The 60,948-nt window shown below is 48.0% G+C and overlaps 3 protein-coding genes and 1 long non-coding RNA gene across 7 annotated transcripts in view; 2 read left to right on the top strand and 2 right to left on the bottom strand.

Annotated features, from left to right (window-relative positions):
* The first annotated feature begins 4,238 nt into the window (after positions 1 to 4,238).
* On the top strand, positions 4,239 to 24,297 carry FAM83C (family with sequence similarity 83 member C). The gene is made up of 4 exons (XM_030533351.1): positions 4,239 to 6,498; positions 13,413 to 13,580; positions 20,472 to 20,596; positions 23,234 to 24,297. Exons 1-4 carry the CDS (start codon positions 5,947 to 5,949, stop codon positions 24,201 to 24,203), a joined length of 1,815 nt encoding a protein of 604 aa, XP_030389211.1. The 5' UTR covers positions 4,239 to 5,946; the 3' UTR covers positions 24,204 to 24,297.
* LOC115635084 lies at positions 20,235 to 27,506 on the bottom strand. 3 transcript variants are annotated; one of them, XR_003996523.1, is made up of 4 exons: positions 27,133 to 27,506; positions 22,965 to 23,057; positions 22,499 to 22,628; positions 20,235 to 20,399 (listed from the first exon to the last, which is right to left on the bottom strand). It is a non-coding gene; the product is annotated as an uncharacterized LOC115635084 (long non-coding RNA). The 3 variants fall into 3 exon arrangements; XR_003996524.1 differs by lacking the exon at positions 27,133 to 27,506 and adding an exon at positions 23,181 to 23,270; XR_003996522.1 differs by lacking the exon at positions 27,133 to 27,506 and having other exon boundaries at positions 22,965 to 23,245.
* Positions 27,507 to 27,766: 260 nt separating this feature from the next.
* On the top strand, positions 27,767 to 44,271 carry EIF6 (eukaryotic translation initiation factor 6). Its single transcript, XM_030533356.1, has 6 exons — positions 27,767 to 27,953; positions 31,024 to 31,109; positions 35,880 to 36,055; positions 39,723 to 39,899; positions 41,563 to 41,744; positions 43,911 to 44,271. The coding sequence occupies exons 1-6, from the start codon at positions 27,847 to 27,849 to the stop codon at positions 43,918 to 43,920; spliced, it is 738 nt and encodes a 245-aa protein (XP_030389216.1). The 5' UTR covers positions 27,767 to 27,846; the 3' UTR covers positions 43,921 to 44,271.
* A 5,957-nt stretch (positions 44,272 to 50,228) lies between these two features.
* The window catches only part of MMP24 (matrix metallopeptidase 24), a 182,980-nt gene continuing 172,260 nt past the window's right edge, over positions 50,229 to 60,948 (bottom strand). For both annotated transcript variants that reach the window (XM_030533634.1, XM_030533636.1), the window contains 2 exons: positions 55,487 to 55,753; positions 50,229 to 53,043 (listed from right to left, as the gene is read on the bottom strand). In XM_030533634.1, coding sequence (XP_030389494.1) covers positions 52,706 to 53,043; positions 55,487 to 55,753 — 605 coding nt within the window. In that variant the 3' untranslated portion in view covers positions 50,229 to 52,705. The remainder of the gene's footprint in view (positions 53,044 to 55,486; positions 55,754 to 60,948) is intronic.

The raw sequence follows: 60,948 nt of genomic DNA, 5'->3' as shown, positions 1-60,948 counted from the left end.
TTTGCGTGAGGAACGCAGTCTACCTGGTGGCCGCCCACCTGCCGGGACCAAGAATGTCTTGACGGATCACCTCAGCAGGACCCTCTTACCTCGCCACGAATGGTCGCTCCATCTGGAGGTAGTCAACCTGATCTTCCGCAAGTGGGGGAATCCCCAGGTGGACCTGTTTGCATCCAGGCAGAACAGGAAATGTCATGTGTTCTGCTCTCTCCAGGGCAGGGACAAGGGCTGCCGGTCAGACGCCTTCCTTATTTCGTGATCGGGAGCGCTGATGTACGCTTTCCCAATGGTGCCCTTGATCCTCAGGGTCCTCCTGAAGGTGAAGCAAGACAAGGCCATGGTCATCCTTGTGGCTCCAGCGTGGCCTTGTCAACACTGGTTCGACATGGTGCTGAGTCTGTTGTCAGCCACCCTCCTGCAGCTGCCTCTCTGGCTGGATCTGCTGTCCCAGAACCACGGCCATCTGCTGCACCCAAACCTTGACAGCCTGCCTGCTGTGTGGAGAGGAACTACAGTGTTCTGATGGTGTCCAGCAAGTCCTACTGGGCAGCAGGAAGCCTTCCACCTGAGCTAGCTATGTGGCAAAGTAGAAGCGATTTACGTGTTGGGCCTCGGTTCATCACATCTGTGCAGAAGAGGCCCCGCTACAAGATGGCCTGGACTATTTGCTGCACCTTGAGCTCCAGGGCCTGTTGCTGTCTTCAGTCAAGGTGCATCTGGCAGCCATTTCGGCGTTCCATCCTCTGCTTCAAGGCAGGTCGGTCTTCACCCACCCTATGACGGCACGGTTTCTGAAAGGCCTGGAGCACCTTAACCCACATGTCCGGGGTCTGGTATCCCCGTGGGACCTGAATCTTGTGCTGTCAAGACTCATGGGTCCCCCCTTCGAACCCTTAGCTTCCTGCTCCCTCCTGCTTCTCTCCTGGAAGGTCTCCCTCCTAGTCGCCATAACTTCGGCCTATCAAGTGTCCGAAATCAGAGTGCTAGCATCTGAATCACTTTACAAGGCCTTCTATAAGGACAAGGTTCAGCTGCATCCACACCCGGCCTTTCAGCTCAAGGTCATCTCCCAGTTCCATACTGGTTAAGATATATACTTGCTGGTCCTTTGTCCTAAGCCACACGTGACAGATGAGGAACGCAGGTTGCACGCTTTGGACGTCAGATGGGCCCTGGCCTTCTACATAGCTATTCCAGTTGTTTGCTGTGTTCGCAGACAGGATGAAAGGTAGCCCTGTCTCTACCCAAAGAATATCATCGTGGATCACAGCCTGTATCCACTACTATTATGAGTTAGCAAAGGTGCCCCCGCTGCCAATAGTGAAGGCTCACTTGACTGGAGCGCAGGTGTCCTCGGCAGTCTTCTTCAAATAAAAGTCCAGAAATATTTATTGAACACTTCTGCCTTTTCTGCTTTATTATTGATAATTATATCATTTCCATCTAGTAGTGGACCAATATCATTGTCAGGATTTTTTTGTTCCTAATATATTAAAAAAATTCCTCCTTACTGTCCCTAACTCTGCTGGCCACAGATTTCTTCTTGTGTCCCTTTTGATTCTCATATCAATTTTTTACAATTATTAACTTCTCATTTATATTAATTACTATCAACTGCCCCTTTCTTCGCTGCATCCTACGATAGAAGGGTTGCCCGAAGTAGAAGAGTGTGAGATGTGCATACTGTCATTTGCAACAGGTACGAGTACCAAATATGTCTGGGACAAGTGGGGGCTACCAAGATGATTTTGCCCTTGTTGGTTCATATTTTGTGTATAAACCTCAATAACGGGGATCAGAGGAAATGCATTTAGCAGAGTTGCATCCCATTTGAGAAGGGAAGGCATCTCTCAGGGACTGGGGCCTCAGCCCTGCTCTCAAACAGAATTGCCGGCATTTGCCATTCTGGGATGTCGTGAAGAGGTCATTGGATGGGTGACCCCAGTGTTTGAATATGTTCTGTAGGACTGTGTTGTTTAGTTCCCACTCGTGATCCTGAGAAAATTCTCTGCTCAGCGTGTTGTAATGTTTTGATAACCTGGGAGATACGAGGCTGATATGCTGACATTGTGCCGGATAAACCAGTTTCATAGTTTCGTGGGTTTGGTGCATCAGGAGTGTGACCTTGCCCATCCCTGCTGGTTTATATAAAACATACAGTCAGTGTTGTCCGTCCTTACCCAAATGGCGCAAGGCCAGTTGGCTACAGTAAAGTAGTGAGGAAACAGATATGTTAGCCCTAGTCTAAACAAATCCCTGGTACCATGGTAACCAAATGACAGTTGCTCCAGGTTAATCAAGACACCTGGGGCCAATTAAGATCCTTCTAGAAGGCAATGGAGATAGCTACATTGATTGGGACATCAAGGGCTGGCTGGAACTAGTTAAAAGCCTCCCAGTTAGTCAGTGAGGTGCGGGTGTCAGGAGCTGTAGGAGGGAGCCGCGCTGTTGGAGGAACAAAGCAGTACAAATCCATATCAAGTGTAAGGAAGGAGGCCCTGGTGTAATGGTGAAGGAGATATTGAGTGGGGGCTGCTGTGCGGAAGTGGCCCAGGGAATAGTCCTATTTCCAAAATGGCATCTACCATTGCTGCTTATTTTAGGGTCCCTGGGCTGGAGCCTGGAGTACAGAGTGGGCCTGGGCTACCCCCTCTCCTCCCTGATTAATCACTGAGACTGGGAGACAACAGAGACTGTGCGAGGGACGGTTGCTTCTCCTCACCTCCATTGGCTTATGATGAAAATGGCTCAGTAAGCTGTGACCCTTGCCTCTAAAGAGAGAAGGGCTACATGGAGAGTCACAGTGAGCCTCTGAGGCTAGCAAAATCCGCCAGAAAACGCAGGACCCATGGAGTCAAGGACAACTTTGTCACACCATGTAGTCTCATTCCTGATCAAGGCCTGGAAGAGCAATCACACGTGAACCGTGCACAGTTCCAGGATTTCTGTGTAACAGTGTCTTGGAGGGAGACCACCTGCCCTGAATTGTGTGGTGCTGTACATGGGCTCTGCAGCCTATCAAGGAGGCATCAGTTGTGAGAATCATTGAAGGTGGAGTCTGGGTGAAAGGGACTCCCCAGGGTGAAAGTAACTTACAGGACTTACAGGTACTGCTGGAGTCCTGAGGGGGCGTGGTCTCATCCAGAAGAGGCGTGGCCTCAACCGGAAAAGGCCATGCCTCTCAAGATTTAAAGGCCCTGGAACACCAGCTGTGGCTGGGAGCCCCCGGGGCTCAGGGGCAAATTAAAGGGCCCGGGACTCTGGCCGCCATGAAGCTCTGGGCCTTTTAAATCCCCACTACAGCTCTGGCTGCTGGAGCCGCGGGTGGGATTTAAAGGGCTCTGGGCCGCCCACAGTGGCGGGGAGCCCAGAGCCCTTTAAATCCCAGCCCCAACCCGGCTGCTAGAGCCACGGGTGGGATTTAAAGGGCTCTGGGCTGCTGGCAGCGGCAGGGAGCTCTGAACCCTTTAAATCCCGGCCCCAGCCTGGCCAACAGAGCCACGGGCAGGATTCAAAGGGCTCTGGGCTGCCAGCTGCAGTGGGGAGCCCAGAGCCCTTTAAATCCCCACCACAGAAGTCGGTGCGGTCCAGCACAGCGTACTGGCTCTTGCCAGTACACCATACCGGACCGGCTTACTTTCACCTCTGGGACTCCCTCTCCCCCCGACACACACACGTTGTTGGGTTGTGTCCACCAGTGTAGAGAGTCTGACTTTGAGCGGCATTGCAAAGTGTCTGTTTAGGCTATGTTTGTGTGGTATGTAGGCCATAGCTGGAGGTAGGTGTCACCCAGTGCGCCTGGGGCAGCCCTCCCTGAAAATGCCACGGTCAGGGCAGGCTGCTGAAAGGAGAGCAGATACTCCCAGGACTGATGGGTAACACTGAAGTTAAACTTCCCAACCAATCACAAAGGTAGCGATGATGATGAGAGAATCACCACCTGGAATGGGCGCACTGGCTGGCAGAACTAATCTCCAGGACGGCCAGCAGGAAGTGCCACACGTGTTGAGGGAACCTCATGAGAGCCAGATACAGTACTGGGAGACTTGTGTTACCACAGCCTTTTCCATTATCTGAGCCTGCACTGGAAGGCTAGATGTGGGCTGAACATGGCTGGCATCAAGCCATCGCCTTCTGAGCAATGGCCGTGCAACAGCTTCATTAACAGAAACCACACACACACACACACACACACACACACACACACACACACACACACACACACACACACACACACACACACACACACACACACAAAAAGCAAATCAATTGGAAGTAAAGTACTTTGCTATGATAATGACTGGGAGGAGAATCATAGTACTCAGCACTTCAGAACCTGTGCGCCTCCCACCCGTCAGTGAGTACAATCCAGCCTCATGACTCATCTTAAAAGTATATTTGTATTAAAACTTGCCTAAAATGACGTGGCCTGATTCTCGGAGTTCTGACCCCATCAGTCCCTAGTGACCACTATGGCCCTTGAGTTTGGAAATGTTGGCCTTTGCCTCCCTGGGTCTCAGATTCCCTTTCTGGGAAATGGGATAATAATACTACTGTCACGCTTGGAAAGCACTTTGACATCTATGGATGAAAAACCTTACATGTGATCAGTGCTACTGGCTGCTATTATGATGATGATGACCCAGTGTGCATGTGCAAATTGGGGGTTTGGCTACACATTAGCCATGCACAGAACAAATCTCTGCTGTTTGTGTTCAGTTCTGGTAGCACACACGCAAAGCCGTTGTGCAATCAAACATGCATCTACTTGCTGAAAATCAGCTCCTCTGTGCAGAGCTTTTTTTCCTGAACAATGTGCAGTGCATGTACCAGTAACACATACCATTCAGTACCAGGGAAGGGGTTCAAAGTACAAAGTGACAGCTCCTGATGGGTGTCCCCCCTGTATTAAAGCCTCCACGGGCAGATTGGGCTCAATACAGCACTGAAAATACCCATAACATGCATAGTGTTGCTGGTCTAGCACGGCATGAGAAACAGACATTCTCAGACATCTTGGCTTCTGTGCCCCCCAGATGTGTATTTGGGGAAATACCAAAAAAACCGCATGTCTGTTGGGAATTATTGCTTCTGCAGGGTTCATGGCGTGAAAGGCATGTGCTGTTCTGAGACTGGTGCTTCAGGCAGACGACGTGTTCATGAGCAAGTGGCCATCTCCTCTGTTTGCTGACTGGCTGACTATCGTTAATTGCTTGTGATGGTTGCATTTTTTTATAATTACCACTGAGAAACATGTTTGGTTTGGAACAAGATGCAACATCTGCATTCCACTCACCACAGGACCTGGCCCGGCAGGTTGCTCCCTGGCTGACAGACAAGCTGAGATGAGAGCAGAAGCCTGCCTGGGTGTCAGTACGAGGAAGTATTTCTGCAATCTGTTACTGGCAGGGAGAAGGAAGAGCCTATTAATTCTTGAATTCATCTGGAAGGGACAAGCCAGAGGCTGAGAATCACAACTGCATGAACACTTGTGCGCAGCCAACAAAACTGAGAGCAGGGATAGCTGAACGCTGCCTCCTCCCCCGGAGCGGAGGGATGTTCAGCAGGAAGTGATGACCAACGCAGACTCAGGTAGGGTTGCCCACACTGTATTTCAAAAGCAAGGGACTGTTCTCTTAGCAGCCCTTCCGCAGGACTCACCTACATTGGCCTGGGGTATCTCTTGCTGCTTTTTGCAGGACTCGGCAACTCCCAATCTTGTTGTGCAGAGATGAAGAAATAAGGGACGTCCCTTCTCTTAAGGAACTGTTGGCAGCCCTAGAGAAGAAGTGCCAAAGTGCACTGAGGTCTCAAGTCCGAGAGCCCCCGGGGAGCCCATTGTGAAAGAGCTGAGGAAAATCAGAGAGAGACAAAGTGTTGGAAGAGAGGGCCAGCACCAGCTGCCAAAGAACACAACAGGCAGGATTAGCATCAACAGCTGTAGTCATGTTCAGCCACCATGTTCAGGCTAGGTCCCTGTTCCAGAGGGGCTCTGGGGACAGCCCTGGTGTGTCTGGACCGCTGCAGAGTCGGTTGGAGGAGCTGAAGAAGCTGTGGTGGAGGAAGCCCATCCCCCTGGTGCTGCAGCACAGTGAGACAGCCAGACTGGCTGTGGATGCCTTTCTGGAGCAGGGGGAGCCTGGGTATCTGCAAGCCATTGCTGAGGAACAGGAGCTGCCATTTCTCTCCCCCCTAGACATGGACTACATGAGCCAGCATAGAAGCCAGAGTATCCTGGAGCCTAATGCAAGGAAGGGGCACCAGACTGAGCCCAAAGAGGGAGACTCTGAGGACAGGGCCTCCCTTCTCTCTGAACTAAGCTCTGGTACCTACTTCCCACTCCTGTCTGACATGCAGCCTCCAGAGCTGGAGCTGGGCTGGCCAGTGATACCACTTGCCACAGGGTATGGCCAAACTCAAGCCAGTGTGTATTTCCAGAGAAACAAGGCCAACAGCATCAAGGATTTACTCCGGTGCCTGATCAGCAGGGCAAAAACGGTATGTACAGAACTCACCCCATTTAGATAGAGCTGGGGTGAATGCAGGCACACAGGATGGGGCACAGTTGTAAGGGACTCTGAGTCCTGGCTGCTGTCATCACTATTCCATACTCTACAAGCCTGGCAGTGTCTGGGCAGCTGGAGTGCTGTGACTGCTACATATGCTACCCAACTCTATAGCCACCTGTGCACCTCACCTAGCCCAGGTCAGATTCCTTCCTGCTTTCTCCAGCCATATTCTTAGACTCTGAGTCTTTTAGGGTAGAAACTGTCTATGTATCATGTGTGTGCATAGTGCCTAAGACCGTGGGGTCCAATCCATGGGTGCAGAGTTAGGGTTTGTCCATCCCAGGAGCAGAGGGGTGGGCTAGGGTTTATCCATCCTGCGGGCAGGAGGGCAGGCACAAAAATAAGGGCCTATACCTGGGTCAAGAATCAGCTAGCTAACCATGGCTGAAACCTCTAATCAGCCAGATCACCTGATTGGTTGAGAGGCATTTCCAGGACTACTATTAAGCCCAGCAGTAAGCACTTGGCCAGTGGCTGCTCAATGCTTATACCCACAGCTGTGATTGTTCCTGTGCCTGCTTTGTTCCCAGCCTTGCTCCAGCCCACTCCAGCTCTGCTCCCCGGCTCAGTTTCTGATTCCTAGTTCCTGACCCTGGCCTGACCTTCAGCTCTGACTCCTGTAGTTTGACTCTGGCTCTAACCACTAGGCATGACTGGCCCATGTCCCAGTCTGTGATACTGAGCAGCCCGACCAAAAAGGAGATAAAGAAGGGAGGTAGGAATGGGTCAGTTACAGGAATGGATCCCACTAAAGCCAGCATCTCTCTCTCTCAGAGATAGTGGGTGCCATACAAAACCTACAGCGGCAGGTAGACACCTTGCAGGTGCAGAATGCTACACTGCAGGCACGTTGCATTGCCTGCAACTCCCCCCTCAGGAACCTAAAATTCCCCTGACAGACAAGTTTGGCAGTGACCTCAGCCAGGTCCAAAGTTTTATGGACCAGCACTGACTCCTATTCCTGCTGCACCTGCCATCCCTCCCCACCTTCTCCCCGACCACTCTTGGGTGGGACTTATCACTTGCCTGCTGCCTGCAGAGGAGCTGGCTTGGGCCTCTCCACTCCTGGGAAAAATCTAGCCCTTTCCTGAACCAATCTGAGGACTTTGTTCAAGCCCCGGCAGTAATTTTTGCTGAGCTGAGCCACAGGCAGGCAACCACACTCCAAACCCTGTGGCAGGGACACCAGCCAATTGCTATTTATGCCCTGGAGTTCTGGTGTCTGATAGTTGACGCTGTCTGGAATGAGGCTGTGCACAGGTACCACTTCCGGCTCAGCCTCAGAGATGAGATCAAACATAAACTGGCGTGACTAGAGCCACCAGTTGATCTGGACGCCTTGATGGGGCTCAGTGTTAAGATTGACAACCCCTGAGGTAACGCTGCCTAGAACGAAGGCTGACATCCTGACCCCTGCCGGTCTCGCCAGGTCCAATCTGCCAACTCTTTCCATTCTCGTCCCAACCGGAATCCATGCAGTTCGGCCAAGCCTGGACCTGTCTCTCCACTGCGGAGAAAAAATGGCATTGAGCATCAGGCCTATGTCTATACTGCAGTGAACTGGGACACCTTGTGCCGAGCTACGTGCAAAAGTCTGGTCTATGGTTTTGGTCAGGAAACAAGAAGCCCAGCCCAGCAGAGGGGGCTGGGCTGGGTTGGTGTCATCTCCCTTGCTCTGGTGCTTCATGCTGACGTTGGTCTGCTGGGACTTTGACAACAATCACAGTCTAACAGCCTCCAACTCCTACTCTTTCTCTGGCACCCCACAGTGTTGGACATGAACCTAGAGTTCTGTAGGGGACTCTGGCACTTCAAGCAATTTCATGAAGTTGGAGTTTGCTTGAGTGCATAATATCCTGATTCATCCCAAGATGACTCCTGATTTGTGGAGGCCATTGACAAATTGCTCCTCTTTTTGGGTCCAGTCCCCTACCAAACAGCCCCCAGAGAAGTCTTTGTTCTTCAAGATTACCATGAAATCCTCCAGTTCAGGCTGAGCTACTCACTACATCCTCCAGTCATTCTTGGTATCCCCTGGCTCATCACCCACAAACCAGGTATCCACTGGCAGACCATTCATTTTAATGGTTCATTTTAATTTTCAATACTACTGGCAATCTTTTGTCCTAGAGTTGGATCTCCTGTCAAAGGTTCGCTGCAGCTCTACATGCCCCCCCAGGGACCCAGAGACTGAAGAGTTGGGCAGTCTTTGCTATTCTCCCAATCGCCCTGAGAATAGCTGCCAAATATCAGGCTTAGGCAGATGTTAGATTAAAAAAAAAAGGCTGATTTTTTTGCCACTGCATTACATCTATGGCTGCTCTATTGATCTCTAGTCCAGAATGGAGATACCTTGGAGAATCCATTTCTTCTCAGAGCCAGAGTTACAGACTCTCTGGAGCTATCTCAAGGAAACCCTGCAAAAGGAGTTCATCCATACCTCCAGGTTTAAACTACTGTAAATGGTGGATTCTCTGTAACTTGAAGTCTAACCATGATTTGAGGACTTCAGTAACTCAGCCAGAGGTTGGAGTCTATTACAGAAGTGTGTTGATGAGGTTGTGGGGCCTGCAATCTGCAGGAGGTCAGACTACATTATTATCATGGTCCCTTCTGACCTTAAAGTCTATGAGAATTTAACCTCTGAGGATAGGACAAGAAGCAATGGACTTAAATTGTAGCAGGGAGATTTCGGTTGGATGTTAGTAAAAACTACCTGTCAGGGTGGTTAAGCACTGGAATAAATTGCCGAGGGAGGTTGTGGAATCTCAATCATTGTAGATGTTTAAGAGCAGATTAGACAAACACCTGTCAGGGATGGGCTAGGTCAGGGGTGGGCAAACTTTTTGGCCCAAGGGCCACATCGGGGTTGTGAAACTGTATGGGGGGCCAGGTAGGGAAGGCTGTGCCTCCCCAAGCAGCCTGCCCCCATCCCATGCTTTGTCAGGCAGTTATACACCAACATGCCCGTGGGGGAAGTTGACCTTGTCAGTTAGTAGTTGTTTTTGCTCTGGAACCAGAGAGTTTATATACTTTTATCCTATATAATGTACCTGCTGATGTCTTTATTATCTAGATCAGCAGTTCTCAAACTTTAGCAACCCAAGAACCCCCATTTTGATTTAAAATTTTTCAGCGGTCCCCAAGGCCCCCCACTCAGCCCCTGCCTCGCACTCTGCCCCGAGGCCATGCCCCTGCTCACTCCATCCCCCCTCCCTCCCTCACTCGCTCTCCCCCATCCTCACTCACTTTAACTAGGCTGGGGGAGGGGGTTGGGGTGCAGGAGCAGGTGCGGGCTCTGGGAGGGAGTTTGGGTTCAGGAGGGGGTGCAGACTCTGGGCTGGGAGTTTGGGTGCGGGAAGGGTGAGGACTGTGGGCTGGGAGTTTGGGTGTGGGTGAGGTTGAGGGGTGCAGGCTCTGGGCTAGGAGTTTGGGTGTGGGAGGGGGCTCAGGGCTGGGGGTGGGGTATGAGGGAAGGAGTTTGGGTGCGGGCTCTGGGCTGGGGACTGGGGTGCAGGAAGGGGTGAGGTGGGATGGCAGTTACCTTGGGCGGCTCCTGAAAGCGACTGGCACATCCCTCTGGCAGTGGCTCCTAGGCGGGAGGGGCCAGAGGATCTCCGCACGCTATCTCTGCCCACAGGCACTGCCCCCACAGCTCCCACTGGCTGCAGTTCCTGGCCAATGGAAGCTGCGGCGTTGGTGCTCAGGCCATGGGCAGCGCACAGAGACCCCCTGCTCCCACCCCCGCCAGGCTGCAGGAGTGTGCTGGCCGCTTCTGGGAGTGGCACGGAGCCAGGGTCCCCGCTCCTCCTCCTCCCTCCCAGCGCCTCCTTCACACCAGGGAACAGCTGTGAGAGAGGAAGGGAGTGGGGAGGAGTTGATCAGTGAGGCCACGGACCCCAATTTGAGAAACACTGATCTAGATGAACATCCAGTCCTTTTCTGAATCCTGCTAAGCTCTTGGCCTCAGTGAAATTAAACAGCAATAAGTCACCAAGACCAGCTAATAATAATCCAAGAATTCTGAAGGAACTCAAATGTGAAATTGCAGAACTACTATCTGTAGTCTGTAACCTGTCATTTAAATCAGCTTCTGTACCAGATGACTGAAGGAGATCTAATGTGATGCCAATTTTTAAAAAGGGCTCCAGAGGTGATCCTGGCAATTACAGACCTGTAAACCGGACTTCAGTACTGGGCAAACTGGTTGAAACTATAATAAAGAACAATATTATCAGACATATAGATGAACATGCTTTGTTGAGGAAGAGTCAACATGGTTTTAGTAAAGGGAAATCATGCCTCATCAATCTACTAGAATTCTTTGAGGGAGTCAACAAGCATGTGGACCAAGGGGATACAGTAGATATAGTGTACTTAGATTTTCAGAAAGCCTTTGACAAGGTCCTTCACCAAAGGCTCTTACGCAAAGTAAGCTGCCACGGGATAAGAGGGAAGATGCTCTCATGGATTGGTAACTGGTTAAAAGATAGGAAACAAAGGGTAGGAATTAAGGGTCAGTTTTCAGAATGGAGAGAGGTAAATAGTGGTGTCCCCCAGGGGTCTGTTCTGGGACCAATCTTATTCAACATATTCATAAATGATTTGAAAAAAGGGAGTAAACAGTGAGGTGGCAAAATTTGCAGAGGATACAAAATTACTAAAGATCGTTAAGACCCAGGCGGACTGCAAAGAGCTACAAAAGGAACTCACAAAACTGGGTGACTGGGCAACAAAATGGCAGATGAAATTTAATGTTGATAAATGCAAAGGAATGTACATTGGAAAGCATAATCCCAACTATCTGTATACATATAAAATGATGCTGTCTAAATTAGCTGTTACCACTCAAGAAAGAGATCATGGAGTCATTGTGGATGGTTCTCTGAAAACATCCACTCAATATGCAGCGGCAGTCAAAAAAGCAAACAGAATGCTGGGAATAATAAAGAGAGGAATAGATAATAGGACAGAAAATATCATATTGCCTCTATATAAATCCATGGTATGCCCACATCTTTAATACTGTGTGCAGATGTGGTCACCTCATCTCAAAAAAGATGCATTGGAATTGGAAAAGGTTCAGAAAAGGGAAACAAAAATGATTAGGAGTATGGAATGGCTTCCGTATGAGGAGAGATTAATAAGACTAGGACTTTTCAGCTTGGAAAGGAGATGGCTAAGGGGAGATTTGATTGAGGTCTATAAAATCATGACTGGTGTAGAGAAAGTAGATAAGGACGTGTTTACTACTTTTCATAACACAAGAACTAGGGGGTCACTAAATGAAATTAATAGGCAGCAGGTTTAAAACAAATAAAAGGAAGTATTTCTTCACACAACGCAAAGTCAAACTGTGGAACTCCTACAGGGTTCAAAATGGAACTAGATAAATCCATGGAGGATAGGTCCATCAATGGCCATCAGCCAGGATGGGCAGGAATGGTGTCCCTAGCCTCTGTTTGCCAGAAGCTGCGAATGGGCAACGGGATGGATCACTTGATGATTACCTGTGCTGTTCATTCTCTCTGGGGCACCTGGCACTGGCCACTGTCGGAGGACAGGATACTGGGCTAGATGGACCTTTGGTCTGACCCAGTAGGGCCATTCTTATGTTCTTATGGCAATGAGTTTCACAGGCTAGTTGTGCATTGTGTAAGAAGTATTTCCTTTTATCTGTCCTAAATATTGTGCTTTTAAATCCCCTTTCTTTGTGTTACAAGACAGGGTAAATAGCAGTGCCCAGTTCACCTTCTCCAAGTCGTTCATTATTTTATAAATCTCTAACATTCCCTCTTATTTGTCTGCTTCCTAATCTAAACATTTCCAGACTTTTCAATCTTTTTCTCTTTCCTGAGCCTTCATTCTTTGCTCACCTCTGAACCGCTCTACATCTGCTACATAGGGTCTGAGATGGGATGACCAGAACTGCACATACTAACACAGGGATGGGTGAGCCATTCATTTATAGAATGGCATGATATTTCCCATATTATTTTTATCCAATTCCTTATGCACCCCAATGTTTTATTTCTTTTTTAGCTGCCAACGCATATTGAGCTGAGCTCTTCATGGAAGGGGCCCAGGTCTTTTTCCTGGTGGGTTACAGTTAATTTAGAACCCTACAACATGTTGGAGCAATTCAAATTGCTCTTTCTATTGTCCTTACTGTATATGTCATCTGCCATGCTACCCATTCCCCTACCTTGATTAGGTCCCTCTGAATTTTCTCTCAGTTTTTCTAGCCAAACTATGCTGCAGTCCTAACTATACTGTGGGGATGAGCATGGTAATGCTGCCACCTTGCTGCTTACTCTCCCTGATACCAAGTCCAGATTCCTTATTACAAATTGAAAGACGGTCAAGGTTTGGGAACAACCTGCAGCCCTGTGTGAGGTCCTCAACATCCTTCCTCCATGTGTATAGAGAGAGAGGTGCTAGGACCTGTCCCCTGGCACTCCACTATTTAGTGCTCCAAGGATACCTCTATCCTAGAAACACTAGCATGACACAGCTGTATTGCTGTAGTGTAGATGCTTACTACAGTGATGGAAGGAGTTCCTCCATCTTTGTAATAAATCCATGTCTCCAAGAGATGGTAGCTAGATCTATGAAAGAATTATTCTGTCAACCTAGTGCTGTCTACATTAGGAGTTACATGGCTTAATTATGTGAGTGACAAAGCTAGGTCAACATAACTTTCCAGTGTACATCAACACGTTATGGTGTTCAGGTCTCTGAGGTGTTGCTTTCTGCCCTTTTTGGCTGGGAAGCTACCTACCACAACTGTGTCCATCTAGGGATGATCCTTCAGTTGGGTCTTCTTGTTTGTTTTCTGGCTAGGTGATAGCAGTCGTCATGGATCTCTTCACAGACATGGAGATATTGTGTGACCTGATGGAAGCTTCAAGCAGACGACGTGTCTCTGTTTACCTGATCCTTGATGAGAAGTACCTAAAATATTTTATAGAGATGTGCAGTAAAATGGGTCTTAACAAGGACCATTTCCCAGTAAGTTTGCAGCATTTCTTTTGGTGGTGTACAAGTTAATGCAATTGATATTTATGAAAGAATATACCCCTGTGTTCACACACCCTATTGTAATAATGCTTGTACAAAGGATGCTTTGTGAGGTGTCGTTTAAAAACTCATAATTTGCTGATCAGTGATATCATGGTGAAATGCACATAGCCGCGTTATATGTGAAGTTATACACTGACTAAAAATAGGTTTTCCAGATAAGTCTGGGGAGTGGTTAAACCAGTTTCTCAGACACTGAGAACAAGCTGATGCCTCAGGCGGGTGTAAACAAGGCTGATAGACCATTACCTGCTAAGGGCTTGTCTTCATACACAGTGCCACAGCAGCACCACTTTAATGAAGATGTTACTACACCGACTGGAGAACTTCTCTCGTCTGCATAGTTAATCCACCTCTGCAAAAGGCAGCAGCTATGTCAATGAGAGAGGCTTTCCCCCACAGTGCAGTCTACGTGAGAGGTGAGGTTGGTATAACTACATTGCTCAGGGGGTGGATTTTTCACAGCACTGAGCAACATAGTTATACTGATATAGGTCTGTGGCATAGACCTGGCCTCAGTGGCCATTCTTTGGCAGGAAAGGGGCAGGTGCAAAACTCTACATCTTAGCAAAGAAACAGCCTGGAGTTTCCTTCCGTGCAGACTACTTGTTGCCTTGCTCCCAGCTGGAAATGCTTCTCAAAGCGGGGACAGGACTTGAAAAAGAAGTGGCAGAAACCCCAAGGCACCACACTCTCTCTCCTGCACATCATGTTAACTGCCCCTGAGGAGACAAAGGAAGCAGCCCTTTATCTCTGGGGGATGGGCCTTCACCTAAAGAGTTTGATCAGTAGGATGGCTTGAAAACATGTGGGGAGAAAACTTTGCTTTGAATCTAATATAGTTTTTGTTAAATTAGGCACTAGTAAGCATTTTATCTTTATTTTCTTAGAACAATTTCTGACTTTTATGCCTCATTACTTGTATTCACTTAAAATCAATCTCTGTGTAGTTAATAAACTTGTTTTATTGTTTTATCTAATCCTGTATGTTTCAGCTGAAGTGTCTGGACAACTATTTAAAATAATAAACTGGCATATTAATCCCCTAAAGGAATAACTGACTTAATCATAGAACCACAGGGCTAGAAGGGACTGCAGGGGTCATCTAGTCTAACCCTCTGCCAAGATGCAGGATTTGTTGACTCTAAATCATCCAAGACAGATGGCTCTCCAGCCTCCTTTTGAAAACCTCCTGCGAAGGAGATTCCAGGACCTCCCAAGGCCATCTCTTCCATTGTCCTACTTTTCTTATAGTTCAGAGGTTTTCCCTGAGATTTAAACTAAATCTGCTATGCTGTAGTTTGAACCCATTGCCTCTTGTTCTCTCTTGTCAGAGAGGGCAGGACAACTTTTCTCCATCTTTTTTATGACAGCTGTTCAAGTATTTGAAGACCATTATCATATTCCCCTTAATCTCCTCTTTTCCAAACTAAACATACCCAATTCCTTCAGCCTTTGCTCATGTGGCTGCATTCCATCCCTTTGATCATTGTTGCTCGCCTCTGGATTCTTTCCAATTTCTCTTCATCCTTTTTATACATTAATGACCAAAACTGGACACAATGCTCCAGCTGAGGCCTAATCAGTGCTGAGTAGAGTGATACTATCACCTCCTGTGACTTGCATGCTATGCGCCTCTGATGATGGAACCCAAAATTGCATTTGCTGACTCATATTGAGGTTGTGAGCCACCACAACTCCCAGATCCTTCTCAGCAGTGCTGCTGCCCGTCCAGTTTTCCCCCATTCTGTATTTGTGCATTTGGTTTTTCTTCCCTAAGTGTAGCACCTTACATTTGTCTTTTTTAAATTTCATTTTGTTCTCTATAGCCCAGTTCCCTAATTTATCAAGAGCTCTCTGAATTTTAGATGTTAAATAGCTCTGGACCCAGAACAGAGCCCTCTGGAACCCCACTTGAGGCCTTTCTCCAATCTGACATCATTCCATTAATAGTTACTCTTTGTTTCTGCTTTTTTAAACCAGTTATGTATAGATCATGTATGTATCCATGCATTATGTATGCACTTCTGCTGACCCTGCATTTCTCCAGCTTACTTATGAGACTGTCATGTGGGACTGTGTCCAAAGCCTTGCTGAAGTCCACGTATATTATGACCACCACATTCCCCCTGTCCACCAAACTAGTTACCCTGTCAAAGAAGGAACTCAAGCTGGTCTGGCATGGTTTGTTCTTAGTAAAACTGGCTTTGGGGTTTTAGACTGCGGAAAAGCTCCTTGTGCAGCCACATTCGCCTCCTGCAGATGTTCTTATCTTTCCTATGCGTTGGAACAGCATGATGTTCAGCCACCAGTATTACATCTTTTAAGAACCGCCAGCCCCCTTTGCCTCCTTTTTTTCCTAATTGGTCTTTCCATGGGGCCTTGCCTACTATTTCTGAGTTGGTTGAAATCTGCCTTTCTTAACTCGTGTCCTTGTTTTGCTGTTCTCATGCTCCCCTTTCCACAGGATCTTGAATTTCTATCAGATCTTGATCAGTTTCTCCCAAGTTCCCGACCACCTTCACGTTCACAACTAATTAATCCCTGTTGGTCAAAACCAGATCCAAAATGAATGACCCCCTAGTTGTTTCCCCATGTTACACATGCTAAGAATGTGCAGGACATATGTTTTGCTGTAATAATCTTCCAACAGATATCAGGGAAGTTAAAATCCTCCATTAATACTAGCTCATAATACATTTGTACCGTCCAGGAGGGGGCTGGGTCACACAGGACATACATTTCTGGGGGAAGATCTGCATGTGTGCTGGCGTCATTCTACACCGTAACCAAGGCTGTTAAGAGAGAACAAGCCTTGTGGATGGGGGGGAAGTGGTTCATGTGGTATATCTTGACTTTAGTAAGGCTTTTGATACTGTCTGAAATGACCATCTCATAAACGAACTAGGGAAATGCAACCTAGATGAAGCTACTATAAGGTGGGTGCATAACTGGTTGGAAAACCATTCCCAGAGAGGAGTTATCAGTGGTTCACAGTCATGCTGGAAGGGCATAACAAGTGGGTTCTCGCAGGGATCAGTTCTGGGTCCAGTTCTGTTCAATATCTTCATCAGTGTCTTAGATAATGGTATAGAGAGTACACTTACAAAGGGTACGTCTACACTATGGGATTAGTCCGATTTTACATAAACCGGTTTTGTTAAACAGATTGTTTAAAGTCGAGTGCACGCGGCCACACTAAGCACATTAATTCGGAGGTGTGCGTCCATAGTCTGAGGCTAGCGTCGATTTCCGGAGCGTTGCATAGTGGGTAGCTATTCCGTAGCTATCCCATAGTTCCCGCAGTCTCCCCTGCCCCTTGGAATTCTAGGTTGAGATCCCAGTGCCTGATGGGGCAAAAACAGTGTCGCGGGTGGTTCTGGGTAAATGTCGTCAGCCATTCCTTCCTCTGGGAAAACAACGGCAGACAATCATTTTGCGCCCTTTTTCCCTGGATTGCCTTGGCAAGCGCCATAGCACAGCAACCATGGAGCCCGTTCAGCGTTTTTTTTACTGTCACCGTAGGTGTACTGGATGCCGCTGACAGAGGCGTTACTGCAGTGCTACACAGCAACATTCATTTGCTTTTGCATGATAGCAGAGACGGTTACCAGTAGTTCTGTACCGTCTGCTGCCATTGTAAATTGGCAATAAGATGACGGTTATCTGTCGTTCTGTGCTGTCTGCTGCTATCATGGGTGCCCCTGGCTGAGGTTGGCCGGGGGCGCAAAGGCAAAAATGGGAATGACTCCCTGAGTCAATCCCTCCTTTATGGTTTCTAAAAATAGAGTCAGTCCTGCCTAGAATATGGGGCAAGTGTACTAGAGAACCAGTGTATCAGAGAGCACAGCTGCTCCGTGTCAGATCCCGCAGAAATGATGAGCTGCATGCCATTCACGGGGGGTGCCCCTGCAACCACCCATTGCTTCCCTCCTCCCCCAACCTTCCTGGGCTACCGTGGCAGTGTCCCCCCCCCATTTATGTCATGAAGTTATAAAGAATGCAGAAATAAGAAACAGTGACTTGTTAGTGAGATAAAATGAGGGGGAGGCAGCCTCCCAGTGCTATGACAGTCCAGGCAGGACATTAAGTGGTGCGGGGGAGAGGAGCCCAGCATCCCGCTGCTATGACAGTCCAGGCAGTACAGAATCTTTTCTTTACACATGAAAGGGAGGAGGCTGATGGAGCTCAGCCCCCAGTTGCTATGATGAGGATGGTTACCAACCATTCTGTACCATCTACTGGGAATGACCAGGAATCATTCCTATTTTTACCCAGGTGCCCCCGGCCAGCCTCACCTGAGGCCAGCCAGGAGCACTCATGGGCTGATGGTGATGACGGATAGCAGTCATATTGTACCGTCTGCCACTGGGGAGGGGAGAAGAGTGGATACTGCTCTTCACTGCTGCAGCATCGCGTCTACCACCAGCATTCAGTAGACATAGGGTGACACTGAAAAAAGTCAAGAAACGATTTCTTTCCCTTTTCTTTCACGTGGTGGGGGGAGGGAGTAAATTGATGAGCTATTCCCTGAACCACGCTGGACAATGTGTTTGAACCTGCAGGCACTGGGAGCTCAGCCAAGAATGCAAATACTTTTCGGAGACTGATGTGGACTGTGGGATAGCTGGAGTCCTCAGTAACCCCTCCCTCCCTCCATGAGCGTCCACTTGAGTCTTTGGCTTTCCATTACGCTTGTCACGCAGCACTGTGTAGCCTGGAGATTTTTTTCAAATGCTTTGGCATTTCGTCTTCTGTAATGGAGCTCTGATAGAACAGATTTGTCTCCCCATACAGCGATCAGATCCAGTATCTCCCATACGGTCCATGCTGGAGCTCTTTTTGGATTTGGGACTGCATCGCCACCCGTGCTGATCAGAACTCCACGCTGGGCAAACAGGAAATGAAAATCAAAAGTTCACGGGGCTTTTCCTGTTTACCTGGCCACTGCATCAGAGTTCAGATTGCTATCCAGAGCGGTCACAGTGGTGCACTGTGGGATACCGCCTGGAGGCCAATACCGTCAATTTGCGGCCACACTAACCCTAATCCGATACGGTAATACCAATTTTAGCGCTACTCCTCTCGTTGGGGAGGAGTACAGAAACCGATTTAAAGAGCCCTTTATATCGATATAAAGGGCCTCGTAGTGTGGACAGGTGCGCCATTAAATCAGTTTAACGCTGCTAAAATCGGTTTAAACGCATAGAGTAGATCAGGCCAAAGTTTGCAGATTATACCAAATTGGGAGGGGTTGCAAGTGCTTTGGAGAATAGGATTAAAATTCAAAATGATCTGGACAAACTGAAGAAATGGTCTGAAGTAAATAGGATGAAATTCAATAAGGACAAATGCAAAGTTCTCCACATGGGAAGGAACAATCAATTGCACACATACAAAATGGGAAATGACTGCCTAGGAAGGAGTACTGCAGAAAGAGATCTGGGGGTCATCGTAGATCACAAGCTAAATATGAGTCAACATTGTAACACTTTAACAAAACAAGAGAACATCATTTGGGATATATTAGCAGGAGTGTTATAAGCAAGACATGACAAGTAATTCTTCTGCTCTACTCCTCACTGATAAGGCCTCAACTGGAGTATTGTGTCCAGTTCTGGGTGCCACATTTCAGGAAGGATGTGGACAAATTGGAGAAAGTTCAGAGAAGAGCAACAAAAATTATTAAAGGTCTAGAAAACATGACTTATGAGGGAAGATTGAAAAAGTTGTGTTTGTTTAGTCTGGAGAAGAGAAGACAGAGGGGACATGAAAACAGTTTTCAAGTACATAAAAGTTTGTTTACAAGCAGGGTGAAAAATTGTTGTTCTTAACCACTGAGGACCAGGACAAGAAGCAATGGGCTTAAATTGCAGCAAGGGCGGTTTAGGTTGGACATTTGGAAAAACTTGCTAACTGACAGCATTGCTAACTGACAGTGGTTAAGCATTGGAATAAATTGCCTAGGGAGGTTGTGGAATCTCCACTCTTGAAGGTTTTTAAGAGCAGGTTAGACAAACACCTATCAGGAATAGTCCAGTTATTACTTAGTCCTGCCTTGGATGCAGGAGACTGGACTACTTGATCTCTCAAGGTCCTTTCCAGTCCTACACTTCTATGATTTTATGAAGGATCACCAGAGTATCCTGTGCAAGGCATAAATGTGGGTAGGCTCAGGTCAGTTTTACTCTGGTGAGGCAACTAATGATGTTGTCTGACAAGATTACAAGTCAGGCTGATAAAGATAACTGGGAAATAATATAGTTAGAATTATGTAAGGCATTTTTACTGCATGACTAAAAACCCTAACAATATCCAGAATCTGTATTCTATATATTAAATGTATTAAAAAGCTGACTGACTGAGAGATCTCAAAATGTAGCTATGAATGAGGCATCATCAACTAATGGTGTCTGTCTGGTGGGTTTTGCAAGGGTTGCATAAATGATGTGGTAGAAACGGTATCGATTTATAAATTCTATAGATGATCTAGAAGGACAAGTTCTTCATGCCAAGATCTTGTATAACCTGTGGTGTAAGTTGCCATCTAACCACAACATGTTAATTGTTGGTACTGTATTTTTATTTCATTACATGATCCCCAAGCAGCAGGCAGATTGATAGAACTCTCTGTTACTGTAGGGAACGTAGTAGCCAGAAAACACTTTATGCCTTGCTGCTTCCCTCCTTTCCGGACTGGGGGGTCACTGTCAGACAGCCCATCGCTCAGGTTATCATTTGTATAGAAATCTGTTAAGAAAGCAAAGATTTAGCGTATTCTATTCAATCTGGTTCAATCCATATTTCGTCCTCTGATTTCAGAACATGCGAGTGCGGTGTGTGAGTGGAGACACATATTACAGTAAAGGAGGCAAGAAATTTGAAGGTCAAGTCCTGGAGAAGTTTGTATTGATAGATTGTGACCATGTTCTTGCTGGTACATACAGGTGAGACATCACAGTTTGCACCTCTAAAACTCAGAGACATTGGTTTCTCTGTGACAATGAATGTTTGGCCCAACTTCATAATCTCACCCGCATCCCTCACACCCTCTTCCTGCCTGATTTCAACACATGGCTCTCCCTCTTCATCACTGTCAATTACTTCATCTTTCATGCTGATTGCTCACCCATCCTCTAGCTTCCTGCCTTTACCTTGCTGTTTGATCTTCAGACTGCATTATCTCCCACTGCACACACACTCCACCAATGCCACTCCCTGGACTTTGTTGTCTTCACACGGCAGTGATCTTTTCCACTTCTGATCACCACTTTCTTTCCTTGAATACTGTCCACGCCCACCCTGCTCTCTACCTCTCAGCTGGCCCTTCCAAGACCTTTGATCGAGCAACATCTGGTTTTGTTGCTGCTCATAACTGCACCCTTGCCCACGGCTCCCTGCTTCCTCACCTCTGACTGCAGTTGACACTCTCTGTTCTACGCTCTCCTCCTCGCCACTCTTTTGCTCTTCCTCCCCTCCGCCCTGGTTTACATCCAGCATTTGCTTCCCCCACTCTTGCTCCTGAGCTGCTGGGCAGCACCAAAGAGTCTCAACGGGCCACTGGGGCTTCCTCCACTACAAACTCATCTTCTCCTCCTCAAGTTCTGCTGACTTCCTCACAAAGCAGCCCTACTTCCCCCTTATTGAGTCCCAGGCCCACACCCCCACTGCCTCATAACAAATGTGAAAAATCAGGATGGGGGTGGGGGGTAATAGGTGCCTATGTAAGAAAAAGCTCCAAAAATCGGGACTGTCCCTATAAAATCGGGACATCTGGTCACCCTACTGCGGTTGCACCAGAATAAAACTGGTGTGAGCCCAGCATTGCATCAAGGGGCCACATGAGACCACAATGCGTTAATCTTGCCCAGAAGGGTGTGAGGATTAACAAGCGCTTTTACAGGCATATCCAGTGGAAGGGGCACAGAGTGCGTGGCTGTGGGCTGGGAGGCTGCACATTACCGAGGCTGAGATGACAAGGATCTGCACTATGGGCAGTGAGGGTGAAAAGCTGGACCAATCAGAGAGATCCAGTGACAATAACCACTGGGCAAAGAACACCTGGGCAGCGGCTTCTAGCCAGCTGGTGCCACTAAGAGGCAACATGGACGAACCAGTCAGTGCACTGCAGCATTGGCAGGTGCCAGGGACAGCTAGGCTCAGTCCTTTCCCCTCCCTCCCTCTGCATTGCCCGCACTGTCCTGCAGGGAAAGTCCTGTCCAGCTCCTGGGCACCCACTCCTCAACAGGCTCCCTACAGAGCTCAGGGGTGTCTCCCCTGCTTCTCAGAGCAATGGCCAAGAGACTCCTCATTCCCCCCAACCCTGGCTCCTTGTCTGTGTTCACCGGTGCTACCCCGCCATGCTTCCTGCCTGACTGCCCCGTGCACCCACCTGAGCCCCCCCGCCCTGCACACCTGTGCCCACAACCCTCTGCTGCCCATGCTCCCCCTTGCCCCCAACCCTCCCCACCCATGCTCCCCCTAACCTTCCCACCTGTGCCCCCAATCCTCTGCTGCCCATGCTCCCTCTGTACCCCCTAACCCTCCCTGCCCATGCTCTCCCTGCCCGTCCCACCTGTAGCCACCCCATTCCCCCCTGGCCTCCTGCACTGCTGAAGTGCTGAGCAGGGAGCTGCTGGCAAAGAGCAATGGAGGGTCGATGCTGGTGGCTGAAGGAATGGGGTGTTTGTGCAGCCTCCTGCTCGGTGCCGCACGCTCTGCCCTGCACAGCACCCTCCTTCCAGCACCATGTACCGTGCCACCCACTAATGCTGCCCCACCACTGGCACTGTAACACTATCCCCCCGCCCCCACAGCTAATCCCCGCATCTTCATGCAATTAATGTTACCTGTTGTATAATGTAGATGAAACGTGTGGACGCAAAGAGTCATATTAACGTGGCCTGGGCACTGTCCAAAATTAAACAGTTTAACCCAGGTTAGGGGGTTGGGATCCTGAGACTTCAGCGGGCTCAGTACCTGGCAAACACATCATTAAAAATCCCTTTTACCTTGTATTAATTATGCAGAAATAAAGCGAGCCGATCCCGGAGGCTCTGGTAGCCTCTGCCTTGCCTCCCTCTGTGCCCGGTATCCCCTAGAACACCCGCCCCCCAGAGCCTGGGATCCCTCCACCCCAGGGGAATACCCTCTCTACAGCCTGGGATCCCACTGCCCAGGAGAATACATCCTCTACAGACCAGGATTTCCTGGACACATCCCATCCAGGATCCACCCCTCCTTGCCCCTTGGGGACACACCCAGAGCCCCCCACTCGCCTGGCCCTCCTCCCTTCCTGGGACATCTCCCTATTACCATTTTAACTGCCTGCAAGAAGCCAAGTATGTCTGCACCTTCCCCTCTCCATGTACATCCAGAGCCTAGGGCACGACATCTTCTCCCTTCACCCTGTGGTGAAACAAACACCTTCCCCTGAGATCGTGGAGGTTCAAATATATTACAATGCACCCATTAGTGTGAGGATAGAAATGCTGTAATAACTATGGTAAATCATTCAAAGGTTAGAAATACCTGCTAATCATCTCTTTCTATTGATTCATTTCACCTTTAAATTTCTTTTCTAGTTTTACTTGGCTTTGCAGTCAAGTTCACACCTGCTTGGTGACACACTTCCGAGGCAAAATCGTTGAGGACTTTGACAGAGAATTCCAAAGGTTGTACGTAGAATCCAAACCTGTGCCTGGTTTCTGTATCCCCGAGGCTGGAACAAGCTCCACTTCACCTCACAGCTCAGCAGCGAACTTCCAGTCTCTCTTAACATCTGCCCAAACGAATGAAGCTGAAACCGCAAGCCATGCAAGCAGTCTCTCAAATTCAAGCATTGAGAGCGTAAAGGTGTCTCCTTTTCTGAAGAACTCCACCTACAATGTACTCCATGAAAAGCAAGACTTGGGTCCAGGTTTCACCAGTGAAAAGAGGAAGGAAGCCATCGGCTCCACGAAGCCAAGTGACTCCAAGCAGCACTCGGAAATGTCAAACTCAAGCCACAGCACTTCAGCTAACTTCAAATCTGCCTTATATGACAAGCCTAATCCTATGTCACACCAGGCATCCTTGCAGCCCGTGTCTTTCCCCATACTAAGCTGCAGTGAACCTAGTCATACAGAAAAGGCGGCATTGGCTAAAACGAAAAATGACCAATTGCTCCATCACTCTGCCATCAGACAGGGACCAAACTTACAGTACTCCTCTGAGAACACTGGTACAAATGGGGCAGATACCAAGCAGAAAGCGCCCAGTGATGTTTCAAGTGGAAAAGCAATAGAAAGCAGCAGCAAAATCTGCAGGAATGAGAGAACGCTGACTCTTGGACATAGTAAACTGGACCTGATTATCCAATACAACCAGTTAAAAAGGGAGCGGACAGCTGCAGTCTCAAGCTCTGCTAGACTCGGTGATGAAGTGCCAAAGGAAAATAGCTGCACTATACACAGGGATGAGAAAACACTGACTCTTGGACATAGTAAACTGGATCTGATCACAAGCTATAACAAATCAAAATCTAAGCAAATATTGAGTCGATTTGAGCCCTAACCTGTTCTCTCTTGTCTTGAGGGTTTACTTTCCTTGTGTTAAGATCCAAAGGGTCTGGATCTTGGGGGTCCCTGGGCAAGGTTTTGGGGGGACCAGAGTGTACCAGGCACTGGAATTCCTGGTTGGTGGCAGCGCTACAAGTACTAAGCTGGTAATTGAGCTTAGAGGAATTCATGCTGGTTCCCCATCTTTTGGACGCTAAGGTTCAGAGTGGGGAATTATACCATGACAGGGTGTATGGCTTGTTAGTGTGGAACATGCATGGGGGCAAATAGGTGAACAAAAGTATATAGGTTATTAAGCTTGCTAAAATGTAAGGGCCTATCATATTAGGTTTAGGCTTTGTGGAAGTAATTATATTAAAGGCTGAAGTGCAGCTGAAATGAGAGAAATCTAAGAAGATAATCCCAGGTCAAATATTTTTTACTTTCATTCTGAAACACAATCAAGTAACCCCAAACAGGTCCAGTACTCTACAGAACTCCACAGGAAGGGAGTTTGGGGGGCTTTAGCAATTAAGTTGCTATGCATTGCTAAGCAGTTAGACTGCTTGTACGTATAGGAATTATTAATAAATAAGTGATGTAAGAGAGGAATATCAATGCTTGAGGCATAATTAAGGACACTCCAAAGGCCATGTATGGTTAAGGACCGCTGTTGACCTTATTATAATCAGGATAAAGCATGACATCGTATATATCTGTATTATCACCATAAGAAAGGTATAAAATGCAATCCTCAGTTCCCATTTCTTGGGGTGCGTCAGGTCCCCAAGACTGTGTAAACTTAATCAGGATCTCCTTTCTGATGGGCTCCACTTATGTTCCCTTCCATCTTTGTTTCCAATGGTCTCCATACGTTTTAAATATGCACAATGCAAGCCTGTAAGTCAGAGCAATGCAGGAAACCACTTTACTGTACTTACCTTATTCTAATCTTAGTGTATATTGATCCTTTCCTATAATTTCAATTATAGTTGTCTGTACTAAATAAAGTTTGTGTTTCACCATATTCCATCTTTTCAATTAATTTTAAGTAGCAGCCTAAGAAAAGAACCTGTTATCTGAGGCAAGTGCATGTTGCACCCTAATATATAATCTTGTAAGTGCAGTAACTGTTCAGGCTACAACTTCCCGACAACGATGTTGAGAGAGATGGTGCGAACTACATTTAAAAAGTAAACAAAACTTACCACTGAAAATATCAGTGTCCAGTCATGTGATTGTGCATGCATGTATGTCTCTGGGGTGAGGATGTGGAAGAATAAATGTGAGAGCATGCATGTTGCTGAGCAAGGCATTGCCATTCCCAGGCAAAGACTGTAGTCAACAACTATGTCCCCTGGCACATTGGAACTCTCAACAATACACATAAAGCTTGTCCGTGAGAGAGCCAAAACTTTCTCTGGGGATGGTCCAAGATTATGGAATGAGCTCCTGCAGGAACTAAGGATCATCACAAACCTCACTACCTTACACTCCATATGTACAGTGCATTTTTGACTTTGCTTCTGTAGTATAAACACACACACACACACATATATATAAAATACTAAAAGAAAATAACCCCTCTCCCCCACCACAAGAAGACTCCACTGCACCTGCTTCTCCCTCTGGGGAGAGGATGAGAGAACAAACAAGACATGATAGATGTCCTAGATCAGTGGTTTTCTAACTGCGGGTCATGACCCAGTACTGGGTCGTGGAATGGAAGGCACTGGGTCGTGACGGTTCTCGTCAGCACCACCAGCTGGGAAGTTAAAAGTCCCATTGATGGTGCTGCCCAGCTAAGGCAGACCAGTTCCTACCAGTTCTGACACCGCGCTGCGCCCCGGAAGTGGCCAGCAGCAGGTCCAGATCCTAGGCAGATGGTCCGCAGAGCTCCCAGCCCTGAGCACTGGCTCCACACTCCTATTGGGCAGGAACTGGCCAATGGGAGCTGGGGGTGGGTGGTGCCTGCAGGCAAGAGTCACACAGCGCTGCTTGTGTACCTCTGCTTAGGAGCCGGACCTGCTGCTGGCCGCTTCCAGGGTGCAGTGCCTACCTTAGTACCCCTGCTGTGCTTCCAAAGGTAAGCCTGCACCCCAATCCCCTGCCCCAACCCTGAGCCCCCCAAAACCCAGAGCCCCCTCCTGCACTCCAAACCCATCATCCACAGCCCTGACCTTCCTGCACCCCTGCCCCAGCCCAGAGCCACCTCCCACACCCTGAACCCCTCATTCCTGGCCCCACTCTGCAGCTCTCACCCCTGCACCCCAACCCTCTGCCCCAGCCCTGAGTTCCTCCTACACCCCAAGCCCTTATCCCCAGCTCTATTGGATCGAGGGCATCAACAATTTTCTTCAACTGGGTAGCCAGAAAAAAAGTTTGAAAACCACTGTCCTAGAGTCATCGAATTTAAGGCCGAAGGGACCACCTCACTTCCTATACCACAGGCCTCCATCGCCATCCAATACCTGCACACTAAACCTAACAACCAAAATGAGACCATGGAAAATTAGAAGCACAGAAAACTAGACTATGTGCCAAAGGCAGATAGGAGGGACCAAGGTGCACCAGTACTCGAAGGCCCTGCAATTATACAACTGAAGGTGCTGACCTACTGCACAAAAACCTATAGAAAATAGAATACCAGAGCAGACAGGTTGTCTCTGTTCTGCTAGCTTGCTTCCTGCCTTTACACATGTGGCAGTCTGTACTATTATTTCAACCCTTTTTATAAAACTATGATACATTTTGTACAAAGTAAATCTTGTGAGGTATCATTTGAAAACTCATAATCTGATGACTGTTGTTACCCTGGTAAAATGTCTGTACCAACATCGTATGTAAAGTGATAAGATGGTACTGTATGACATTGCTGAGACATGCTCCAAACTTAGGATAGCAGCCCCAGCCCAGTTCCTCACAGACGAAAGGCAAACTGATACCTTGCCCAGGTGCCAACAACAGCAAATGAACTGTCTGGTTAAGCAGCAGAGTCCCCTGGCACCTTACAGACTAACAGACGTTTTGGAGCCTGAGCTTTCGGGGGTGAATCCCCACTTCGTGGGATGCACGTCTGGCTAGTGGCCGTTCTCTGGCAGGAAGAAGGATCTGAGCCAGAAATTTACATCTAGGCACTAGACCAGCTGGGGGTCCCATGGCAGGGAGGGAGGGAGGAACCGCTGGGTGTGGCGATGCCAGGCCCCAGGCAGCCCCGCTGGGTACGGCGCACACACTGGTGGCCAGCGCAGGCCCAGCAGCCGGCTGCCCGCCCGTCACTGCGAGGCAGCGATGTCCAGCCTGTGGGCCGGGGCCCCGCAGCGAAGGTCTCTGGCCGCGAGCAGAGCCCGGGCTGCGCTGCGCGCCAGGAGGCAGCAAGGCCGGGCTGGGGGCCCGCGGGCGCAGCGCGGTTCCCCGCGGATTCTCCAGCGCCGAAGCAGCCGCGTCCTCCCGCCTGCCCAGCGCGGGGCTGGGCCGCAGCGCGCAGCCTCCCAAGCCCCGCCCCCGGCCGCGCTGTGCGGCCACAGAGACGCGGGGCGGCGCCGCTCTACCCGCGCGCTTCCGGTGGTTGCGGGCCGCCTGGACCGGAAGTTGCTGGGCGCGAGGCGGCGGTGCCGGTGACGGGGCGGGGGGAGTGACGCGTGTGCCGCGCTCCTGCCATGGCGGTTCGCGCCAGCTTCGAGAACAACCAGGAGATCGGCTGCTTCGCCAAGCTCACCAACCGCTACTGCCTGGTGGCCATCGGCGGCTCGGAGAACTTCTACAGGTCAGCGCGGCGGCCGCCCGCGGGGCTCGGCCCCTCCCCGACTTCCGCCTGGGGCCTGGGCCCCCCGCCCCCAGCTCCCTCCCCGGCCCCGGGGCTCTGCCTCCTCCCTCTTGGGCCTGGGCCCCCGCCCCCAGCTCCCTCCTCCCGCCCAGGCCCGCCTCCTCGTTCCTGGGCCTGGGCCCCCCTCCCCCAGCTCCCTCTCCGGCCCTGGGGCTCGGGCTCCCCCTCCCCCGCCCCCTCCCCCTTCCTCCTGGGCCACCCTCCCCACTTCCTTCCCTGGCCCTGGGGCTTGGCCACCACCTCTCTCCTGGGGCCGGCCTGCTCCCCCCCCCCCCCCCGCCCAGGGCTACTCCTCCGTACTGGGGTCTGGGCCACCCTCCCCCCCATGTCCCTCCCCGGTCCTGGGGCTCGGCCCCCCTCCCTCCTGGGGCCTGGACCTCCCCCCACAACACCGGCCCTGGGCCGCCTCCCCCTCCCTCCTGGTTCCTCCCCTGCCCAGGGCCTCCCGGGGTCTGGGCCACCCACCTCCCTCCCGGCTGTGGGGCTTGGTGTTTCCCCCCCCTCCTCACCCAGGGCCGCTCCCCTCCCTCCTGGGGCCTGGGCCACCCCCCTACCTGCCTGCCTGCCTCCCTGGTCCTGGGGCTTGGCCCATCCTCCCCCTCTCCTTGCAGTCTAGATGCTCTTGGAAGAAGAGGCTGGTGTTTTCTAATCCGTGGAGGGTTGTAAAGAAAGCTGGGATCTAGACTGTCTCCTTACGCAACTCAGCCCAGTGTCCAATAGTCCTGCTGCATCTCCTTAGAAAGGTGACTAGAAATGTGTGTGTCAGGCCAGGACAGGGCCATTGGCTTCTCAGTGGCTCTCAACCTTTCCAGGCTACTGTACCCCTTTCAGGAGGCGGATTAGTCTTGCTTCCCCCAAGTTTCACCTCCCTTAAAAACTACTTGCTTACAAAATCAGACATAGAAATTCAAGTGTCACAGCACATTGTTACTGAAAAATTGCTTACTTTCTCCTTTTCCCCATATAATTATAAAATAAATCAGTTGGAATGTAAATATTGTACTTACATTTCTGCATACAGAACAGTATAAACTAGTCATTGTCCGTATGAAATTTTTATGTGTACTGACTGTGCAGTGCTTTTCACATAGCCTTTTGTAAAACTAGACAAATATCTAAATGAATTGATATACCCGTAGAAGACCCCATGTACCCCAAGAGGTATGCCTACCCCTGGTTGAGTACCACTGGCTTATTTGCATTTCTAGTATTCTCCATTCCTTCTGTTTCCTAGCTTCTTGTTTGCTTTTGACCACTGGTGGTGATGAGCAGAGGTTTAAGTTGAGCTGCCCCCTGGATACCCAGGGCTTTTTCTTGGCTGTTACATTTAACTTGCCAGTAAGATGTATGAGTAGTTGAGGCTGGTCCCTCCAGCCTGCATTATCTTGCATTTGTCAATACTGAATTTCATTTGCCCTCATGTTGCCCATTCACCTAGATTGATTTTGTCCCTCCGAAGTTCCTCACTGTCCTCTTCAGTCTTGATTAACTTAGGGCATGTCTACAGGTACAGCGCTGCAGTAGTACAGCTGTGCCCATGCAGTGCATCTGGTGAAGATGCTGTATGCCGGAGGTGGGAAAACTACGGCCTGTGGCCACATCTGGCCCACGGGGCCTTCCTGTCCGGCTCTTGAGCTCCCGGCTGGGGAGGCTAGCCCCTGCCCCCTCCCTTGCTGTCCCCCCTCATCCACAGGCTCAGCTTGGCGCTCTGGGTGGCATGGCTGCAAGCTCCTGCCGGGCAGCGTGGCTGGGAGAGCCACCGGCCTGCCCCGGTACTCTAGACTGCGCAGCAGTGTGGCTGGCTCCAGCTGGGCAGCATGGCTGCCTGTCCTGATGCTCTGAGTGGCATAGTAAGGGAGCAGGGGGGGTTGATAAGGGGCAGAGGGTCCTGGGGGGGCAGTCAGGGGACAGGGAGCAGAGGGCGGTTGGATAGGCGTGGAAGTCCTGGGGGGGCCAGTCAGGGAGCAGAGGTAGGGGTCGGTCCAGTCAGGGGACAGGGAGCAGGGGGGTTGGATAGGGGGTGGGGTCCCAGGAGGGGGCAGTCAAGGGACAAGGAGCGGGGGGGGGGATTGGATGGGGCGGAGGCTCTGAGGGGGGCACTAGGGGTGGATGGGGATGGGGGCCAGGCTTTTTGGGGAGGCACAGCCTTCCCTACCCGACCCTTCATATAGTTTTGGAACCCCGATGTGGCTCTCAGGGCAAGAAGTTGGCCCTGCTCTCTGCGGACGGGAGAGAGCTCTCCCGTCAGCGTAATAAAACCACTTCCATGAGCGGCAGAAACTCTGTCTGTGTGAGAAGCTCTTCCACATACATAGTGCTGTGCACATGTGCGCTTATGGCAGCGTAACTTATGTTGCCAACAAAACTGTAGTTTAGATAAGGCCGTAGCCTCAGATAATGGTGTTGCATGTAGTTTTAGCGGCCTCACTGTTCTCCCCTTTATCCAGATCATTGATAGATAAATTAAATAGCAGGTGTCCTAGTAGCCGCCCTAGTAGCCATGTTTTCTAACCCATGACTGTACCTCACCTCTCACCCGACTGTACTTTAGTTTCCTTACTAGCTTCCCATGAGGGACTTTGAATTTATTTGGACTTCAAACAGCTTTTGACCATCAGCCTGTTCTTTATTTACTGCGTTGCTGACACATTCAAAGAATTCTAGTCCTCACTTTAACAGGAAAGTAATTCATTTTAGTTGGGAAAATCGTGTAGGTCTAGTGGACAGGGCACGGTGCAGTGGGGCTCAGGAAGCCTGAGTTCTATTGCTGACTCTGCCATTAACCTTCTGTAAAGCTTTGTGCAAGTCAGTGAACTTCTCTGCCTCTCAGTCTTCCCATCTGTAAAACGGAGATACTCACCTTTATAAAACAGGTCAGGAACATCAGATCTCTTGCTCAGGTATCTTGAGCTGATTTCCCTGGGGTATGAGTCTCTCTGAATTGAATGGGATTCTCTGTATATGTCACTCTTTGCTTCGCAGCATCATTTCACTGTCATTCTGATTGCAGTATCTTTGAGGGGGAGCTTTCTGAGACCATCCCTGTTGTTCATGCTTCCATCGCTGGCTGTCGGATCATTGGGAGAATGTGTGTTGGTAAGTCATGTCCTTCGAACTGATACCTTTGTGGGGTGCTCTTAATGGGGATTGGGCTGGAACATGTCATTTCACAAGATTCTAGACTCATTCTGCAGTATAAGGAATCCTCTGAGTCAAGATGTTCTGTAACTGGATCTGCCTAGGAACCACCCGTTCCCATATTGAACAGGGGTTAGAGTTTGAGGTTCCAGCTGTGACAAATAGGTGATGGTAGGAGGGCTGCAGCTATAGCCCCGTGGACCCGAAGGGATTTCTTTTTAGAGGTTGTTGAGTGGAGCCAGTCCTGAGGGTGGGGCAGAGGAGTGGAACTGGGAAGACTTATTTCCAAAATCAAAAATGTCATAGGGTTTGGCTTCTGTTGTGGTGGTGGGGGAAATCACAGAGCCACTCCTCTGCAGCATGTTTCACACGCCTCTACTTGTGGGGATGCGGAGTTTGGTGTCATGTGTAAGTTTCTCTTGCTGATAAATCTGCAGGGAATACCCTGTTTTGATGGGCATTAATGGTTCAGCATTTAGCCATGACAAATACATATTGCAAAGGCAACATTCCTCCTTTCGCTAGCATGTAGCCAGGGACGCAGCAGGACACAGCTCTTGTTTTTACGATCTGCTCCGGTGAGAGGAAGGAGAATGTTCTGTCCTTTATCAGTTTGTCTGGAGAAGCTTTTGACAGATCTTGATTATTGTTATAACTGTGCTGCATTAGAGTAATGAAATGAGCATAGTTGGGAACGCCAGCTAGATTATTAGCAGTCTAGCATCTGCAAGGGGGATTTCGTTTCTCATTAAAGGGGAAAAAATGAGGCTTCTGCCCTTTTCACTTTGCTTGGTAGGGTTTTTTAAAGGAATCTTCCACACACACACCCCCGACGCTTGTGTTAGAAATTCAGGTCTTGTTTGCTCTCTGAGACTGCAGTCACTGGGGGACTTGTGAAATCCTGAATTAACAGGCCAAGAAGGGAAAGTGAATTTTAATCAGACTATTAAAAACAGTTTTAAAACAACACCTAGTTAATATTTTGGGGAAAGGACACCTTTGTTAAAGGTTCTATCTACATGCTCTGCATAATTAATGAGGCCTGAGACCCCAAAGCCCCTCAAGTAAAACCAGGATATTCCTGATGGCCAAGGCTGTGTGTTTTTTTAAAAAAAAATTTAAAGGCAAAAGAATATCTTAAAACAACAAATCTCAAATCATTCCTCTCAGGGACTTTCTCCCTCATGAAGAAGCAACAACAATCAAGGATATATCTGCACAATGATGATAAACCCGCAGCTGGCCTGGGTCAGCTCACTTGGACTTAGGGTCTGGTGGTTGCAAGGACCTTCCTACAGGTTGCTTTGGACTCGGCAGGTTTGGCCACCTGCATGATGGCTACCGCCATAGCCATGAGACACAGCTGCTGGCTTCAGATCTTGGTGTTCCAGCATGAGGCCTAGAACACTATCTAGGACCTACCTTTTGACTGTTCAGCACTCTTTTCAGAGCAGACAGACTCTAGGCTCCATAGCCTTAAGGACTTGTGGGCAATCCTTAAATCCCTGGGGATTCACATGCCGGGCCCCCCAAGGAAGCTGTTCAAATCTCAGCCCGCCCCATGCTTCTGTTCTGCTCCTCCCAGGTAGGACTATAATTGGAAACAGGGCAGAAGTAACAGGAGGCGCCCATCTCAGTCCTCCTCGGGCCTCAAAACCGAACTTTTGAAGTTGCACCTGACGATGGTGCACCAATTCAAATTCCGGATCCTTCCCCTCTTTTTGTGAATCATCTGTTCCATTTCTACCATGCCTGGTCTCAAATAACTTCAGACCAGTGGGTCTTGAGCATGGTAGAATTGGGATATTCTCTCTCATTCTGTTCTCTCCCGCCTTCCCACCCACCATCCCTGTCCCTCCTCAGGGACCCTTCTCACAAGAAACTTCTAGTGCAGGAGGTGCAAATGCTCCTACAACTTAGGACGGTAGAGGAAGTCCCTCTGGAGTTCAGGGGTAGGGGGTTCTACTCCTGATATTTCCTAATCCCCAAAGCCAAGGGTGGGCTCAGACCTATTTTAGACCTGCGAAACCTAAACAGATTCATGAATCTGTTAAGTTCCTCATGGTCTCTCTGGCTTCCATCATTCCCTCCCTGGATCTGGGGGACTGGTACGCCGCCCTTGACTTGGAGGATGTGTACTTTCAAGTGTCCCCAGATGGTTTCTATGATTCGTGGTCAACAACGTTCACTATCAGTTCACAGTTCTTCCCTTTGGCCTCTTGGCAACCCCTTGGGTGTTCACTGAGTGCATGGCAGTCATGGCAGCCTTCCTATGGAAGCAGCAGGTGCAGGTATTCCCATACGTAGATGTCTGGCTAATCGAGGGCCGTTAGCGAACCCAAGTGGAGGACCAGCCTGGAGTGGACAATGTTCCTTCGGCTCTGCCTCAACCTGAATGTGGCAAAGTTGACCATAACTTCCACTCAAAGGATAGAGTTAATCAATGCCCTCTTGAACTCCACTCAGGCCAGAGCCTTTCTTCCAGAATCTCATTTCCTTGCCATGAGCGCCTTCGTAGAGGATCTCAAAAGGTTCCCAACCACGATGACTAGAAATTGCCTAAAACTGTTTGGGACATGGTGACTTGCACGTATGTGGCACAGCATGTCAGGCTGCAGCTCCGTCCCCTTCAGGCTTGGCTAGCTTGAGTGTACAGGCTGAAATGAGACCACCTAGACAGACTGGTCACAATCATTCCTCAGGTTCTCAAGTCCCTCTGTTGGTGGCTCAATTCACAGACAGTCTGCGCAGGCAGACCCTTCTCCAGACCTCAGCCCTTGCTGTCACTAGTCACAGATGGATCAGCAATGGGATGGGGAGCACACCTAGGAGGACTCAGTACTCAAGGTCTATGGTCCCAGGCAGAACTTTCGCTGCACATCAATGTCAGGGAGCTACATGCAGTGTGCCTTACTTGCCAGACATTTCAAACCCATCTACAGGGCAGATGTGTATCAGTGTTGACAGACAATGCTACAGCGATGTTCTGTATAAACAGATAGGGTGATGCTCACTCCTCTCCCCTGTGTCAGGAAGCCCTCAGGCTGTGGGACATCTGCATCGCTCACTCGATACACTTGGAGACATCGTACCTTCCGGGCTTGCAGAACGAACTTGCCGATTACCTCAGCAGATTTTTTCGCAGCCACGAGTGGTCTCTCCGCCTGGATGTCACGATCAACATTTTCCAAATAGACGTGTTCGCAACAGGAAGTGTCAGCAATTCTGCTCCTTCCTGGATCACAGCCCAGGCTTGCTTGCAGACGCCTTTCTTCTCTCATGGAAGGGGTGCCTGCTGTACTCATTCCCATCGTTCCCGCTCATCCACATGGTCTTCCTCAAGATCTGATAGGAGAAAGTGTCATTAGTCTTGATAGCACCAGTGTGGCCCCATCAGCACTGGTTTACCACACTGCTAGACCTGTCAGTGAACACACATATAGCCCTGCCCATGGTTCCAGATTTGATCGCGCAGGACCACAGCTGCCTCCAGCACCCCAGCCTGGAATCGCTCCACCTCACAGCATCGAAACTCCATGGCTGAACTCATTAGAGCTTGTGTGCTGTGACTTGCTTAGGGAGGTCCTCTGTGGCTGTAGGAAGCCCTCCACTCAGGCCACTTATCTGGCTAAGTGGAAGAAATTTTCTATTTGGTCTCTACAGAAGAGCACTCCTTCATTGCAGGCCTTGATTCCCTTCATCCTGGACGATTTACTTCACCTAAAACAGCAGGGTCTGGCAGTGTCGTCAATCAAGGTGCACCTGGCTGCGATTTCAGCTTTTCATCCCAGCTCAGCTGGGCCACCGAGTATTTACTAACCCCGTGGTTGGATGCTTCCTCAATGGGCTGGACAGGCTGTACCCTCAGGTACGACAGCCAATTCCCCTATGAGATCTTAACCTGGTGCTCTCAAGGGTGATGGGTCCTCCCTTCAAGCCCCTAGCAATGAGCTCTCTACTCCACCTTCTTGGAAGGTGGTGTTCCTAGTGGCTATAACGTCAGCCAGTTGGGTGTCTGAGCTAAAGGTCCTGACGTCCGAGCCCCCTTACACTGTGTTTTACAAGGCAAATGTGGCTGCACCTAGTATTCCTCCTGAAGACTAGAGATGATGCTGTGTTTGGTAGAGCCATGCAGCAGTCTGTAACTCTGTGAACTCTGACCCCTCCTCTGGGGGACTGCTTGGGAGTCACCTACTTGGAGTTGACATGAGCAAACACTCGAAGAAAAAACGGTTACCTACCTTTTGTAATGGTTGTTCTTCAAGATGTTGCTCACATCCATTCCAAACCCCACCTGCCTCCCCTCTGTCGGAGTATTGGGCAAGAAGGGACTAAGGAGGCAGCGGGTTGGCAGGGTCCTATATACACCGCCATGAAGGCGCCACTCCAGGGGGCTCCACAGCCGACCCGACAGATACGGCTCTAAGGGAAAACCTTGCAATGACTCTGTAAGCGGCGCGGGTACACCTACTTGGAATGGACGTGAGCAACACATCTTGAAGAACAACAGTTGCGAAAGGTAGGTAACTGTTTTTTCTGACTCTAACCCCTGGGTGCTGGCTTGTTTTTTAATGGGAACTTTGCCTCAGTCATGCTGTATGTTGGGGGAGGTGCTGGGTGAGCCTGAGGAGCCCTGAGGCCAGGTTGTTCGGAGGCTTGGAAGTGGACAAGCCCAGCGGGTGAACACCTTTGACTTGGTCTGAAGCAGAACTCCTTTTTTTCTTTTAGGGAACCGGCATGGGCTGTTGGTCCCAAGCAGTACAACAGACCAGGAGCTTCAGCACATCCGCAACAGCCTGCCAGACTCAGTCCGATTCCAAAGGGTGGAGGAGCGTCTCTCAGCTTTGGGCAATGTCACCACATGCAATGACTATGTAGCACTTGTCCATCCAGACCTTGACCGGGTAAATGGCTTTTGTTCTTTTACAAGTGCAGACCTTTAAAGCGAACCCCACCCTAGAGCTAGATTTCTTAGTTATTGGGGATCGCTATGAGCATTTCCAGTTCATGCCGAGTAACACAAGGCTGCATGCTAATAGCGTTTTACAGCAGGCGAACCTGCTTTATCTAGCCTTTCATTCTTCTCGGCAGAGGAATGGCAGAGTTGACTTCTGCTATAAAAGCCTGCCTCAAGGTTCAGCTTCGAGGGCCCATCATTCTCCCTTTCACTAATCCTTATTTATAGGGCAGATAAAAAGACAAGCTCTGTCCTGAAGAGTTTACAGTCTAGTGTTCAACATACAGGCAGTCCTCGGACTTACCACACAATTGGTTCCTGAACATTGTCGTAAATTGTAACTCCACAGTTACAACTCCACAGTGGGACCGAGCATCATGAAGTCGAAACCAGTTGTCATAAATTGTATCAGGGTATCAGTTCAGAAGCTTCATAAGTCGAATGTCCTAAAGTCGAGGACTTCCTGTACTGGGACTAATGGAGAGGGAATAGAATGGAGGACAGCCGTGATGATAGTATCAGGTGGTTACTCACTTGAGGCATGTGTGCATCTGGATGGCTAAACTGGAGCTGATTTTTTTCTCTGGATGCACTGTGAACAATATGATGAGTTGGATTTTAGGGGGATTTGAGTGAGGGAAGGGGTGGTGAGCTTATCCTGGTGTACAGCATGGAGGAAAGCAGAGAAATGGAAGTCAGGGACCCAGAAGCACAAAGGCTGTCATGGTGTGGTTGAGAGGGCAGGGTAAGAGATTTAAGCTACAGGCATAGGCAGGAGCAGAGCTGTACATGGCTTTGAAACAAATAGGAGAACGTGATGCAGTTGAGAACAGGCAGTCAAATGAGAGCTACAGGAGGGGGTAATATGGCTAGATTTGGCAGGGCAGATCACTGGAGGCAGCGTTTTGATTGGATTGGGGGCACAGTTTGAGTACCAGGAAGTTCAGACAGAGGAAGGTTGTGAAATTGAAATGGGAGATGATTAGAGAGTTTTAGCAGCTGGGACTGAAGAAAAGCTGCTAGAACCTGAATTGTGTGTTTCCTTGCTAGCAGAGTGCAGCCAGTATTGTGTTGGTTTGTTCCTGCCAAGTGAATTTTCACCCTGCCTGGGAGCACGGTCTGCCAACACTTATGTTCTCATTAAACAAGTTCATTACTGCAAACTGATTTGGTTGTTGGTCTATCAAATTCCTTTCCTGGGGCCATTTGTCTCCTTCACTGCCTCACTTAGCCTGTTTCTCTCCTTAGGCCAGTTTCATATTTTTCCTCCCCAAGGTAAGGTAGGGGTCCAGCAGGGTCTCCAGTGGGACCTGTGTCCCTAGGTGAAGATGTCTAGGAGAAGTGAAGTGCAGAGCCATAGGAGCCCCTTGTGGAGGGGGCTGCACCTTGAAGGAATAGCTCCTTGTTTCGTATGCTGCTGGGCATCTTCCAGTCTGTCCACAAAAAGCTGATTAACAAACAGCCCAGAAAAGTGTGTTCTCTGTAATACACTTGTTCTGGGATGAACTTGTGGCTGAAGCCCAGTGCTGCAAGTCAGGAGACTTGAGTCTGTTCTTAGCTCTGCCTCAAACTCCCTGTGTGATGTTGGGCTAGTCATTTAGCTTTCTGTATTCCTCAGGCGATAATACCCCACAGGTGTCTTAATCATTCAGCAGAACAGTCAGGATTGTGCTTGGGGCTGTACAAGTGCATATGAGGACATGGCTTCCTGCCCCAAAGAACTAACAGTAAATGAAGAATCTAATGCTCTAACTTGAAAAATGCTTTGAGATCCTTGGATAACAGATGATGTACCAGTGCAGAGTATTGGTGGAGGCAATATTTGTTCTGTGTTCTGGTGTCAGAGTGTCTTTCCTTGCTAGGTTGTTGCACAACCAATGTTCCCCTCCCTCCGCTTACACAAGGTTATGGATTGGACAACTACTAATCAGATTTGTCAGTGAGGGCTGTCAAAGACTAGTGCTAACTATTGGATTTGGTATCCATGCCTGAAAGAAGAGACCATGTAATTCTTCCACCTGTTCCCATTGAGCAAGTACATGTTCCGTTCAGCACCTGGACTAGAGAAAAGATTCTCTCTGTGCTGGTGATCTCACCTCTTGAATTGTTGTTGTTGCTTGTTTGTGCTACTGTAAAACAGAACAGAGACCGTCCCTGCCCCAAAGAGCTTTAATCTGAGTAGAAGGCAAAAGACAGTCACATACAACAAAAAGGTTAAGGGTAGAAGGAAACAATGAGACCATATTGGTCAGCATGATACGCAGTGGTCTGAGGCCACCCACTGCCTAGCTTCAGGTTTTGGAGACATCACGGCAGAAAGGAAGCATGGAGGAGGACAAAGAGGGAGATGGCTTTGTGGTTGTTTACAAGTTTCTCCCATGTGTAGGGCAGCATAGGTGACAGTAGGGGGTGCTTGTTTGAAAGTTTAATAAGTGGGTGGTAGAGACTAGCATTATTGGCAGAATGGAGTTGTCTTCATCTCAATATTCATATCGGAGATGCTAGCTTGGGTGGGGATAGGCTGTGAAGGGCCTTGAAAGTGAATGCAAATAGTTTGTGTTTGCTGGGATGGAGCAGGGGGAGCAAGTGAAGGGATGCAAAGAGGTGGGACAGTCAGAAGGAGGTGCCAGGAAAGCTAGCCTTTGCAGCCATATTTTGAATGGCTGTAAGTGAGGTGAGAAGGGATTTATCAAGGCTGGAGTGGAGTAGGTTGTAGTGATTGAGACGGTGAGAGGCTAGACAAGGGCTTTAGCTGTATGGCTGGAGAAGAACGGCGGTCTTAGGTCTTTTGCAGGAAAAAGCGGCAACATGCAGACACATGGATGTGTCAGTCTAGAGGTGATAGTGAAGATGGTGGTGTTACCCACAAGGAGGGGGAGGATTTTTGATGAAAGGTTAAGAGCTCTGTTTTGGTCATATTGAGCTTAAGCTGACAGCTGGACACTCACCAGAAAACCTGTGATACTGGCTGAGGTATTAGATGGAGTAGAAGATGGCAGATCTGGAGTGGAGAGGTGGGTCTGTGAAGAATCTTAACATAAAGATGATAGCTGAAGATTCATAGATTCAAAGGCCAGAAGGAGCCACTGTGATCGTCTAGTGAGACCTAGAGACCTTCCCCAAAATAATTCCTAGAGCAGGTCTTTTTAGAAAAACATCCAGTCTTGATTTAAACGTTGTCAGTGATGAAGAATCACCACACTTTGGGTAAATTGTTCCAAGGATTAATTACTCTCACTGTTAAAAAATTACACCGTATTTCCAGTCTAGCTTCAACTTCCAAAGTAAACAAACCATGGACGGGCGTGTAAGATTGAAGAGGAGGAGCATGGTTGACTGTGTTGAAGTCAACTGGCAGGTCAAGGAGAAGAATGATGGAGAGCTAATTGTTTTTTGTTGTTGGACCTAAAAGAAGGTGTAGTTAATATACTTACAAAATGAAAATCTGAGCTCTTGAAAGTCAAAATAGATTCTTCCAAAATACCCTGAGCAATATTTTTCCCAAGTATAGTTCTGCTCCCAGCTCAACTAATATGGGGTTTTTACATAATATTCTGAGTTCTGAGATAACATTTGTGCCCAGGACACACGCTTCTCGTTTTATGTATTTACAGGAGACTGAAGAGATCTTGGCAGATGTGCTCAAAGTAGAAGTTTTCAGACAGACGGTTGCAGACCAGGTTCTGGTAGGAAGTTACTGTGCTTTTAGTAACCAGGGAGGACTTGTGCACCCAAAGACTTCAACTGAAGACCAGGATGAGCTCTCCTCACTTCTGCAAGTCCCACTTGTGGTAAGGCATTTGTAGACTTGTGCTTTCTCTCTCCCTTCCCACCCCAGCGTCTTCTAAGGAGAGGTTTGGATCTTCCCAGCCTCCATGTTGTGTCCTTCCCCCAGCTGCATTGTCTGCCTCCTCTAGCTTTTATCAAGCAGCTGTAGAGTGTGGACTTGTTCGCTTCACCACTGCCCACGTGAAAAGAAGCTGTGCCCTCTCAGTAGTGTCTCTTTCCTCCTCCCCCAAATAGCCTCTCAAGTTTTCCGGGTACCAAATGCCCCAGCTGCCAAAACTTCCCACTCCAACTTGTAAACTGCAGGTGTATGTTTCAGTGCTTAAAGTCTCTGGCAAACAAAGTTGGAGTAGTAAAATAAATGTCGTCATTATCCGTGTGAACACTGCTATGACCCTGTGCTGATTGCACTGCGGGGAGGAGCTGGCCTGGAAGGCAGTACCACGCTGTTCTAGGTTTGCTGCCGGAGTGAAGTTGAATGGGCTGCATAGGACACGTTGCCTGTTCACAAGGTGTTGCACTCTGATGGCTAACGAGAGATCTGCCCTGTATTGTGTTGTTGTCATCTTGGAGTGTAGGGAAGGAGTGATGTGATTTGGCCTTTACTGGCCTTTTAAAAATTCCAGTGGTAGAATTGTTCCCTTTGAACCACGCAGTGGCAAACTGATCCCCAGTCCGATTTCTCACTTTCAGCATAGCTGTAGAGTTTAGTTTCCCATCTATTGTGTTCTGCTTGATTTCTGTGCAGTTAATTTCTCCTCTGGGTTTAAATGCTGCTTAGCTTTTGCTCTTGTTCTGCTTTTCTTTCTTTAAAGAGAGATCAGCTGTCCTATTAATGCCTTCAATTTAGTTTTTCTAAAGTGTATTTTCTTCCAGCAAGAGAGAGAGAGAGAATATGTTTGCAGCGCTGCCTTCAGAAGCTGTCTGGTTTTATTTGTAGCGTAGCATTGTTAGTTCTCTAGTTCAGTGGTTGCTTTAATTGCTTTGGAATCAGAGGTCTCTGTAGCATAAATCTGGTGTGCAGCAGTTGGGCTGAGAGGGGAAGTGACTGTTCCTGCTCTGGGACTACATGGCGAACCCACTGTTGCCCAGCCCAACCACCATGCCCCAGAAGCACTGGGCAGTATTTAAGCCAGAGGTTAGAAACCTGAATTAGGAGCTGATCTAAAGTTGAGCAGTTGATCAGAGGGGCAAGAGACTGGATGTGGGGAATAATGACTGTACATTGTCTCCTGTTCCTCAGGACCTTGGTCCACCTTTCAGCAGGAGTATCCATCATAGAAGAAAAGCTTCTCTCTGTCACCACTGTCTCCTAAACAGAATTTTAAATAACCAAATATTACATTGTCCAGTTATATAGATGCAAATAGTTGAACCAGCATTACCCATATAGGTCTGCTTATGGATGGAACCCACATGAAAAAACTACCATGCTTCAGCCCAAAAATGTGTCTCGGTCAGTTTCTTACCATCAAAGAGGTAACATTTTCAAACACGATGGTCTCAAATCATTGTAAGCATTGTGGTGACAGGAGTCTGCCGGATAGTTTGGACTGGTGCCCTTCCCTGGTGACTAGCAATGCAATAAAGTATAACTGATTAGCGGTCTCTGTTGCTGTCACTGTGGTCTTGTGCTGACCCCTTTCTCTCTCTGTTTGTCTTTGCCAGGCTGGAACAGTAAATCGTGGCAGTGAGGTTATTGCTGCAGGGATGGTTGTGAATGATTGGTGTGCCTTCTGTGGGCTGGACACAACCAGCACAGAGCTATCGGTTATCGAGAGCATCTTCAAACTGAACGAAGCACAGCCAAGTGCCATTGCTACCAGCATGAGAGATTCCTTGATTGACAGGTAGGTGACATCGTATAATGTGCATATGCATCTTCAAAACCTGCAAAAACGAGCTAGCCAGGGTTTGTTTTCCAGGATTCGTTTCTTTCATTGGGTTTTCTTTAGATTCTAAGTTTTGTCAAAAATTAAAAAGATACAAGCTCTATTTTCTTTAATTCTTCCAAGTAGCTTTTTCTGCTAGTCACTTTCATAAGCATGCTTAGGGCTCTTATTACCTCTATGACATTATAATGGGAACTTACTAATTCCCACTATAATTAGTTTCCAAGCTCTGTCCTCAGTTTTCACGTGCTCATCTTCTAGAAAATTAAGTGTATGTGCTGAAATTTTCCATGCTTGTTTTCCCCCTGAAGATTAATTTTATTTTTGAGCAAAAGCCCTTCAGCTGTTTTTGAGAACAGTGAGTGAGACGTACAGTTGTTACAAGCATTTCTCTATACTGTTTTAGACACAGTAAAACAAACATGACTGAAGCTTGAATCTTGGCCTGAATGTAGTGTAGTCTTTAAGGACCAGCACCTTTGCCTGGTTTGCAAGGGAAAACCTTGGTTTTGAATAACCAGAAATTCTGAGCATTTGAAAACAATGTGCTGAAGATATGTGTGCTAGGTTTTTCCATTAAGCCTGTATATATGCATGTGGAAATAGTGCACTTCTCAGTGATGTGTGACATAAAACATTCATAGCTTTTAAAATGACTGAATTGGTTTCCTTCAAACTGGGCTGGAATTCTGGATCTGTAAAACTATCCAAGTTTGACCAAGCCAAGACTATAACAGGGTTCAAAAAAAAACTAGATAAATTCATGGAGGGTAGGCCCATCAGTGGCTGTTAGCCAGGATGGTGTCCCTAGCCTCTGTTTGCCAGAAGCTGGGAATGGGTGGCGGGGAATGGATCACTTGCTGATTACCTGTACCATTCATTCCCTCGGGGGCACCTGGCAATGGCCACTGTCAGAAGACAGGATACTGGGCTAGATGGACCTTTGGTCTGACCTAGTATGGCCATTCTTATGTTCTTCTTACGTTCTTATGAATAAAATTTTGATAGTTTAAAAATTCTTCATGTTTAAATTTAGCACATTTACACAGCTGTGACCCTCCCACCGTGCTAGTGGTGATGACCGCCGTTGTCACCACTTGCTACTCTTGGTGGATGAGCACCCACTGTGGGACATTGGTGGGAGGTTTTTGCAGTGTGGATGCAGCTGTATATCTTGGGCCCGACTTTCACTAACTGGGCCTGTCGCTGTTTGAGGACTGACAAGGACTTCACCAACGTGATAGTAGAGACTCTGCTGAAGATCTGGGATTTCTCAAAAGTTCCCAATTGAGAAAACACTTTGGGCCCAGCAATGGGTCAGATGTATTTCCACTGCCTTAAAGGGCTCTTAAACAATGTACTTCCTAGCTGTAAGTGTGTGGTTCCTTGTCCTGGCCTGAGTGGGGGTGTGGTGCACCATGGTCCTCCCCAGTGGTGGCTATATAGGGGTCCTTGTATATGACGTTTATAAGGGGTTTTGGAATCCTTTGAGCTGAAAGGCCCTATGAAAATACATTTTCTAAATGAGCTGGACATCTACAAAGGCTAGGAACCAAGTCTCTTTACCTGCCCTCATGATTATGGTTGTACCTCTTTTATGTGCCACGGTGTGTGGACAAGCTACGTAGACGCGTCCCTGCCTGAGTGCTCCCAGTTTAGTGACTGGGTCCTCGCTACCATTGTGGCTCCTCTATGCCACTCCAGTTGAAAGGTCCCCTTTATACCAGCCCAAAGGAAGGTCCTTGGGGATGTCGAGTGAAACAGTTCCATGCTGCCCCTCCACAGCTCCTGGTTTAATGGGTGGATGCAACTGAGCATAAGTCAGAGCAATCCTGAGTCTGCTTGAACTTTCTCTGGGGGCTAAGCAGGTCCCCAGGCAAGGCTGAGAATGCTGGAGAGGAACCATGTTCTTGCTGGCCTGGTGAATCTGGCTGTGAGTTCTCGTTTGGTCCAGTGCACTGGTTCTATTACTCTTGATTTATGTAACTTCACGTTCAGTGACAACCCTCAGGAATTATAGGGCAGAAAGCTGGTCAGTGAAGAAATTGATGTGCTGCAGCTGGAGATGCCGGCTGCCCTTACCTGCTCTCCGTTTTTTAAACCTGATTTCTGTTTTCTTTCTAGTTTGACATGAGAAGCGCTGCCCTGACCTTCTGGCACTGACTCAGGAGCAGGGTGCCAGGCTCCTGTTTCATCTGCTTTCTGAATTACAGACACCAGACCCTTCTACTATCATTTCTGTGGACCCTGCTGGGAGGGTGCCACATAACCAACATTTTTATTGTTCTGTTAACTACTTGCTACTGCAGAAACCTGGCAAACAGCATAAGTGAGTTATAAATACGAATGTTGTGTTGCCGGCTGCTGTTTTCCGGTCCTTTCAGTGATCTCAGCGCTGCTGCAATCTGTAACATTAGAGCTGCTCTATTTGTGAAGCTGAATTGGGCCCTTACAGCTGCTAAAGATGCTTCTGTTCACACTTCAAGTCTGGTCTGTCTCTCTTTGCATTAACACCCTCCTCCTCACCCCGCCCCCCGAGGGAATTTTCTCTTATAAAAGGGAGTGGTTTTCTAACAAACAATAGATTTTAAAACACATTTAAAATGGCTTAATGAAAGAGCATAATGCTTCCTCTCGCCTGTTGCTAGACAGTTCTTCCCAGGCCAGATGGCCGTAGGCTACTTTGCCCTGGCTGTAGCTTTACAGAAAAGGTCAGAGGTTGTAAGCACCAAAGATTGTGGCTGTCTGGTGCCTTTCTGAACTCAGCTGCTCTGTGTCCCTGCCTGGCACTCTGAAGCTGTCCCTTTGGAGTGAGGAAACAAGCGTATCAAAGGGCAAGTAGGTGTCAGTTCTGCTTACAAACAAAACTGCTTCATAAGGGACTATCCAGGAGTGATAGGGAACAGGTGGGGCAGCCAGGGCTCTGAAAGCAAAGGGTGCCTCTGGGATTCATGTTGGAGAGAAAAGACCAAGTGACCTCATTCTCCGTAGCTGTTCAGTTCATGTATACATCTAACACGGGAGCCATTGGCCCTGGCCCACAGCGAGTGTAATAACAAAGCATTGGGACAGCTGCTCCCTCTTAGCTGTCAGATATACATGCTCCCCACACCCTCCCTGACTGCTGCTGATTGTCTCCTGTGTCACATTGCAGAGGGACTCCTGTTACTGAAGACCTACCAAAGACATGATGTCTGTGATCCCCAGAGGGGCAGCTCCCATGAAAGGAACCTGCAGTTAGAACAAATGGCTGCGAGCATTTGCCTGTGGAATTGGGCTCTGTTCTTCCCCGGAGGTGCTTAGCAGGGCTCTCTCCTTGGTCTCCTGGCACCTTTGACATGCTGCTTTTGTGGGAGGAGAAGGTTGGCCCATGTTCTCAAAGCATGTTTGTTATTTCTCAGGAGTCGCCAGCTATCTGGCACGTAAGTGGGAGTTGCCTGTAGTTAGAATTTCCTTTCCAAGCGGCTCTGGTGGCCCTGCCAGGAAGGCGGGGGCGGAGGGGAGGGAGCAAGTTGGTGACACTGCTGAATAAGTTCATTGGGGAAGAAAATCAGAGAGTTGCACCCTGCTGAGGCTTGAGAAGAGTCCAGGCCTGTCCATCAAAACCCACCAGGCGATTGGCATGAAAGGAGGTAATCAGGTGGATAGGGCACTACGTGTGGGACATCACAAACGTCCGCTATCTCACTTCTGGCCCATGGCTCCCACCACAGCGGTCCTGGCTCTGCGCTGCTGCTCTCCTCTGCCCCTGGCAGCCCCAGCTCATGTGGAAAATGGGCCCCCGGGCTCGTGACTGGCCTGCCTGCCCTGTCAATCCAGCTGACTTGGAGAATTGGCTTCTCCCCACTGGCCCTGGAGTCTGTCAGTCTCAGGATCTTGATGCCTCTTTGGCCCTTTCTCCTGGGACTGGAAGAGAGCCGGCCAATCAATCCTTCCCCCCTCCTCCCCAAGTTTCAGTATAGGGCCAACAGCCCCCTTACACAGAGATGAAGGGGTATGGGTGAGGCTGTGACCCGGTGGTGGGGGTTGGAAGGTGATACGGGCCGTGTGCCAGTGCCACTCTGCCATGGGGAGGTGGAGCTGAGACCCAGGTGGAAGAGTGAAAGGGACTGGAGGGGGCTGTGCTGTGATCCAGCGATGGGCAGGGCTTGAACCAGCAAGGAATGGGGAGGCGGGGAGTAGAGTGGAGGCTCATGTTGGTGGGAGTTGCAGAACAAACCTATTTGGCAGCAGGATTTATTTCCAGGGGAGAAGTACGAGTGCAGCATCCATTCTGGGGTGATTTTGTTTGGGAGATCACAACGGTTGTGTTCCCTCCCACCCCCCGCTCCCATCAGGGGGCCCCGTTGGGGAGAAGTTTGCAGCATCAGGGCACTACTGCAGGAAAGCTCACAGGAAATTTAGAGAGGTGCCCTGTTGAGGCGGGGTAGGGGGAAGGTGGCTTTGTGGGGGAGGGTCTAGGACCCTGGGAGGGAGGGGCACAGAGGGGACTCTGGGGATGGATGGACTTGAAGAGCAATGGCTGTGGGGGGAAGGGGAAGGCCAGAGAGGCAAACATGATTTCTCAACAGAAAATGTCTTTTCCACAAGAGAATTTGCTGAGACTTTTCCATTGAACCCAAATCTTTCCTTTGGGGTCAGGTTGACGTGAATAGAAATATTTCAGTTTGGGTCAGTTCAACATTAATCCAAAGTGCTGGGTGCCTTGTGCCCCTGTTTTCTGCGGGCAGGATTCCCTGGCAGGCCCACATCTCCCACTATGCACTGGGGCCTTCCTGCCGGCTGAGCTGCATCATGGGAGAGGTGATCTCGCAGCAGTGCACAGCCCATGGAAGGGACTGGGGGGTCAGAAACAAGTCAATGTTGAACTGACCTTCCTGTTCTGTGAGAGATTGTGCTATTTTGACTTTGTCTCAGTTTGCAGCAAGCACATGGTGAAGTGTCCGAATTGCTCGGGGAGGGGAAGCTGGAGTTTTGACCAGTCTCCGTGTGAGAATATTTGCTGAAAGCAAGGGGGAGCTGCAGACTGGAAAACAAGCCCCTGATCCTGCATTGCTGCCACCCAGCAACTGCTTCCACAAGCAAAGTTGAGGCCAGGCAGAGGAGTGTAATCAAATGTCTCATTAGCATCAGGAGCATGTGCTTACATTTGTGTTTCCACTGACATCAATTCTAGAGTCCTGCGCGGATACAAAAATTTGGTGGTACTGCCAAGCTGCAAAGATGGTAAACAATACAAACACGTGTGGGTGCGACTATCCGCGGCTTTGCAGGGCTCTGCTCATACTGTCCCTTTCAGCTTGTTCTCTGGAGAGTAAGGGAGCACAGATGCAAGAATAATAGAGACTGCAGAGCAACGCAAGCATCTATGTGCATGAATTTGGGATAGTCACTTACACAGATCATCCCAAGCAAATGCCCTTAAACCCTACATCCAGATTCTACGCACACAGTCATGTGTTTTTAGATATCAGATAGTTTACAGAAACTAGTTTACATATGCCTTAAAAAATTCAGGAAGCACTTACTGGCACTATATTTCATATCCATAGCCAGATGGCCATAGCAACATGAATGCAATTGTATGGTTCAGAGGGGAGAGAGAAATAGCTGATGTATTTTAAAAACATCTATAATAAATGACAATAGCTTTTCCATTCATATTAAGGTCAGAGATCTTGTGATCTACCAGGGCTAGAAGAAAGCGTAGCATTTCAGCCTGACTCTTAACAAGCTCCCATTAGCAAATGCAAAACATTGCAAAGTTTTGTGAGCACTTATTGTTCCAAAATTTAGGTGTCAACTGTGAGAGTCCCAAATTGTACCCACAAATCAGGGACAGTGGCATAAGTGACATAACCTGCCTGCAAAAACTTAACAGCAGAAAACTGTAGCTACTATTATTTATACCAGTATAGAATCATAGAACTGGGGGACCTCGAGAGGTCACCTAGTCCAGTCCCCTGCACTCATGGCAGGACTAAGTACTATCTAGACCGTCCCTGACAGGTGTTTGTCCAACCTGCTCTTAAAAATCTCCAATGATGGAGATTCTACAACCTCTCTAGGCAATTTATTCCGGTGCTTAACCACCCTAACAGGAAGATTTTCCTAGTGCCCAACCAAAACCTCCCTTGCTGCAATTTAAGCCCATTGCTTCGTCCTCGGAGGTTAAGAGCAACAATTTTTCTCCCTCTTCCTTTTAACATTTTATGTCTTTGAAAACTGTTCTCATGTCCCCTCTGTCTTCTCTTCTCCAGACTAAACAAACCCATTTTTTTCAATCTTCCCTCATAGGTCATGTTTTCTAGACCTTAAATTATTTTTGTTGCTCTTCTTTGGACTTTCTCCAATTTGTCCACATCTTTCCTGAAATGTGGCACCCAGAATAGGACACACTACTTCAGGTGAGGCCTAATCAGCGCACAGTAGAGTGGAAGAATTACTACTTGTCTTGCTTACAACACTCCTGTTAATACATCCCAGAATGATGATTACTTTTTTTTTTTTTTTTTTTGCAACAGTGCTATACTGTTGACTCATATTTAGCTTGTGATCCACGATGACCCCCAGATCTCTTTCTGCAATGCTCCTTCCTAAGCAGTCATTTACCATTTTGTATGTGTGCAACTGATTGTTCCTTCCCATGTGGAGTACTTTGCATTTGTCCTTACTGAATTTCATCCTATTTACTTCAGACCATTTCTCCAATTTGTCCAGATCATTTTGAATTTTAATCCTATCCTCCAGAGCACTTGCAACCCCTCCTAGCTTGATATTGTCCACAAACTTCATAGGTGTATTCTGTATGCCATTATCTAAATCATTGATGAAGATATTGAACAGAACCAGACCAAGAACTAATCCCTGCGGGATCCCACTCGTTATGCCCTTCCAGCGTGACTGTGAATCACACAGTCTGGTAACGGTTTTCCAACCAGTTATGCACCCACCTTATAATAGCTCCATCTAGGTTGCATGTCCCTAGTTTGTGAGAAGGTCATGCGAGACAGTATCAAAAGCCTTACTAAAGTCAAGATAATACCACATCTACCGCTTCTCCCCACTCCCATGCTTTGTTAGCTTTCTTTGACAGGGTATCAGGTTGGTTTGACATGATTTGTTCTTGACAAATCCATGGTGACTTGCTTATCACCTTATTATCTTCTAGATGTTTTCAAATTACTTAATTATTTGCTCCATTATCTTTCCTGGCACAGAAGTTAAACTAACTGGTCTATAATTCCCCTGGTTGTTCTTATTTCCCTTTTTATAGATGGGCACTATATTTGCCCTTTTCCAGTCTTCTGCAATCTCTCCCGTCTTCCAAAATAATTGCTAATGGCTCAGGAATCTCCTCAGTCAGCTCCTTGAGTATTGTAGGATGCATTTCATCAGGCCCTGGTGACATCTAATTTGTCTAAGTAATTTTTAATTTGTTCTTTTCCTGTTTTAGTCTCTGAGCCTACCTCATTTTCACTGGTATTCACTATGTTAGATGTCCAATAGCCACCAACCTTCTTGATGAAAACCAAAACAAAGACGTCATTAAGCACCTCTGCCATTTCCACATTTTCTGTTTTCCCCCCTCCCCCGAGTAATGGGCCTAGCCTGTCCTCCATCTTCCTCTTGCTTCTAATGTATTTGTAGAATGTTTTCTTGTTACCCTTTATGTCTCTAGCTAGTTTGATCTTGTTTTGTATCTTGGCCTTTCTAATTTTGTCCCTACATACTTGCGTTATGTGTTTATATTCATCCTTTGTAATTTGACCGAGTTTCCACTTTTTTGTAGGACTCTTTTTTGATTTTTAGATCACTGACAATCTGGTTAAGCCAGGGTGGGCTCTTGCCACACTTTCTATCTTTCCCACGCATGGGATAGTTTGCTCTTGTGCCTTTTAATAATGTCTCTTTTTGAAAAACTGCCAACTGTCTCCAATTGTTTTTCCCTTTAGACTTGCTTCCCATGGGATCTTACCTACCAACTCCCTGAATTTGCTAAAGTTACCTTCCTGAAGTCCACTGTCTTTATTTTGCTGTTCTCCCTCCTACCATTCCTTAGAATCATGAACTCTACCATTTTGTGATCACTTTCACCCCAGCTGCCTTCCACTTTCAGATTCTCAACCAGTTCCTCCCTATTTGTCAAAATCAAATCCAGAACAGCCTTTCCCCTGGTAGCTTTCTCCACCTTCTGAAATAAATTGTCTCTACAACATTCCAAGAACTTGTTGAATAATCTGTGCCCTGCTGTGTTATTTTTCAACTACTCAGGCATCTGTTGGAAGTCCCCCATCACCAGCCAGTCCTGTGCTTTGGATGATTTTGTTAGTTGTTTAAAAAAAGCCTCATCCACCTTTTCTTCCTGGTTAGCTGGTCTGTAGTAGAACCCTACCCTGACATCACCTTTGTTTTTTAGCCCTTTTTTCCTTATCCAGAGACTTTTGACCAGTCTGTCTCCTATTTCCAGCTCAATCTTAGTCCAAGGATACACATTTTTAATATATAAGGCAACGCCTCCCTTTTTTTCCCTGCCTGCCCTTCCTGAGCAAGTTGTACCCTTCTATACCAATATTCCAGCATAAATGAAGGCCAGTCTAAAAATATGTCCCAGAAGCCGTACCTCATTGGCAAGGGGGCTCTCTGGCTTTCTAATGGGATAAAGCAACATTTCCAGCTGTGCTGGCTCAGGAGATGGACAAGTGACAGGTATAAGGCTGGCTAAGACACCCGCAGTATTCCCCAGAGGTCAGTGTCATTTGCGGGGAGAATTCCAGATTTGGGCAGAAGGGAAATGAGAGATATTTTCAACTGGTGTCTGTCTGGAGCTGCTCAGAGGAATAGTAAAGTGCATGGTAAATGCAATGTGGCACATGGGGCTGGAACTTATAATGTGCATGTCACCACCAGGGGTATAGTACACATAGCAACATACTGTGTTGGGGAGAGGTGGTTAGTGATTAGGTCTGGCCTTATTTGGTCCTTTGTTTGCAGTCTGGCCAGCCAGCCGGAGACTCCATCATGTCTTTCATTAAAATTCAAATATGTTACATCTACCGAGTTCTCTTCCACTGATTTTATCATTCGTTGAAGATGCACTCAGTGTTTCTTGGCTCCTGAAGTGCGTTATCAAATATAAAATACAAAACAGTCAGGCCACACAATGTGCAATTCAAACCAGTCACTGAGAGTTCTACCGCCCCCTTGCGATAGTGTCCGAGTCCGAGTCAGGCATGTAGAAGTAGACAAACACTAACAATCTCTCTCTCTTCCTGCTCTGCTCTTGTCATCATCAATACTTATAACATGAATCACGTGCTAAAAGAAACAACTGTGAGATCCACACTGATTGTTGACTCATGTACACTGTTGAATGTTAATCAGCAGTTCGATGCTTCTTGCTTCATCAGCTACGCTGGCGAAATTCAGCCCAAGGCAGAATACCCACTCTAGGGCTAGGGCCCACTCACCTCCCAGTTAAGCTGTCAAAACAGGACACAAGTGATGTGTAAGTGTTGCCTAGGGCTGGTATGGGCTTCTCTGCACAGGACTGAATGTCACCTGGAATGCTAACAGAAGTGCTGCCTTCATTTTTTTCATAGTCATTTAACATATTGTTTGGATACCAGCATGGAAAATCAGATTAAGGAAGGCTCTAGCTAGGACATGACATCCCCGAGCATTCACATTTACAAGAGGGAAGAACAGACAACTGCTGTCTGAGAAGGAGCTTTGTCAAAGCTCAGTACCCAAAATTTAGATACTTATCAAGCTCTTATCTGAGGCTCTCAACCTCAGAACTGCTAGCCAGCCTGTGAAAACAATCCTCACTGTACTTTGAAATTCCACCTTTTGGTCAGATACTGTGAAGAGGTGAGTGAAAAATGAAAAATAATTTTCAAAGTTATATAATGTTTTCATGTTTTAGGCACAGGCATAGTTCTTACTTTAGCCAGGCCATTTTGCCTAACTATAATGAAGATTTCCCTCCAAACAAGCATTTTCATTCTCTTGAAACATGAGCTGCAAATTTCAGAATCTGATTACACATAACAACACTTCCCAGAATTTTCAGATAAATTACAGCAGAGTTCTTATATAAATTGTTCATTGTTTTGGTAACAATTTATTGTTTGTGACTGATGGGAATTTCAAATAGTGATAATATGACATTTAAATATTCATTACATGAGAGGTTCCTAAAACAAAAGCATTTAGGGCAGTGTTAACAGGAGGGAGTGTTTTGGTCTTTGTCTTGTGGACTAACCCAACAGAGGAGTTGCTATTACTATATCTGGTTAAGAGTTCCTTGAACTCCTGGCCTACACAGAATTACCTCCTTGTGAACTGTGCTGAGTGATGGCATCAATTATTATGAATGTACAAAACGTCTGACCAGCAGGTATTGGAAAATTGCATCCAGGTAATTCCCTGGTTCTTGTAATAAACTAAGAAGATTTTTTTAGAATGATTCAGCATCAGCATGTCTTCTCCTTAAGATACTGAATTGCTCCTGTTTCATAGATTGAATTATCTTAATTCATTTATGAGACAACTGTAAAAAATCTGGTCCATTTAGAGGTGGTTAGCTACACTGGAGAATGCTGGGTTTAACAGAGACCACTGGGGCAGGGCACTGAAGAAGGTTTCCCAAGTCAGCTGAAAAACATTTCAAGAAAATTCCTCTTGCAGTCTCTGACACGCATAAGGGGACCTGTGGAGAATGGCACAGCAAGACAGACACATGACTGAGGCAGTAAGAAGGAAAGAGGCTCCACTCTGCAAGGCCACCTCTGTATTTCCTGCTTCTTTCAGTCCCAGAACTCCCACGACTCATAATAAGTCACTTGAACAGTTTTGTTTGATGGACTTCGGAACTCATTTGAGCAGCTCTGAGCTGAAATGTGCAAGTGAATGTGTCATACCCATTCCTGGACAGGTCGTTTGTAATAGGTAACGTTTTGCTGCACTTCTTTGTTTTTAAACTGGAAGATGGTATATACCAAGACAAGGATACACAGAGATAAGATGCAAGGGATAACTACGGCAATTGCATTTACAGTGCTAGGCACATCATTGATTGTCACCATAATATCCACATCATCGTGGGGAAAGCGTCTCTCTTTGCTTTGTTCAACTTCCTTTTGGTTGCAGCCCATCCAGTCTTTGAGGATTGACCTAGGGTAGCCTGGCTCCACACTCAGCCTCTGGTTATCGAACTTCCAATACTCCTTCCCTTTATAGAAGTAGGTATAAACTAGGGGACAAAAGAGAGATCACTTCATACCATAACATTCAAAGACTTGAAACCGAATGGGCGCGAAGAGGTACTGAAAGGCATTTCGCTTACAGTCATTATTTCTCTGCCTAAGGGTAGGAGGCTGTGGGGGCAAGAAAACCATACATAAGGAACCTCCCATGGCAAATTTGGAAATCAGAAGGCACTTGATTTTAGAGGAATGTAGAGCAAATTTTTATGGGAAAAGCCAAGCAGCTGATTTGCTGTTTATTTGGAATTCTAATCCAAGCATTCAGGGGCAAATTATGGTCAACTAAAGCACCAATACGTCTGCCCTAACGCATTCAGGGACTTCCTCTATGTTACAAAAACATTCCAGTATTCGGCGGGGCCCAGCAGCTGCCCTGATTTGGATATTGGTTTGTTGATATTTTTAGAATATTTTGTTTCATACATACGGCTCTGAGGGGGCAGTGAGGGAGAAGACCCTGGATAGAAGCAGCTTTTTAGAGCACACCTGTTGGAAGATTGGGCCTTGGTTATTAACCAGGTGGACAGTGGCTTCAAAAGCTTCCCTCCTGTTGCTGAAAGGCTGGTGCCTTCAGCTGCTCCTTGACTGTAGTAGCCTTTGCTCCTCAGATGCTTCCCACACGCCTGTTTCTTAGTCTTTCCCTGTGGGCAAAGTCACAGGAAGATTCCAGCTCCCCCCTCTTCCAGGCTCCTGCCTAGCTGGCTTCTACTCCACTGCTCTGTAGGGGCTCGGGGAGCTTTCCTAACATCTTGAGAGAAATCCACTGCATCAGGGTGCCTGTGTCCTCTGCAGAGGACAGACTCCACTCCAGCCAGCTGCTTCTCTTTCCCAGTTGGCTGGAGAAGAGTTGGAGGATGAAGGAGAAAATCAACTGGGGGAGAGAAACAGTCAGATAGATGCAGCCAGGGATGGAAATTAAATATTGCTCGTAGCCCCCAAGCAGGGACCCATGAGGCTGGGCACTGGGCAAACAGCAAGGGAGAGTCCCTGCTCCAAGGAGCTTATAATACAATAACGTGACTTAGTCATGGAAAAGAGGGTCTGTGTTTGTTTGAATGGGGCAGGGAAGTGGGTCACAGGTTACTGGAGCTAGGTTCACAAAAGGACCTAGGTGCCTATCTGCCACGTGAGGTGCCTAAATCCCAGAATCAGGCCCCATTCGGATTCACAAAACACTTGCTCAGCTGTAGCCAAACCTTGTAGGTGCCTAAACTCACTCAGCACCTACATTTTTGCAATAAAAGTTCCTTAGGTGCTTATGTTTCTGCCTCTGACTCTAAACACTGCAGTCACCAGGTTGCCTACATCCCAGAGCACTCCACCAAGCGGGGGAAGAAAGGAGTTTCTCCGCCTAACTTGTCTGTGGGGCCCAATCTAATACCAAGGCCCAGAGCTCACCTACTAAATCAGCTACCTCCAGGCAAACTTACACAAGACCCCCATAGGAGAGGGGTCCCTTGTAACTGATTTGGGTGCTCAGCGGGGATGTGAAGCTCTCCATTCCACCCTGCAGGGGAGAAGGGGTTTGAGCAGAGATCTGACTCCTTTCAGGCCAATGGCCTAGCCTGAGGGAGGCGCCCTCCATCTTGCCTGTTGAAGCTGTTCCACTGGGAATACATAATTTAAAAATGTCATTAGAGCAGGGGGCAGGGATCCTGCCTATTCCCCCTCCCCGTGAGTGCTCTCCCTACCAGACTACAGTCCTCCTCATGCCTGGGCTCGCTCTCTGGCCCAATCATTCTTTCATTAGTGGAAGAGCTTCAACAAGAGAGACTGAGGGCATCCCCACTTCAGAATACCCCAGAGCCCAGCCCCCACATGAGGGATGGGAGATTTTTGTTCCAATCCCCTTTCCCCCTCAGGCAGAGGGGGCACTTGCACCATGGGTCTCCTGCACCCTACATGAGCACCCTAACTCGTGGCTTGCCTCCTCCCTCTGCCCGCCTGCTAAAACAGCATGGGCAACATGCCCTAAAAGAGAGTTTGCAGCTGAGACCCCTGAGCAGAGGGAGGCCCCTCCCTGGAGCCTGGACTTAGATACCTATCTCTGAGGGGGGCAGAGCTTAGCACCCATCTGGACTTGGCACCTCCCAGTGGCTAGTTTAGGTGAGTAGCTGCCTCGCAAGCTGGTGGTTATGAATCCCATTCTGAGGTGCCCCTCTCTCCCCACTCAGTGCACAGGGGTCAGGCACCTAACGCAGCCTTCTTGAATCCCAGTGGTTTTCTAGGCACCTAGATGTTAGGTGTAGTGATGCTCAGCATGGCCCTGCCTAAGTTTCTTTGTGAATCCAGCCCTTAGTAAACTCTGTGGCCACTGATGGCAGAGCAGCATTGTGAGCGCTGGGGCCTGAATTCCAGCATAGTAAAACCATCTGAAACAAGGATCTGGTATTAGTCTGACAAACACTTGCAATCATGGGTTCTACGTACAGCCTTCTTTGCTGATGAAAGCTCCTTGTGGGGCCTGTGGGATTCCCCTCCACACAGTGATGGGCTTTGGGTATCCTGGGTCAGTCGCTCTCTTGTCCTCATTATAGCGCCAGTACTTGTCTCCTTTGAAGAAATAGGTTTTGCCTACTGGCTCCCATCGCAAAGCTGTGTCGATGCCTTCCCGGGGAAGACAGCTTCCCAGCTCCACCAGGCCGTGCGGGTACCCTGGCTCTGCTGTCACTTCCTTGAAAACCCAGTATTTATCTCCTAGGAATGAGGGGGGAAAACAAACAATGAATTTACTGTGATCCAGCCAACTGCCTGAATGTGAAATGTTCTCAGGGCCTGTAAGTGAACATCTGGTTAGGCACACAACAGGGGAGTGCTTAAGAAAAATCACTTGCCAGGCTGATTACAACAGCGTCCCCAAACTGTGGTCTGTGGACCTGTGGAGGCCCAAGAACATTTGTTGGTGGGCTGCAGAGAGCTGGCTAGTCACATGGTGCTAGTCTCCTTGTTTCCAGCTGAGAGAAACCAAGGGGAGCGGAGGGAGAAGGGAGAGAGGGATGAAAAGCAAAAGGAGACAAAAGTGATTCCTGCCGAGTAAATGACCAGGAGAATGCTGAACGACTGACCTCACTAGAGAGCCTACAGACACAACAGCATATTCCTGAGACATATCATGTACCAAGAGTCACCAGCAGGGTGTTGGATGGGTGTGAATGGACGAGAAGGTGGGCTCACTTCTCCATTAAGATGTGATACGCTATTTGGGATCACAGCATGCAGCATATTCTCATTCTCAGCAGCAGTCAGCAAATATGCTAAATACCATGCTCAGTACCACCACAAATGAGTCATTTCATCGATTACTTTCTGAAAACTGATAACACTCAACTAAAGGAGCAGGTGCTGAATAGTATTCAACCCTGCCTGCTTCCCGTGAAGGGGTTCTGTGTGTTTTGTCTTACTCATTCCTACATTCACTCCCAGACAGCGATCTGGCCCCTGCCCTAAGTACAGCGCACCGTTCCTCTAACAACCCCCCTGGGATCCAAGCTAGGGGCTGGAGCAGCTCTGAGCCTCCACCGCAGACCTAGGGCTGGAAGATCTGTCAGCCCTCACTGCAGCCCCAGGGCTGGAGGATCTGTCAGTCCTCACTGCAGCCCCAGGGCTGGAGGTGGGATCCAGAGACCAGGTTCATTATATTCTCATTCTGAAGGCCATTATAGCAAGGATGTCCTGTAGTTCCCAACTCTCCCTACTGGTGGCACATTGCTGCACACACCATGGAAGAGAGGTAATCATAGGGCCAGCATATGGAAGAAGGTGGCTGCATCCTAAAAGACATGTTGGGTCACATGCAAAAGTCAGAGGCCATTCCTCAAGTGAACCCCCAAGACTAGCATCAGCCACCTCACAAGCAAGTACTGAGGCAAGTGGCAAACTGCTGTGGTGAGAACAAGAAGTGAATTCCATTCTCCCGCCTGCTTTAGCTTTCCTGTCGCCTGAGACTCTTCCCCCGTAAATGATTTTGAAAAGAGGGCTAAACGAATGATACAGTATAACACAATATGGTCAGACTTCCAGGAGCCACTAGAGGGCTGGGGCTGCACAGCTTTATAGCTCCTTTCCCCACCTTCTGACGGTCATAACCAGCAGCCACGGAATTGCGTTTTTTCCAGCAAATTTGTATTAGAGATTATTCTACCACTCTTTTCTTCTAATTTAATGCCCTTAGGGCTGCTGTGCTGTCGCCAGACTTTCTACACAATCCTAAAAAGCAGAAGCCGTTGCACAGGATGGCTGACCAGGGAGATGTGCCCTCCTGAGACTAGATGAATTTATGGACTGGCTAAAACAAGTCTCAAGTGGATAGATTATGTGAAGCTATAACCTGAGATCATAAATCTTACTAGTACACTTCAAGCTGACTTGCAAGACTTGGCAGCAAGACTAGAGAAAGCTGAGAACAGACTCTCCTTGCTAGCTGACACAGTGAGTACTAGGAACAGAACTGCACAGCCACAGGAAAGACCTAATAAAACACTGTCGGAGAAGGGTATTGATTGTGAGAGGGAAGTGCCAGGAGAAACAGTCTGAGAATTGTGGGGCTGGACAAAGGGAGGCCTGGGGTATTTTTATCCACTATGCTGCCAGGGCCTTTGTCTCTCCCCTGATCAGAACTCAAGATATTAAGAAGAGCTCACCACCCCTTGCACCAAAACCCCGTCCAAATGCAAAGCCCTGGGCAATAATTGTAAGTAGGGCCGGCTCTAGGCACCAGCAAAGCAAGCAGGTGCTTGGGGCGCACATTTGCAGGGGCGGCATTTGGGCCATCCTTTTCTCTTTTTTTTGCTTGTGGGCCAGCCATTGCGCTCCATAACACTCACTTCCTCCGCTCTCACAAAGTGGGAGAAGATAGATGTTCCCCCGCCTAACTCACCTCAGCCTCAGAGCAGAGGGTGGGAAAGGAGCTCCCTGGTAACTTTTAGCCAGTGGGCAGGGAACTCTGCACCCAGGAGGGAAAAGCTGCTGCTCTCCTTCCACTCTCTGGCTCTCCCTTGGCTTCCTTCCTCTAGGCCTGTATGTTGCTCCTGGCTAATTAAGGTGGCAGCTGTTTCCCATTTGCCAGTCTGGTGCAGGTTTCTCTAGCCAGCTCCAGTTTACCTCCCTTAATTGGAGCTGGCAAGACAGAGGTTCTGGCTCAGAAGTTCCTGCCCAGCACCCTGTCACACCCGCATTATCTTTTACCTTTCCTGGTCTGCCTAACTCTCTCTGTTTCCCCCGCCCCGTTCACATCTCCGGAGTGGTGAAGGGGAACCTAGACACACCTTTCCTAGATCTGTAATTAACTGTGCCCCAAGCAATGACACTACTCAGGTACCTAATAAAGAAATGTTTTATGTAAGCACTCGTTATGCCTAATATTATAAATTGTGTTTTCAGGAACATCAAAGCGATGACTCACCCGATAAAAAGAAAAGAATAATCACTCATCTAGAAACACTGAAAGCAGATATTATCTTCCTACAGGAAACCCACCTTCATGACTTGGAGGCAGAGAAATTTTGAAGGGGCTGGATGGGGAAAGGAGTGTTTAGCAACCAAGGTACAGCTGCAGTTAATGGAAGTTGTGAAGGCTCAGCCCCTCTGGCAGGAAGGGATGAGCTCAGGGCTGGAAGGTGGCAGGCCCTGAATTTGAACTGTAGCTTTGCCAGATTTCATGGCCTTGGGAATGTCACTTTGTTTCTGCGTCAGTTCTAACAAACATGAAAGAATTTATATTCGAAACACCCCTGTGAGGTAGGGTGGGAAAATGGCATAAAAAAGTCCTGCCCTGCCTCCCCGCATGTGCGGCAGGGTCAGTCAGCTAGGGCGAGGGCTAGAGTCACAAAGGGACTTTGGCACCTAACTGCCACATTAGATCCCTACAATCCCAAATTTAGGCTCCAGTGGTATTCATAAAATCCCCACTCAGCTGCCGCTGCCGAAGTCAGCAGGCACCTAAAATCACTCAGCACCTACATTTCTATTGTAAAGGTCTCCTAGGCACCTATGTTCCTGGCTCTGGATATGCACACTGCTGGCTCCCTCTAGGCACCCGGATGCGTAAGCGCCAGTGTGATGCACAAAGTGGGGGAAGATAGATGTTCCTCCACCTAATTCAGCTCAGCCTCAGAGCAGAGGGTGGGAAAGGAGCTCTCTGGTAACTTTTAGCCAGTGGGTAGGGAACTCCCCCAGGAGGTGGGAGATTCTCAATTCAAGTTTCCCCTCTATCTAAGGGGGAGAAGGGATTTGAACAGGGGGCTGTTACTTCTGAGATGCAGGCCCTAACCACTGGGCTGTGAGATATTCTGATGTGCAGTATCCTCAGTCTCTCTTCTTGAAGCTTCCACTTTGGATTAAATAAAGATTTAAAGCAGTGGGGCTGGACCGTGAGTCTCCCACTTCTTAGGGAGTGCTCTAACCATCAGGCTGTAGGATCATTCTCTTGCTTGCTCACTCATTATATAACTGGAGCATCTGAAATTACTGGAGACTCTTGAAAATTTTGGCCATAATCTCCCAGTGCCTCAGTTCCTGGCCTGTGAAGCCCTCCCTATATAATAGGGTTGCTGCAAAGATAACACGTTAATATTTGTCAGGCTCAGATACAACAGCAATGAGTGCTATAGAAAAGGCTGCAAGATTTCTTGTTCCCCCAGTTAGGAAGGAAGCCAATTATTTTTACATCTGGAGTCTACATAAGGAGCCAAATATAATGCACTTGGTTGTGCAGAATGGGACAGGAAAAAATTAAATGTCCTAGAATTCCTTAGGTCTATTTATCTCCTGCTCCCTCCCTTTCCTGTCCTGTTGAGAACAAAGATTTCTTTATAAGCTCTCCTTTATAAAGCCTCAGTCATCCAGTTAGGCAACAGAAACAATACCATGTGATTTGGGTGACCAATCATATGTAATATATAGGGATAACAAATAAGTGTAGTGGCTCAATTTATGAACAGTCCATAAACTGTGATTAATAAAGACACACGATTTGACAAACATTTACAAATAGAGAGTCCTAAAAATTCTGTTTTGTTCACAGAATATTTGTGGGAATAAATGGGTTGGATAAATGATTCACTATGAACAGTTTGACCAACTGTATTGACAAACAATCTTAGTCATTGGTTTACATTGTAGAGATTCTTCATGAGAAAAATTGCTGGTGATTTTTTTTTTAAATGAAGACTTAGATTAGGTAGAATCTGAAGTAGATTTAAGGTTTCTTAGAGTCACTGTAATCTCTGCAGGGCACCTGCTGGAACTCAAAACAGTAATGAATATGAATCTGATTAACTTTAAAAGCTTTAAGCCATTATTCACAAGAGGGGTCCATACGTTAAAATTCTTACTAAGGCCCGGTTGATGAAACATGAGTTTTATAGAAAAAATATGTTTTTCACTTTTGAATGAAAAAGGCATTGTGGGAACAATTTTTGACAAGTGAGAAACACTAGGCTTTTTCTAAGTCCAATAATTTATAAATAGATCGTCAGGTTTGCCTCAAGAATTCAAAGACATTCTCCTCTATCGTCAGGCTAAAAAGAGCTTGTAACGATGTGTCATAATTACATTTACAATGGAATACTGCAGTGAGCAAGATGTGATTGGATGGACTTGCCAATCTCATGTTCCTCGGACGCTGTACAATCATCAATTATGTGGCTCCCACCCTGTCCCTACATGCCATCCAGAATCACTTTATTTGTCATTTATGACAAGATCCACGCCAGACTTCACAGGCATAAAACATGATGAAGCATGTCTACTGTACTGGTGACACTGCTGTATGTTTGGTTTTACAATGAATTCCATTCAGCAATCACTTTCCATCTAGAGATGGTCACCTCTGGGCCAAATCCTCCCCTCATTTCCCTGAGCTCAGGCGTGAAGTGGGTGAGGCCAGATTTTTA

This window comes from Gopherus evgoodei, chromosome 14, assembly GCF_007399415.2.
Source record: "Gopherus evgoodei ecotype Sinaloan lineage chromosome 14, rGopEvg1_v1.p, whole genome shotgun sequence".
Lineage (NCBI taxonomy): Eukaryota > Metazoa > Chordata > Testudines > Testudinidae > Gopherus > Gopherus evgoodei.
Note: the sequence above shows the minus strand (reverse complement) of the source record. Positions and strands in the feature narration are given on the sequence as shown.

Excerpts from the sequence above, each read along its gene's own strand:
- FAM83C (XM_030533351.1), top strand. The coding sequence starts at position 5,947 with ATGTTCAGCCACCATGTTCAGGCTAGGTCCCTGTTCCAGAGGGGCTCT. Across the intron at positions 13,581-20,471 it reads TTAACAAGGACCATTTCCCA|AACATGCGAGTGCGGTGTGT; the intron begins GTAAGTTTGCAG and ends CTCTGATTTCAG. Across the intron at positions 20,597-23,233 it reads GTTCTTGCTGGTACATACAG|TTTTACTTGGCTTTGCAGTC; the intron begins GTGAGACATCAC and ends TTTCTTTTCTAG.
- EIF6 (XM_030533356.1), top strand. The coding sequence starts at position 27,847 with ATGGCGGTTCGCGCCAGCTTCGAGAACAACCAGGAGATCGGCTGCTTC. Across the intron at positions 31,110-35,879 it reads CATTGGGAGAATGTGTGTTG|GGAACCGGCATGGGCTGTTG; the intron begins GTAAGTCATGTC and ends TTTTTCTTTTAG. Across the intron at positions 36,056-39,722 it reads TCCATCCAGACCTTGACCGG|GAGACTGAAGAGATCTTGGC; the intron begins GTAAATGGCTTT and ends ATGTATTTACAG.